The sequence below is a fragment of the Trichosurus vulpecula genome, chromosome 3 (assembly GCF_011100635.1).
Source record: "Trichosurus vulpecula isolate mTriVul1 chromosome 3, mTriVul1.pri, whole genome shotgun sequence".
NCBI classification, from domain to species: domain Eukaryota; kingdom Metazoa; phylum Chordata; class Mammalia; order Diprotodontia; family Phalangeridae; genus Trichosurus; species Trichosurus vulpecula.
Window position 1 is genome coordinate 236,364,356 of NC_050575.1, and position 72,089 is coordinate 236,436,444.

Consider the following 72,089-nt stretch of genomic DNA (forward strand, 5'->3'; position numbering starts at 1 on the left):
TGTTCAGAATGTAACCTAGGTAGGAACTAGAAGAATATGTATTGAAAAATTACAGGCTTAATTGGATATACTTGTAAGAGCTGGGTACATGTCTGGACCTTCCCAGGAAAAAGAAAGCCACTTCTGTGAAAATGCAGGGTTCACACTATAGAGATCACCAGTTCTATCTGTCCCATGAGGATTTCTTTTGTTGGAGCTCAATGGATAATACAAATCCTAGATGAGATGAGAAGGGGGAAGGGAATCCACCCACCAGATTTGAAATTCAGATTGAAGCATCTTATTTTTTAAAGGCTTTGTAGCAGCTCAAATGTATAAAGTTGCAGCATTTATTCAGTTGGACTGGAGTGCCTTTGAAAGGAAGCCAGTTTCTTTCCTCTGTGTGACCTGGCCTCTGTTTGAATGGGAGCCAGGTGGCCCATAGCTCTCTGTCAAAGCCAAGGGAGGCTGGGGACTTGGGAGCAGCACTGAGATTGGGAATGACACATTTCCCTTAAACAATGCATTTAGCATATCTCAGTCTCCTAGAAAAGCTGGCTATTCTAGGAGTGGAATTGCTCTTTTCAATGCTTCATTTTAGCAAAGGCCCAGGGAAGAGCTAAAAATGAGAAGGGAAAATGAGGAAGCTAATCTATAATTTCATCAGTCGTGCATTTTACCTGCTAGTCAATTGTCTTGAGCAGCAGCCAGATGCAGCGCAGGGCTCCAGGGAAACTTCAGTGACCCTTAGACCTGGAGAGGCTGCTAAGAGGGCAACTGATAAAACCCCATATAATATAAACCATGTGTCATGTGGGTCTCATACACTGCTCTCCTCTGACAGATGACTGAGTTCACCCTTGAGGGTTTTCCTTTGCAAATAACATGTATGGCTGGTTTTGTTCTCACTCCATCTCCAGGATCTGGAAATACCTAATTTTAACTCATTTCTACTTCTACTCCAGGAGTATGAAATTCTCCAGCTAGCACTGAAAGCTAACAAAATATGGAACATGAAACAATTTAGTGGACAAAATAAAGATGGCAGAAAGGACTCACATCTAAGTCACCCCATCTCCACCAGGTACCTAGATGGTTGTTCTAACTCTGAACACTGGGGTTAAGACCCTGCTAACTTTTCCTCTCCCCCATCTCCCCAGCCTGCAATGGAGGGAAAAAAAACAACTTGGTGTTGCCAGGGAGTCAATCAACCCACACCTTCAGTGATCTCTAAAGTCACTCCAGACAAATAGAGCATCGCCCTTGGCTGAAATTTCCCCTTGGCACCCTAAGCCTTCCTCGTTCTATGCATTTTAACTTGTTTTTTCCTTGGGTCTCAGTTTCCTATTTCCTGGAATTCCAGTCAGAAGACCTTGATTTTGCTCCCTGACTATGCTACTTATTAACTGTGTGACCTCAAGTAAGTTATTTAATCTCTCTGGCAGTCATTTTTTCCATCTGTGAGGGGGGAAAATTAGTCCTATTCCTCCATGCTCTCAGGGCTATTGTGAGGCTCAAATGCAATAATGTACACAAACCACTTTAGAAACTATATGGAAGGGCCCACATGCCACTGAGCATTATCTGATTATTAAGAAACATATTTCTGGATTCAAAAATTCTGAAAAGAAATCCATACTTAAGCATAACAATGAACTCCTAGAATTATTTTTCAAAGTTCACATTATCTGCAGGGTGCACCCTTTGTGAAGGGCAATTGTCTGACATATGATTTGTGGAATCTAGCTTGATTTTGAAAGAGTCAGGTTTAGGCTCTTGATCAAATGAATCTGGAAAGATCAATTTCTGGGGTTTTGCTTGTTTGTTTTTCCTGGAAACTGACTCAGACTTGGCTCCCTTGTGGGTCCACCAATTAGGTGATATGAAACTCTGGACAATTTATTAATGATTGGTATCAATGGGTATTGAAAATGGCTTCTGGAACTCAGCACACAGTTCTCTGCACATAGTAGGTATTTTTGAATGTTTATCGAATTAAACTGAATCCTCCATTCCCTTCCCTTGTTCTATCCATTATTTGCATTACACTAAAGTTTTCTTCTTGATCATGACTTTTCTTCTCAGGGGCCTTCTGTGGTTTCTGAGTGAATGCAGGAAAAATTACAAAGTCCTGACCCTGCCATTCAATACCATGCCCAATCTGAGCCTAACTACCTTCCCAACCTCATTTCTTACTGCTTTCCCTCCTGACGTCTACATTCCAGGCATACTTGAATACTAGCCATTTTGTGATGTTATCCTGTTGCCTTCCAAATCTGTCCAAAATCATATGCCATTCTCTATGACTGGAGCATCAATCTATGTTGGAATCCTTCCCTTCCTTAAGCTCCCATTTCATTTGCTACCCTCTTCAATACTTAGATGATTTCCACAGCCTCCCCTTTTTCTCCTTCCCCCCCCCAAAGATAGAAATGATTCCTTTGTCTCTGTCTCACTCTTCTAAATATATTCTTGTCCTTTGCTGAATATTTCTCATTTTCTAACTTGTATTATAGTTATTTGCATATCCATATTGTTTTCCTACCTTATTGTAAGCTCTTGAAATCAGGAACTTTCTCTTCTCTATCTTGATATCCTCAGCCCTTTAGTATAGGACCATGTAAATAGTAGACCCTTAAGTGTTCCTTAAATAAATTAATGGAAAATATGAATTGCACTGGCAAGGATATAGTAGATCATTAAGTATAGTGTAATACAACAAAATTCTATTAAGTACCTACTCTATGCAGAAGGTCTTTGCAAAACTTGGAGTTCTATATATTATGAACTTTTTCGTATATTATTATGAGTGATATCAATTAATCAATGTATTCAGGAGCTACACTTGTAGTATATATTATAGCACTATCTTAGGTGTTGGGGGGAGATATAAAGTTCAAATAAGACACAGTCCCTGTCTTCAATGACATTACAATCTAATAAGAAACCAACAAAGACAATTATCATACAACAATATAAATTGATTTAAAGCAGACTTTGAATGTTTTTATTTAATTTAGTATCTCATGGCTGGCATTAGATGAAATATTTCTCAATTGTATAATATTTCAGATGAATTTTAGTCAACAGATATTTATTAATTGGGATTATGGGATTAAGGGTGGAGGAAGATTGAACATAGCAAGGGGAATTTAAATATTGACAAGCTAAGTACATCTGAAGGAGGACAAACAGGATGCTGAAGGGACTGTAAACCATGCAATACAAGGATCAGTTGAAGGGATTAAGGATTTTTAGCTTGGATAATAAAGATTAGAAAGAAGAAGATATGATATGATAGCAATCTCTAAGTATATGAAAGCAGGTCATGTGGATTAATTACATTTGTTCTATGTGTTCTCAGAAGACAGAATGAAGAACATTGATAAGAACAGGAAGTTTTACCATGTATGTATATACCGTGTGTGTGTGTGTGTGTGTGTGTGTGTGTGTGTGTGTGTATGTGTTTGGTTGATGGACCCCTTTGTCAGTCTGGTAAAAAAAAAGAAAAAACAAAACTATTCCCAGAATAATGAATTTAAATGTGCACAATCAACTACATAGGATTCCAAAAGAAAATTATATTAAAATATAGATTATCATAATATTAAAAAAATAAGTTCATGGACCTATGTTAAGAACACTTGGGAATATGTAAGGAATCCAGTTTCCAGACTAGCTATACGTTAGAGAAAAATCTCCCTTATAATTAGATCTCTCCAAAACTATAATGGCCAGGCTCAAGAGATACCTCTGCTTAAGAGATCTTCAAGTAGAAGCTTTTAGAGATATTGCTGCCTTGACTCTATGTTTATCAATTTGCTCATTTGTATAAAGAGGATTATGATGCTTGGACTACTTGTAATAGATCTGCTGTGGGGAAAGCATTTTTAAACATAAAAATTTAATAAAATACTATTATTCTCATACTTCTCATCTTATATTTGATGAAGTTGAGTTCAAAATAGTCTCGAATCATTGGCACAGACTATTGTGTAAGGTGATAAAATGATTTTTTTGGTAATGTAATAAAAATAAAAGGATGCAAATTCACCTTCTCTAGTCACTAAAAGCACCCTGAGGATAACTTCAGCATCATATAGCATGATAGGAATGATTTATACTTCATCCTATCCTCACCTGATTTTGATGTCTTCTGCTAGGTATCTACATTTTAATTACACCAATATAAGTGGTTATGCATATTTGGCAAAGCAATGTCTTTTAAAATGTGGTTATTAAGTTTCTATAAGGGTAGCTAGGTGGTACAGTGAATAGAATGATGGGCCTTGAGTCAGGAATACTTGAGTTCAAATTTGACCTTAGATAGTTACTAGTTGTTGACCCTGGGCAAGTCACTTAACTCTGTTTGCCTCAGTTTCCTCATCTGTAAAACAAACTGGAGAAGGAAATGGCAAACCACGCTAGTATCTTTGCCAAGAAAACCCCATATGGGGTCAGAAAAACTCAAACAGGACCGAAGAACAACAAAAAATTTTTATGGATCAGTGTTATGTCTAGCCAAATGTAAACACAGCTTTGTTGATGATGATGCTATTTTTAAAAATTTTTCAAGACTATTTGGGAACGTGTGATTTTGTTATAGTTTTGTCATTGGTTTAGGCAAGATAGTAACCTGTTTTTGTATAATTCTGGATACTTGATGGTATCTTTCTAGGTGCTATTTCTTTTCAACTTGCAGTAATATGTTGTAGAATTTCAACTTTTTCTTTACAAAATCTACATCAAGAGGTAAGCCAAGATGGCAGAGGAGGAGGAAGCAGTACAGGCCAATTCCCCTTCACAATTATTCCCCAGTGTTCTAGAAAGTGTATCAAACTGAGTCTTGATCAGGATATACAAGAAAAAAATCACAATGAATGTTTTTTTGTTTTTGTTTTGCACAATTTGGCATAAGGAGTTAGATAAAGAGGTATTTGGATAATGGGGACAAGAACTAGCCTGGGGTTACCAAAAAGAGCCTTCTTGTGTGTGTATGTGTGGTAGAATGAAAGAAAGAGCACTTTCAGCTATACATAATAAAATGTCAATAAAAGGTCCTACATCAAGCAGAGGGGTTTGACACTGCTCAGGGAGCAAGTACCAGTTGGTATCTCTGTCATCACACCCCTGAGCAGGGTCACAGATCCAGTAGAGAATGAGGAGGGGACTTGTATCTAGGAGTGAGAGTTTAGGATAGGAAAATTCTTGGGCTTGAGGTTATGCTATGGGCAAGGAATAACAACAGAAGTGAGTGGCAGTTGTGTGGCACTGACTCTGGGAAGATAGCCATTCTCATATCCAGAACCTAACCTGGTCTGAATCCTGTAGCTGAATAACAAGGACAGGGAGCTCAGAACAAAGGAGAGCCTGCATTTTTGCTGTTCTGCGTCTCTAGAACTTCCTATTGCCTGTCCAACTTCTGGTTGGACCTCCAACCAAGGTCAAAGCCAAAGTTAGTTATGTAGACACAAACCCAGGCCGAGAGCTTCCTTCCATACTTCATACAAGGAAAAGAGCAGTCAGACTTAGTTCTGGATCAGGCCACTTTGGGTGCACCAAAAGCTTGCAGCCCCACAGTCTGAGCTGTCTCTGAGAATATTTTTAAATAAGATAAGAAGTAATACCAAAAGAAAGTAGTAAGTGGACCCAAGAGGAAAGAAATCAAAACAAGGCAGTGGTCAGTTATTTCCTCCAAAACTGTGCATAGCTTGGTTGTAATGCAAATTCCAAAGATGAGAAATAAGGCTAAAAGAATGAGGTAAATAAAACAAAACTTAGGAAAAAATCCCACCATTAATTACTATTGTGGCAACAGAGATGCCCAAGACAAAAAAACCCAGAAGGAAAGAGAATGACTCCAAAATATCTATAAGCAAAGTGTCAAAGAGAAAAAAAAATAGGTAAAAGCTCAACCAGAATTCATGGAATAAATGAGGCAATAAAAAAAAGTTAAAACAATTTTATAAATGGAATAACAGAGCTTGAGGAAGGAATTGGGGAAGAAATGAGCACTTTGGAATTGAAACAAGAAATAGAATTAATACCTTAGCATAACAACTGTAAAACTTTACTCAAGCGACAACCTCCTTAGAAATTAGGATAGCTCCAGGACACAACAAAAGATATTAAAATAGTATAAAAAGACTGAAAAAAATTAGAAGAAAATAAAAGGTATTCAATACAACTGACTCAAAAGAGATCAAGGAACGATAATTTGGGAATGATTGATCAGAAAGCCATAAAAAATAAAATATTGTGGCTATGCAGCACATTTAAATAAATTAAAAAGGAAAGAAAAACTGCCCAAATCTCTTAGAATGAGAGGGAAAAATCAAAATAGAGACTTTACTAGTTACCTTCCAAAACGTTCTCCAAACCAAAAACTCCCAGGAATATTATAGCTAAAATCTAGAGCCTCCACGTCAAAGAAAAGATATTCCAAGCAAACAGAAAGAAGGAATTCAAGTACTAGGAAACTGTAATCATATCCACACAAGATTTAGCAGCCACTACTATGAAGAAGTCAAATACTTGGTATAGAATATTCCAAAAGGCAAAGTATAAGGGCTTGCAACCAAGAATAACTTGCCTTGAAAAGAGAATAGGAAGGAATAAAATAAGTAATTAACTAGCATAAATGTTAGTGTAAATGGGATTAATTAATTTACCAAATGGAAGAGGATAGCAGAATGGAGTAAAAGCAAAAGCCAAAAATATTTTGTTTATAAAGAAAACACTTGAAACATAAAAATATGTGACAAAATTAAAATGAGGAGCTGGAGAAAAATTTAATTTGCTTTATCTGAAAAAAAAGATAAATGTAACAATCATAATCTCAGAGAGGGGAAGGGCAAAAATAAACTTGATTAAAAGATACCAATAAAGTGTATTTTGTTAAGAGGTTTCATATAAAGGGGGAGAGCCAAGATGGTGGCATGAAAACAGGGACTTGCTTGGGCTCTCCCCCAAATCCCTCCAAACACTTGTAAAAAATGACTCTAAACAAATTCTAGAGCTACAGAATCCACAAAATGACAGGATAAAACAGGTCTCCAGTCCAAGAAAGCCTGGATAGTCACTTGGAAGGATCTATTGCACCGTACTGAGGGCAAAGTATAGCCCAGCATGGGCTGTGCCAGAAGACACCAGGCCAGAGTAGATCTGACAGAACAAGCCTCAGGGCCCTTAATCACTGAGCTGTGGCAGTTTCCAGAGTTCTCTACCCACAAATGCCAATGGCAACTGAGCAGGTCAGTGGGAAAACTGTTGGACCTGGGTGAGAAAAGTGTGTGGTCCAGCCCCAGCACTGGGGGAGTGGAGGCTGCTGCAGCAGCAATGGTGGTGGCAGCAGCAGCAGTAGCAGCAGCAACAGTAGCAGCAGGGGTTGCTTCTCCAGCTTCAGGCTCACAACTGGTGGGGGGAATCAAGCATCTGATCAGAGCAGGAGTGCAGGGATCTCTGTACTGGCACAGAAGCAGCATTCTCTTGCTTTGCCCGGCTTAAATGTGGGTTGCAGTGCTGGGTGGTAGTCCTTGGGGGAGGAGGAGCACTGGTGTGGCAGAGCTTGGGTTGGCTGTGGAGAGGAAGTCCTCCAGGTAGTTACATGGCAGAAAGGAGGGCTTGAGACCACTCATAGACCAGAGCACAGGCCAGGGGAGGAGTATCATACCATCTCAAAATAGAAGTAGTAATGAAACCAGCAGCAAAAAACCCCTGAAGCTTGGGACATAGCCCTCTCCACTCTGAAATCAGTCAGACCCTTTGGTGACAAAGAAGATCAAAACATATAGACAGAAGAAGTCAAAGAACCTACATCAAAAGCCTCCAAGAAAATTATGAATTGGTCTCAGGCCATGGAAGAGCCCAAAAAGGATTTGGAAAATCAAGTAAGAAAATTGGGAAGAGAAATGAGAGTGATGCAAGAAAATCATGAAAAGTGAATCTACAACTTGCTAAAGGAGACCCAAAAAAGTACTGAAGAAAATAACACCTTAAAAACAGACTAACTCAAATGGCAAAAGAGTTCCAAAAAGCCAATCAGGAGAAGAATGCCTTAAAAGGCAGAATTAGCCAAATGGAAAAGGAGGTCCAAAAGACCACTGAAGAAAATATTGCCTTAAAAATTAGAATGGAGCAAATGGAAACTAGTGACTTTATGAGAAATAAAGAAATTATAAAACAGAACCAAAAGAATAAAAAAGGGAAGACAATGTGAAATATCTCATTGGAAAAACCACTGACCTGGAGAATAGGTCCAGGAGAGATCATTTAAAAATTATTGGACTACCAGAAAGCAACGATCAAAAAAGAGCCTAGACATCATTTTTCAAGAAATTATCAAGGAAAACTGCCCTGATATTCTAGAGCCACAGGGCAAAATAGAAATTGAAAGAATCTACCAATTGCTGCTTGAAAAAGATCTCAAAATGAAACTCCTAGGAATATTGCACCCAAATTCCAGAGTTCCCAGGTCAATGAGAAAATATTGCAAGCAGCCAGAAAGAAATAATTTGAGTATTGTGGAAACACCATCAGGATAACACAAGATCTAGCAGCTTCTACCTTAAGGGATAAAAGAGCTTGGAATATGATATTCCAGAGGTCAAAGGAGCTAGGATGAAAACCAAGAATCAAAACTGAGTATAATACTTCAGGGCAAAATATTGACTTTCAATGAAATAGAGGACTTTCAAGAATTCTTGATGGAAAAGCCAGAGCTGAATAGAAAATTTGACTTTCAAACACAAGAATTAAGAGAAGTCTGAAAAGGTAAACAAGAAAGAGAAATCATAAGGGACTTACTAAAGTTGAACTGTTTTGTTTATATTCCTACATGGAAAGATGATATTTGTAACTCATGAGACCTTTTTCAGTATTAGGGTAGTTAAAGGGAATACACACACACACACACACACACACACACACACACATATATATATATATATATACACACACACACACACACACACACACAGAGAGAGAGAGAGAGAGAGAGAGAGAGAGAGAGAGAGAGAGAGATATGAATATGAAAGGATGATATCTAAAAAATAAAATTAAGAGGTGAGAGAGGAATATATTGGGAGAAGGAGAAAGGGAGAGAAAGAATGGGATAAATTATCTCAAATAAAATTGGCAAGGAAAAGCTATTGTAATGGAAGGAAAGAGGCAGTAGGTGAAAGGGAATGAGTGAATCTTGTTCTCATCAGATTTGGCTCAAGGGGGAATAACATACACATTCAATTGGGTATCTTACCCTACAGAAAAGTAGGGGGGAAGGTGATAAGAGATGGTGGGGATGATGGACTGGAGGGCAGATTGGGGGAGGAGGTAGCCAACAACAAACACTTTTGAAAAGGGATAGAGTCAAAGGAGAAAGTTGAATAAAGGTGGACAGGATAGGATGGGGGGAAATATAGTTAGTCTTTCACAACATGAATATTATGGAAGGTTTTTTTTGCATAACAATAAATGTATAACCTATATTGAATTGCTTGCCTTCTCAAAGAGGGTGGTATGGAGGGAAGAAAGGAGAGTCTTTGGAACTCAAAGTTGTAAAAACAAATGTTAAAAAATGTTTTTATATGCAACTGGAAAGTAAGATATACAGGCAATGGGGTATAGAAATTTATCTTGCCCTACTAGAAAGTAAGGGAAAAGGTGATGGGGGGTGATAGAAGAGAGGACAGACTAGGGAAAGGGGCAATCAGAATACATGCCACCTTGGGTGCGGGAAAGGGTAGAGATAGGGATAAAATTTGCAACTCAAAATCTTGTGGAAATGAATGTTGAAAACTAAAAATAAATTTAAAAAATTAATTAAAAAGAGGTTTCATATAAATGAATTTTTATCAATACTAAACATATATGTACTGAATATCATAGCATCTAAAATGAGTTATAGGGAGAAAAAGATAGTAAAATTATAATAGTAGCAGACTTCAATGTACCCCTTTCAGACTTAGATAAATTTAATACAAAAATAAACAAACAAAAAAAGCAAATCAAAGACCTGAATAGGATTTTAGAAAAGTTACATGTGGTAAACCTATGGTAACTATTGAATGGAAAATAGGAAGCATTACAATTTTATTTCAAATATGGATGATGCCTTTACAAAAATTGAGTATGGAATTGACTAAGGGAAGGGAAACTCAACGAAAATGCAAAAGAATAGCATCTTTTTCATCTTTAACAGACCATAATCCAATGAAATTACTTTCAATTAAGTGCCACTAAAGAATTGATTAATAATCAATTCAAAATTAAACAACTTAATCTTAAAGAATTCATGGGCCAAAGTACAAATCATGTAAAAATTGATAAAGTCACTAAATACAATGACAATCATGAGACAATACACCAAAATTTGGGGGATATAGCCAAAGAAGTCCTAATGGGGATATCTATCTATCTATCTATCTATATATATATATATATATATAGATATATATATATCTATATATATATCAGACACCTTCAGCAATAATAGAGAGGAAAAATTATTAACAAATTGATAATTCAGTGAGAAAATTCAAAACCAACAAATTTAAAAACCACAATTAAACATTAAAATAGAAATCCTGAAAACAAATAAGAGATTAAAAATTGAAATTAAAATGACTGAATTATCAAATAAAACTACCAATTTTTTAAATAGAGTGGGTAATACATTAACTACTTTGATTAAAAGAAAGAGAAAAACCAAATTTCCACTATCAAAAATGAAAAAAAGTGAATTGATAAAAGAAAAAATAATAAAGGCTGTAATTAGAAATTATTTTCCTAATTATATGCCCAAACTGAACATCTAAATAAAATGAATGGATATTTTAAAAAAATATATAAAGTTCCTGGATTAACAGAATAAAAATAAAGGACTTACATAATTCAATCTCTGAAAAAGTAATCAAATAAGTCACCGATGATCCCCCAAAGGAAAACAGGAAAGATCAGATACATTTACAAATATGTTTAATCAAATTTTCAAAGATCAATCCGTACAAAATTATGTAAGCTGTCTGAAGAAAAAAAAATAGGAAAAAGAATCCTTCCAAATACCACCCATGGTGTAAATAAGATCATGATGACTTAACTAGAGAGAGTCAAAACAGAAAAAGAAAAATAGAGACCAATCTCCTTGATGAATATTGATGCAAAAAAAAAATGGCAAGATGACTCTAGCAATATGTCCTAAAGATTATATTGTATAAACACTTTGAAGTTATACCAGTAATTCAGGGTTGGTTCAATATTAGGAAAACTATCAACATAATAGACCATACTAATAACAATAAAATCATATGATTGGATTAATAGACAGGGAAAATTCCCTTCTGACAAAATACCCACCCTTATTAAAAAAACACTAGAAAACATAGGAATAAACAGATTTTCACTAAATATAAAAAAATAGTCCCTATCTAAAACCCAGAGGATAAACTAAAGATCTTCCCAATAAGATCAGCAGTAGACAAAGAAATGGAAATACATCATTACAAAATGATAAAATGGCAGAAATGACACTCTATAATATGTTGACATAGTCTCTAGGTATAAAGACAAGATGTGAAGAAGAAATTGAGGAAGTAAACATAGGAAGATGAAACAAATAGCACTTTATACAGATAATACGATGGTTTACTTTGATAATCTTTTAGAGTCATCTTAGATTAAATGAAACAATAACTTTAGCAAATTTGCAGGATATAAAATCAACCAACACAAATCATTATCATTTCCTTATATCAACCAAACCAAGAAGAATGTTTTAGAAAAAAACATTTATTTAAAATGACTATAGGATATATAAAATACTTGGGAGCCTTGCTTCCAAAACACATAAAAGAACTATATGTATAGGAGTACAAAACACTCAACACAAATAAAGACACATCTAAATAACTGGAGAAATGTTAATTGCTCACGTGCAGGTTGAGCGAACACAATTAGAATGAAAATATTACTTAAGTAAATTTACTCATTTAGTACTATGTAAACTGAGCTACCAAAGTATTACTTTGTATAGCTAGGGAAAAAATTGAATTTCTTCTGCTAGAACAAAAGGTATCATTAAGGAAATGGTGGGAAAAATTGGGGTGGGATCCAGAACCAGCTGTACTGTCAAGATGTGGCTCTGGATGAGAAGGAATCAACACACACCTGGTGAGTGCAGAAGCAGTGGGACGTCTCCTGGTTGTGGTCACTTACAGGACAGCAGAGTTCATGGTTTTGTTTCCTGGCCAGAGGGAGAACTGAAGGGTTATCTGAGATCAGAAGCACCATCCCCCATGCCACAGGACTAGAGGTGATTACAAAAAACCTGCTATAATAATAATAATAAAAATAATAATAATAATAATAACAATAATAATAGTAAGAACAATAAGCAGGTAAAGGAGAAAGAATCCAAATATAGAAAGTTACTATGGGAATAGAGAAGAACAGGGTTCACCTTTAGAGGAGGATATTGAAGGAAAAACAGCCTCTCTTACCAGGAAGAGTAATGTCAAGTGGTTACTTGCCCAAAAAGAATTCATAGAAGGACTTTAAAAATACTTTTAAAATCAAAGAGAGAGATTGAGGAAAGATAAGAACAATCCAAGAAAAACAAGAAGATTATGAAAAGAAACTCAGCCATCTGGAAGAGATTCAATATATTATTTTTGTTTTTTTTTATTTATTTAACATATTTAGTTTTCAGCATTGATTTTCACAAGAGTTTGAATTACAAATTTTCTCCCCATTTCTACCCTCCCCCCACTCCAAGATGATGTATATTCTGGTTGCCCTGTTCCCCATTCAGCCCTCCCTTCTGTCACGCCACTCCCCTCCCATCCCCTTTTCCCTTCCTTTCTTGTACGGCAAGATAAATTTCTAAACCCCATTGCCTGCGTATCTTATTTTCTAGTTGCATGCAAATTTTTTTTTGTTTTTGAACATCTGTTTTTAAAACTTTGAGTTCCAAATTCTCTCCCCTCTTCCCTTCCCACCCACCCTCCCTAAGAAGTCAAGCAATTCAACATAGGCCACATGTGTATCATTTTGTATAACCCTTCCACAATACTCATGTTGTGAAAGACTAACCATATTTTGCTCCTTCCCAACCCTGTGCCCTTTCAAAAGTGTTTGTTTTTGATTGCCTCCACCCCCATCTGCCCTCCCCTCCATCATCCCCCCTTTTTTATCTTCTTCCCTCTTCTTTCCTGTGGGGTAAGATACCCAATTGAGTATGTATGGTATTCCCTCCTCAGACCAAATTTGATGAGAGCAAGATTCACTCATTCCCCCCTCACCTGCCCTCTCCCTTCCTCCCACAGAACTGCTTCCTCCTGCCACCTTTATGGGAGATAATCCACCCCATTCTATCTCTCCCTATCTCTCTCTCTCTCTCTCTCTCTCTCTCTCTCTCTCTCTGTATATATATATATATATATATATATATATATATATATATATATATATATACACATACACACACACACACACACACACACATATATACTCACAGGCACATTCACACATATATATATATGTGTGTGTGTGTGTGTGTGTGTGTATGCATATTCCTTTCAGCTACTATGATATTGAGGTCTCATGAATCATATACATTATCTTTCTATGTAGGAATGTAAACAAAACAGTTCAAATTTAGTAAGTCCCTTATGATTTCTCTTTCTTGTTTACCTTTTCATGTTTCTCTTGATTGTTGTGTTTGAAAGTCAAATTTTCTATACAGCTCTGGTCTTTTCACTGAGAAAGCTTGAAAGTCCTCTATTTTATTAAAAATCCATATTTTGCCTTGGAGCATGATACTCAGTTTTGCTGGGTAGGTGATTCTAGGTTTTAATCATAGCTCCATTGACCTCCGGAATATCGTATTCCAAGCCTTTCGATCTCTTAACGTAGAAGGTGCCAGATCTTGGATTATTCTGATTGGGTTTCCACAATACTCAAATCGTTTCTTTCTGGCTGCTTGCAGTATTTTCTCCTTGATCTGGGAGCTCTGGTATTTGGCGACAATATTCCTAGGAGATTTCTTTTTGGGATCTATTTGAGGAGGCGATCGATGGATTCTTTCAATTTCTATTTTGCCCTGTGGCTCTAGAATATCAGGGCAGTTCTCCTTGATAATTTCTTGAAAGATGATATCGAGGCTCTTTTTTGATCATCGCTTTCAGGTAGTCCAATAATTTTAAAATTATCTCTCCTGGATCTATTTTCCATGTCAGTGGTTTTTCCAATGAGATATTTCACATTGTCTTCCATTTCTTCATTCCTTTGGTTCTATTTTATACTATCTTGATTTCTCATAAAATCACTAGCTTCCACTTGCTTCAATATAATTTTTAAGGTAGTATTTTCTTCAGTGGTGTTTTGGACCTCCTTTTCCATTCGGCTAATTCTGCCTTTCAAGGCATTCTTCTCCTCATTGGCTTTTTGGAGCTCTTTTGCCATTTGAGTTAGTCTATTTTTTAAGTTGTTTTCTTCAGTGTATTTTTCAGTATTTTTGGGGTCTCCTTTAGCAAGTCATTGACTTGTTTTTCATGGTTTTCTCACATCTCTGCCATTTCTCTTCCCAATTTTTCCTCTACTTCTCTAATTTGCTTTTCCAAAACCTTTTTGAGCTCTTCCATGGCCTGGGACTAGTCCAGGTTTTTTTTTGCAGGCTTTTGGTGTAGGCTCTTGCACTTTGTTAACTTCTTTAGGCTGTATGTTTTGGTCTTATTTGTCACCAAAGAAAGAATCCAAAGTCTTAGACTGAATCTGGGTGTGTTTTCACTGCCTGGCCATATTCCCAACCAACTAACTTGACCCTTGAGTTTTTCAGTGGGGTATGACTGCTTATAGACTAGCGAGTTCTATGTTCCATGTTTGGGGGGGATGCGCCAGCTCTGCCACACCAGCACTCCTCCTTTCCCAAGAACCCCCAACCTGGACTGGGCTTAGATCTTCAGCAGGCTGTGTACTCCTGCTCTGATCCACCACTTAATTCCTCCCACCAGGTGGGCCTGGGGCCAGAAGCAACAGCAGCTGTAGCTGCCCCACCTCCACTGCCCTGGGGTGGTGGGTGAATGGTGAACTCCTTCCACTCCCTCATCTTTTCCTACTAACCTTCTCTGCTGTCTTTGGTGTTTGTGTGTTGACAAGTCTGGTAACTGCCACAGCTCACTGATTCAGGGCGCTAGGGCCCACTCTGCCTGGCTCCTTGTCTGGTTGGTCTGAGCTGCTCACACTGGGCTCTGCTCTGCTCTGCTCCCAGCTCCCAGTTCCGTGTGGGATAGACCTCACCCAGAGACCATCCAGGCTGTCCCAGGCTGGAGCCCTGCTTCCCTCTGCTGTTTTGTGGGTTCTGCAGTTCTAGAATTGGTTCAGAGCCATTTTTAATAGGTTTTTGGAGGGACTTGGCGGGGAGCTCATGCTAGTCCCTGCTTTCCAGCTGCCATCTTGGCTCCACCCCCCCATTTCGAGAGTCAATATCTTAAGGAAGAAAATGACTGCTTGAAAATTAGAAATAGCAAGGGGAAGCCAGTGAAGCTATAAGAGACCAATAAATAATAAAAGAAAATATTAAAAAATGAAAAAAAAGAAGTGAATATGAAACATGTCATAAGTAAAACAACTGATCTGGAGAACAGGTCAAGAAGAGAAAACACAAGAAATTTCAGACTGTCTGAAAGCCACAATCAAAAAGAATTTCAATACAATAATACACAAAATAATTAAAAGATATTGTCCTGAAGTGTTAGAACAAGTGGAGAAAGTAGAAATAGAAAAAAATCCACCAAACACAATCTGAAAGATATTCTATAAGGAAAACTTACAGGAATATCATAGTCAAAATCGAAAACCCTCAGCTCAAAAACAAAATATTATGAGCAAGAAGAAAAAACAATTTAAATATGGTGGTGTCACAATTAGGATCACATAAGATCTAGCAGTCATGACAGTAAAAGAAAGCAGGTCTTGGAACATTATATACCAAGGAGCAAAAGAACTGGAGTTTGGGCCAAAAATATGATACCTAGCAAAGGTAAGCCTAACATTGAAAGAAAAATATTGAATATATTTCAATATTTCAATATTATTGAATAATATTGAAAAGGATATGTAATGAATTACCAGATTTTTAGTATTTTGTTAAAAAAAACTGAACTTAACAGAAGAGTGTACATATAAGATCTAAGAGAAATATAAGGTACGTATCAGAGAATAATTACTAAGGACTCAATAAGCACAGACTGTTTACTTTTTGTATGAGGAAATGGAAAATATATGTCTAAGATTGTTATTAGTAGTTGGGTAGTTCAAAAGAAAGATTGGGGTAGACCTGAATATGATAGTATTCCAAAAAGTAAAAACATTTAGGAAAAGGTAAAAAAGAATAATTAAACAAATGATATCTGAGAGGAAGAACTGACACCGATGAATTAGATGGGGGAGGAGGGCTGTGAATTCTGGAACCCTACTTTCATTGGAATGGGTTTAAGAGGGAACAATACATGCATATTTAGAAGGGTATAAAAGTCTTCTAAATACAGAGAGAAATAAAATTCTCAGGGGATATGGATGTGGGAGAGGGTAAGGGAGGGATTTTTAGAAGGGAGGAGGAGAGACTAGGATGGGGGGTAAAGAGGAGTGCTTAGATTAATGGGAATAAGAAGATAAGGGAGGGATCTTTGGAGGAGGGGAAGGTTAAGTAATTAAGTAAGTTAAGAAGCAGGGCAAGGTAGCAGGTAGAAGTAAAGTAGAGGCATCAGGAGGGATAGGAAATAAGAGATACACACAAACATAAAATAAAGATCAGGAGTAGAATTTATTAGGGAAAAAGTAGGGGTAGTAATCATGATCTCAGACAAAGTTAAAGTTAAAATAGATTTAATCAAAAGATGAAATACGTAACTGTACTATATGTCCACCATATTAATCAATAGTGTTTTAGACTATTTAAAATAACTAGCAACCATAAGGTTGAAATAGTACTGTGGCATAGGACATGATGAGTTGATGGATTTACAAAAGTGCAGAAAGACTCAGACTTGTGAAGGAAGAGGTTATCCACTCTCAGAGAAAGAGGACAAATAAGTATAGTACAGTCATACATAACGGCATATGGATGTATATACTTACACATGAGTATGATTATAGATATCTAAGTATACGTATGTATATATCTTTGTATATAGATATATATGTTTGTACATATATGTATAGATATGTGTATGTATATATACATATATATGTACATACATACACATACGTTTGTGTATACACACCTTTGGGTGAGGGGGAAAAAGAACAAAGAAAAAAGTGTGCAGCAGAGAACAAAGGAAAACTTATAAGGAAGTAAAGAAAAGAAGGCCAGCTCCGAACACAAGGTGTAGTATTTATTATTTAGGTTTTCTTGAAATGGAAATTTGTTGTATATTTTGAATCCTCTCATGTTCTGCTATGCACATGGCAATGCTTTTGCTTTTTTCTTATTTTGTATTTAAGTTTTACTATTTAAATCTCTATATATGTATATGCATATTTTGTTACATTCAGTAAGTACAGGGACATGTGACTATCATCAACCTTTACCACTACTCTGTAAAGTGATTTCTATATGCTACAGAAATTTTATAAATTTTTAACTTATCATGTAATCCAAGAATATCTCTTAATAATTATTCCTTTTGGGTGAGAGGAAGTGTTAATATTTTTATAGCCTCTTTAGAGTCATGGGTCCTATGATTTGTTAACATTGGGTGGGTTTTATTTGGATACTTTCTAAATCTGGTGTCACACTTTATGGTGGAAAGTGTGCTGATTGGCATTTCAATGGTGTTAATTGCTTTGAATGTATTCTTTTTGTTTTTAACTTCAGGGTGCCAGTGTTGTTGATGTTGTTGTTGTAGTATTGTTGTTACGTAGGAAATTCTAATTTAGGCATCGTGAATTCTGAGGATTCTTCCAATTATAGGATTTTATGACATATTTTTTTTTAAATGCTTCCTGGCCTAAAGGCAACTTGGTCCCTGGATTACTAGAAGACATTTGGAGTTGTCATAATGCAGATGTTGTGCTATGTTTGTGCTATGTTATTATGTCATATATGTAGAAGTTGTATGGATAAATGGATAGCTACTAAATATCATAGGAGAATAACCCTTGCACTTCCTGCCTCAAAGGTTGTGTTTAGAAGACATTTTATAAACTTTGCATCCAAAAGTGTGAATAGTCTTGTACCCAGCATATTCTTGCACTAAAGTGATTCAAATCCCCATTTCATGATAGGAAAAATAACAACTTAGACATTATAATTCTTGATTATAATATTTTATTTTTTGCTTTTTTTTGGCTGGGTAATTGGAGTTAAGTGACTTGCCCAAAGTCACACAGCTAGTAAATGTGTCAAGTGTCTGAGGCCAGATTTGAACTCAGGTCCTCCGGACTCTAGGGCCAGTGCTCTACTCACTGCACCACCTAGCTGCCCCCTAATAAGATATTTTCACATCCATTATTCTATATTTTTCTCATAACAACCCTATGATGTAAATAATGAAAACTCACATTATGTATGAGAGGCAGTATGCTGCCATGTTTAAAGTGCTAGACTTTGAGCCAGAAAGACCTGGATTCAGATCTTGCCTCTGATATATAATATCTGTGTGACCATCGGCAAATCACATTTATCCTTTTAAAATGCTATGACTGTTGCTGACTAATTGGAGATGAGCACTGATAGAGGTTGCTTTCAAATTGAGATGCTATAGTCCATATGTATATACCCAGAGAGAGAGAGGGACGGAGAGAGAGATGAGGCAGAGACAGATAGAGAAAGACAAGGTCAGAAATAGAAAAGGAGAAAGAAAAATAGATTCTTGTTCTCTGTTTCTCTGTCTCTTTGTCTCTCTCTGTGTCTACAGACCTCTCAATTTTACAATGCATTTTCCATATAACTCAGGTAGGTAGTACAAGTAATATTCCCATTTTACATATAAATAAAATGGAGAACTAAAGCAGTTCAGTGATTTATTCATTTGCAGCTAGCATCCATCCAGGGTAGCTCTTTTCCTTCCCATCTTCGTCGCTGCCTCTACCTGTCACACTCCATAATGTATGTTGAATATGAAGTAAAAAAAGTTAAGTTGATTCTCAAAAATCTCTACTTGAATGTTATTATTGTACTGGTTTTTCTGAAGATTGTTCCTAAGAAGACTGCTTAGCTGATTTATGCCAAACAACATTTCTAGCATGCAGAAAGGAAAACAAAAAGAGAAAGTCAGCAGAATACTTTCAGCAAACCCAATGGGATATATGTTCTTTTAAATTCCTTTCATAAGGAGAAAAAAGATGATATCTCATAAATGTTGCCAAGAGAGAGCCCAACTCAAATATAAAAGTAAACAAAGAACACAACCCTACTAAGTGATATCTCCCAACCCTATTTCATTTTGGAGATCCGCCCACAATGCTCTGTACTTTATGAACAGTTATCATGGTGCTCAAGCATATCCTGTTATAAGTAGTGTCATAGATTTAAATTCAATGCTCTCAAAGCTGGTGTCTCATTCCTAAAACACTCCCAGCAGAAACTAGTAATGGGCATTTAAATACTGTATATTGCAAGTTGAAATTATAATGCTGCTCAGCATGTGGCATTTTTTCTTTTATTGTTTCGTTTAGGTTAAAAAGCAGTTTTAGGATAATGTTCTGATAATTGTTTAGTATGCCCTTAATGCATGGGAAACATGCAGTAATATTTTTTTCCTTTTTCCTCTTTTGCCAACTATCACCACCCTTGTGTAAGTTTTCATTACCACTCACTTCAACAATTACATATCCTCCTAATGTCTTCCACCTTCACTCTTTCTTCTGTGCAGTCTCCTCCTTTTTTGCCCATAGGTCTTTCTAATTGATAGCCCTGAAAATGTTCCTCATCTGCTCAGAAATCATCTTTTGCTCCTTGCTCATTCCCCCATTGCCTCTCAAAATAAAGCTCAATTTCCTCTGCCTACACTTCAAGACCCTGCAAAATCAGGTGATATCTACCCTTTCTGGATTTATCTCATTGTATTCTTTTCCATAGTCTGATAAAATTAGATTATTCTTTGCCTTCAGAACCAGAATTCAGTTAAAAAAATGCTTTTGCTCACCAAGTTCCCTGTGCCTGGATTTCTTCCCCTCCCAAAATTGTGCCTGTTGATTATTACTCATCCTTTAAAAGCCACTTCAGATGGCACCCCCTCTAGCAATGACTTTTCCTCTCAGAGATCAGCATTGATTGTATCTCATACTTCAAACCTAAGGGCTTTATTTCACATTTCTTATTTGTACTTATCATGTCATAATATACATTTAGTTATCGGCATTGATATCTTATCCCCAACTAGACTGATAATTCCAAGGGGAAATTACTCTGAATCTTTTCTAAGCATGGTATCTCCTCCAGCATCTAACACAGTGTGTGTGTATGTGTGTGTGTGTGTGTGTGTGTGTGTGTATACGTATAGACACTTAAAAAAGGTTTGTTGTGGTTTCTGTTTTGTTTGCTTGTTTTTTTTTTTTTCATGATAACATGTCTAGAGCTGGAAGGTACCTCATAGGTCATCTAGTCCAACTGTTCTTATTTTATAAATGAGAAAACTGAGACCCATGCTAAAGATCACACAAGTCATAAGTGTCAGACAGGACTCAAACCTAGGACTTCTGACTTTAAAGTTAGGGATTTACCCACCTGACTACTACCAGACCATTACTAGACTAGCAGTCTCCTGCTTTCTTGTTTCTAATGACCAAATTTGTGCTCCTAGGATTATAGCAAAACATACTTTTCTAAATCGGTTGTTGTGAATCATGATGAATTAACTTGTAAGGCAATCAAATAAAGATTAGATATTAAGCTACTTCATGGTGAAATCTGGTCTCCAGCCTCAAAAACCTCAAAATCTAATTGGGAAAAGAGAATCATAAGTGAAAAGGGAATAGCATTTATTAAGTGCCTTCTATGTGTCAGGCACTGTGGTACATGCTATACAGATATTATCTTAGTTGAATTGGAGAGACAAGATTAAACTATGGGAATCAATTTTAATTTTTAGAAAAGTAACACATTACTATGTTGTATAATGCAGACAATAAGGAATGTAGGAGTTCAGAGGAGAGGAAGATGGAAAGGAAAGGGTTGAGGGAGGACTCCAGAAAGAAGCAATACTATAGATGGACTTTATACAATGAGTGGAATTTGGATACAAGAGCTTGACTGGAACAAATAGATTATATGATTCTTCAGGATGGGGATTGTGTTTTATTCTCCTTTGTATTTCTCCTAGTACAGAGCAAATAGCAAACACTGAGTGAATAAGGAGATCAGCAAAACTAATGCACACGACGTTTTCTTTTTTTCCTCTGTAAGCTGACTCTCTCCCAATTAGGTAAAGTGGGGGAAGGAAACAAGGACTTATTAAGTACCTTCTTACTATGTGTCAGGCACTATACTAAGTGTTTTACAAATATTATTTCAGTTGATCCTCACAATAAGTCTGGTAGTTAGGTGTTATTATCCCCATTTGGCAGTTGAGAAAACTAAGGGAGAAAGAAGTAAAGAGACTTGCCCAGGGCCACACAGCTAATAAGTGTCCAAAGCCAGATTTTAAACTCTGCCCTCTATTCACTGTGTTACTTGGGGGGTCTCCAGTCTAATCCACCAGTCAAGAAGCATTCAAAATAAGGAATTATGTCCTAACCCCTTTGAAGGCTAATGATTAAGATTTATAATTAACATTTCTCACATGAGGCAGTGGGAAAAACACTAGATTTGGAGTCAGAGACCCTAGATTTAAATCCCTGATGCTTACAACTAGTATGACCTTGAACAATTCATCTCATGTCTCCAGGGCTCAGTTTCCTTATCTGCAAAATTATGTGGTTAGACTCCATTCTAGCTCTAAATGTAGGATCTTCTGAGAAAAGTTGTCCAATGATTGTTACCTCTACTTTTAAAGAAAGATTGAGAGGTCAGAGAGGTTAAGGAATAGCCCTTTTGTCAACAATTATTAATGCTAGGATACTGCCCTACATCACCTCACTCCTTCTGTTCTGCCATTCTTCCTCTGGCCACTACCCTAAAAGAGTTTATTGCCTAGCTCAGGGGTGGGGATCCTGAGGCCTTGAGGCCACTTGAGACCTTCTAGGTCCTTGGTGTGGCCTTTTGATTGAGTCCTGGTTTTACAGATGAAATCCTTTCATTAAGGGGATTTGTTCTGTGAAGTGTGGATTCAGATAAAGAGCCCCACTTGAGGAACTAAAGGGCCACAATTGGAGTCCAGACCGAATGTCCCCCATCCCTGGCTGATTGAAGAGATACAACTGACCCATAGAATATATTCTAAAACTGCCTAGTATGAATTCTGTAAAGATATGGTATGATACAATGAAAAGAACATTTGCTCTATAGTCTGAGGATTTGGGTTCAAATTCTTTCTTTTTGTCTTTTTTTTGAGGGGGAAGGCAGGGCACTTGTGTTTAAGTAATTTGCCCAAGTTCACACAGGTTTGAGTTCAAATTCTACCTCATTACCTGTGTGACTTTGGGAAAATCATTTAACTTTCCTATTTCTCAGTGTTCTCATGGATGAAATAAAGAGGCGGAATAAGATGGCCTCTTAGGTCCCTTCCACATCTCGATCCATGATGCTCTGATTCTATGATCCCGTCTTTTAGAACTTCAAAGGATGTGGGAAACTGGGACAACTGACATAGTCAGGGAGGATTTCATAGAAAACATTTTTTTTCTTCTTTTCTGAAGGACACATACTTCAAAGAGAATTCTGATATACTGGGGGGAGCTGCAAGAGAACCAGATTCTAGTGGCCACACTACATCCAGCTATATTTCCTTAATTCTGTCACCTCCTCTTTTTAGGTCACAGTTTCCTTATCAGTAACATTTGCAGGGTAGGAATCAAAAGCCCCTTCTAGCTTTAATGTAGTATGAGAAGCAGGAAAATCCCTTCTAGCTCTAATGTACACTAAGAAACAGAATTGTGTCTTGGGATCAGGGACCTGGGTTTCAGTCCTTGAGTCACCACTAGCTTGGCTTTTACCTTTCTAGGTCTCATTTTTCCTCATCTGAAAAATGGGTGGAATAATACAGGTACTGCCTTCCTGACAGTGTGGGCAGAAAAGTGCCTCATACAACCTGCAGCTCTATAGACGTGTGTACTAGAAAAATGGTGAAGATGATGATAAGGATGCGTCAATCAGAAAGCATTTATCAAGCACTTCCTATTTGCTAGACACTATGCTAGGTGTCAGGAATACAAAGACAAGACTTTGCCCTTAAGAAACGTTACATTCTATCAGAGAACAAAACATGTAGAGGAAGTTAGGTGGAACACAGAACTTAGGGGCAAGAAGACTTGAGTTCAGATACTGTTTCTAGTCCAGTGACCCTGGGTAAATCATTGAACTTCTCTCAGCCTCAGTTTCCTCACTTATAAAATGGAGCTAAATGCGGTACATACCATATAGGGTTGTTGTGAGGATACAATGAGATGACATATGTAAGTCACTGTGCAAACTGCAGTTTTAGATAAATGTTTCTTATTATTATTATTTACGTATGTAAGTATATGCCAAATATGCTGTTATTCGGTCATGTCTGACTCTGTGACCCCATTTGGGATTTTCTCAGCAAAGATATCAGAGCAGCTTGCCATTTTCTTCTCCAGTTCATTTTATAAATGAAGGAACTGAAGCAAACAGGATTAAAAGACTTGCCCAGGGTTACATAGCTGGTAAGTGTCTGAGGCCAGATTTGAACTCATGAAGAGGAGTCTTCCTGACTTTAGACGTGGCATTCTATCCACTGGGTCATCTAGCTATCCCTGGCTGAATATACATGGAATAAATACAAAGTATTTGGGGTAGGAAAAGCACTAGGAGAAGGGCAGTTCAGGGCTTCACGTAGAACATATTGCTTGGCCTCAATTTTGAAGGAAATGAGGGATTCTAAAAAGTGAGGGTGATGAGAAAAAACATAAGGCATGGTGATGATGATGATGATTCTCTTTCTCCTATTTTTTTCCATAGGTTACTTGGGTAATATAAAACCTTGAGAGGATCTTGTCAAACTCTGACAAGGGATATCACCTATTTCTACCACTTCTGTATTCAGTGGGACCCTTAAGCCAAAGCCTCATTATTTTATAAGATACAAGCACTCATGTTTCTTTGCACTCAGGAACATGACTACTGAAGTACCATGGCTCAAGAGTCAGAAGATTCCCTGAAACAATCCCTCCCTAATGGAAAAAAAAATCTATAGCAAATCGCTTTGCTCTGCTGTGCTGTAGGGAAAATTTGGCCTCTCATGGGATGAACCTTGAGCTCTGAGTGATGATGTGGCACATATCCTCCTCCTGACAAAGGGAAATATTTTGGGTATATCACTGAAATGTGGATATGATAGATATCTTCAATTACACAATAATCAGAGATGAACTAATTAGATGCCACTTGATAACTAATCAGTGGCAACATCCATAATAGCTGCTTCTCATTTCCTCTTCCCATCCATCTACCAGATGGTGCCTAGTGTTCTAAGAACTACCCCACCTCATGAAGTATGACTACTGCTGAAGGATCAGTTCTTCGGTAGGGACATTGGGGAGCCGATCAAGCCTGTTGCGCAGAGAAACAAGAGGGAGATTTACCACTGGCCTTAATCAATTTGAAAAATCTGAGGACCCGCATTTCAAAAAAGCAGATCTCATTAACCAACACCTGAATTTCCTCTGTACCATCTGTCAATTACATTAAATGAAACCCAGGAGACTGTGAGGAAGAAGCCAAATTTAATGATGAACCTCACCTGGATAACATCGTAAATGTGACCTTGGTTTCTAGTTATTAGATACCAAGTCGCTAACAGGATGGATAAAACTGAAATTCATTTTAGCAGATCAAGGGCATTTGGGGACTTCTCTGGATAGCTCCCCATTAAAAATGCAAATTAGTTTCCCTCTTTTCTTCAACTTCATGTATGTATTATATAATCTATTATTTCCAGAGCATATGCTCCACACAGCTATAGCAACAGTCTGACTGTGTCACCATTCAGTTTGAGAACTTTCAGTGGCTCCCTATTGCCTCTCAGATACATTAAAGTCCTTATCTTGACATTTAAAGCCCTTCACAATTTTTCTGCCTATGTTTCCAGATATATTTCACATTATTTCCTCATACACTTTATATTCCAATAAAATTGGCCTACCTGTAATTGCCTCTTCCTTTCTCATCTGCTTGTAATACTTCTCTGACTCACCTGACCATGCCCCAGAACACTCATTATTGGGATAACTTCATCATTTTCTAAGGCTTCTTTTGTAGTTTTGGCACTCCACCTCATCACTACCCTCTGCCTCTGTTATCAGAGCCTGGGGCCATGGGCTCCAAACCTCCATTCAAAGGGAGAGCTCCGCTCAGACGTCTATTAATTTCTCACCTGGCTGCACAATGTTGGCAATTCTCTGACTTCTCCATCGTGACCTCTTGTAAGTTAGTTACCTTCTCCACCATCCCCAGTCTCACTTTTCAGCTTTTTATGTGTCTTTCTCCATTAGCATTTAAGTTTCTTGAAGGCAGGTATTATCTTCCTTTTCTTTTTTGGGGGGGCGGGGTTGGAGGGGTATTTGTATTTTTAATGCTTAGCACAGTATGTGACACAGCAGGACCTTAATAGTTGTTGACTATTGACTATTGCTCAGGCTCAGAATTATATCTCCTGTTTTCTTGCCATTTATTCCATGTAGGCAGGTCATGCATTGGTTAGCCTTCTGGGCCTGGAGTCAAAAAGACCTAAGTTGAAATCCAACTTCAGACATTTACTATCTGTGTGACCCTGAGCAACCTCTGTCTATCTCCGTTTCCTTAACTGTCAAAAGGGTGTCATAATAGCACCTACCTTCCAGGGTTGTTGTGAGGATCAAATAGGATATTTATAAAGTGTTTAGCATAGTACCTGGTGCATAGTAGGCTCTTAATAAATTCTTTTTTCCTTCCTTCCATATCTGGAATTCATTCCTGCTCTGCCTCCGCTCCTTTGAACACTTAGATCTAGAATAATACATTCTAAACCCAGTTTGTGTGCCACCTCCTTCAAAAGGAACCTTTCCCAAACCTACTAGCTATTACTAGTAGGTTTGACTCCTCATGTATATATTTACCTCTTTACATATAACATTCTGCCCTGTCTCCATCCCTCTGCTCTTAATCCAACATGTAAGTTCCTTGAGGGCAGGAACTATTTTCATTTTGTCTTTGTAACAACAGTGCCTGGCATAGTGCCCACTGCATAGTAGGAACTTAAAACATCTAATCCAAACCTATCTAGGTTGGTTTATCAATTCAAGTTTATCAATCAATCAAAGCATATCTGAGTACTTCTAGGAATTTCCCATGTGTTTTTCTTTCTTGATAGAAGTGTGTCACATGCCACAAATTGGCTCTTTGTGTCAGTGAAAGCTCTCATGTTTAGGTAGTAGAATCATCCTTGGGGTAGGAGTCAGAACTCTCTGTTTATAGTCATGGAATAAAAAAATATCAATGGTGGTGAAAAGGACCTTAGGGATTATCTACTTCAACCTTTACATTTTAGAGTAGAAGAAATTAAGGACTAGAAAATGGAAATGATTTCCCCATGCAAATTAGAATAGAAATGGGATTAAAAACCCAGGTCTGTGAGTCCAGAATTATTGCAGATTTTGTCAGCACAGAAACTGAATTTATTGGATGCAACAACTTTTGGATGTAACTTTTCCAGTTGCATACTATTTTTAGATATAGTGCAGCCATAATTTCTATATTGTATGCATGAGTTATTTTATTCATATATTGATTCATTCATATATTGATGCACAGGACTGGATAGGTTTAGATGTGAGATATAGTGATATCAAGGTCAAGACAACAAGCTTGAAATTTGCAATAAGAAAATAGAAATGTGTCATTGGAGTTAAGAGTCACTGGAACAGAGATAACAATAAAACCTATGGGAGCTGATGAGTTTAATAAGTAAGGGTGTAGAGTAAGAAGAGAAAATGTCTTAGGATGTAGCCTTAAGGTTTACCCACAGTTAGGTGGTGTGGTAGGGATGATTAGGCAGCAAAGGAGATGAAAAAGGACCTGTCAGACTGGTTGGAAGGAGAACCAAAAGAGGGCAATACTATGAAAACTCAAGAGGTTGAGCATATCTAGGAGATGATGCTCATCCTCAGACTAGAGACATTCATTTCATCACTAAGCCCATACTCTTAAGACTTTTAAAATTGATAGGACCTGACAGAGCTTATACACTTCTAATATGGCCTTTGAGAGTCCAATGCTTCCTTTAGTGAGATTCAAAGATCATAATTGATTTGACCAAGATCACACTGTCAATGGCACAGGTAAGAGTATAACTCAGTCAAGTAGTCTTTGGATTACATTGATGGTTTAAACTTAAGCATTTCCACTCCCTTTTTAAAAAATGCGATTTCACCTTTTAATGAACTACAGTGTTGAAAAGAAACAAAACAAACCAAAAACAGTCCCAGTACTAAATTCCCCCTCCTCTTCTCCTCTCTTTACCCCTAGTGACATTTTAGTCTTAGCAACTCTCATTTTTCACCTAGGAAACCGGCCTAATAATTTGGCAAAATATGGGGAACTGAAAGGACTAATGGCTTCACAATGGCTTTGGAGAGCCCAAATGAACCAATATTGAAGTCTTTTTTGAAATGGTTCTTTGCTGTTGAATTCACTGTAAATATCAAATGTCAAATTGGTGAGGGAAGCATTTGAGGTTGTCAGCTTGTTTGTTTATTCTGTTTCTTACAAACTCTTTCCATTAGCAAAAAAACCTTCTGGGGACATCAGAACCATTTAACCAAACATAATAATAATAACGATAAAGCACATGCCAAGAGCATGAATAAAGCAGGTGGGTCTTGAATTGCATCTTTTATATCTGACAATATAAATATGTCCTGGAGCATGGACGTCTTTAGGATATGAATAGAATGAGAAATTGAACATGTATCCTCTATATATCAAAGGGATATTCACAGATATAGTCAAGTATTTCAAAAAATAAATATCACAGGCAAAGTACAGTAGTAATAATCATAGTTCACAGGTAATAACTGTGCTTCAAGCTTCAAAAAGCACATATATACATTTTCTAATTTGGTCTTCTCAACAACACTGTGACATAGGTACTATTAATTTTCCCCACTCTATAGAAGAGGAAACTGAGAGTTAGAGGAATTAAATTATTTACTTAGAGTCACCTGTCTAGTGAAAGTCTGGGGCAAGATTCTAGCTCAGGTCTTCCTGATTCCAAGTTGAGCACTATCCACTTTACACATCTCCCAATCTAGGTGGAGAGACAAACCATAAATGTTTTCCTTTGCCCCCATTATTTTCTCTACTTGAATTCTCCTTCCTGTTGAATTTGTTTCTGTCCTTCAAGATTCACTTCATGTGTTACTTGTTCTATGAAGCTTTTTATTCTATCAGAAGTAAAGCATAGGATCACAGAGCTGCAAAAGATTCTACAGGTCATTGAGCCCAACCCCTTTCATTGTACAGGAGAAAAAAATTGAAGCCTGGAGACTTCAAAGAAGTACTGCCACTTAAGACTAGTTCAAAGCACCGAGCTTTATTAATGATGCAGTGCATGATGATGATAATGATGATAAAACAACAACAATGATGATAGTCAGATTCCCCAGGGAGTAGAGCATTGGGCCAAGAGTCAGGAACACCTGAGTTCGAATTTAGCCTTAGATACTTACTAGCTACATGACCCTGGGCATACCATGATCTCCCTCAGCTTTGTTATTTGTGACATGGAGATAATGATAGCATCTACCTCACAAGGTTTTTGCAAAGATAAAAGGAAATAATATTTGTAAAACACTTTGCAATCTTAAAAAAAGCTTAAGAAATGGTAGGCGTTATTAGTGCTTTTCTCCATAGGGCAACAAAAATAGAGGTAGTACGATGAAAAGTTTTATTTCAAGGCAAAAAAATCTGCTTATAATTATTTACATTTAAAGTACATTTATCAGATAAATGATAGTAAATCATTAACAAAAATTCTGCATCAACCAACATGCCTGGTCTTTTAATATAAATTGACTTCACAGCATCACACAGATAATCTCTTTGGGAGGAATTAAATTCCAAGCCTAATGCTCTATCAACTACAATATTCTGTCTCTCAGTTTCTCCTTCAGACCTGGGTTACAGCTTTGGGCTCACCCTTTTCTGTCTTGTAGAACAGTTATCTATAAACATGTATCTACCTTCTAAACTATAAACTCCCTGAGGACAGGGCTATGCTTTTAAATATGTATGTATATATATATATATATATATATATATATATATATATATATATATATATATATATATATATATATGTATATATATATATGTATGTATATATATATATATATATATTTAAGTTATGGAATAAAACAAGTATTTCCATAACATGTTAGAAGAAAAATTATGATTTTACATGAAACTGAAAATTTACTATGTGCAACTTGCTATTCCTTTCAAATATACAACACAATTAATATGAACATTTCCTTTTCCTTTTTGTTTTTGTTTTTTCTCCTCTCCCCACCCTAGAAATGCCTACCATTAGACACACACACATACATATATATGCGTGTAAAATTATTCTACACATGTTTCTATTTAACAGTTGTTTCTATAAAGACTTAAAATATTAGGATAAGAACTCATTATTTGGTAAAATATTATTGGAAAAACTGGAAAACAGTATGGCAGAAATTGGCCATGGACCAGTATCTCACATCATTTACCAAGACAATGTCAAAATGGATGTATAACCTAGATATAAATAAAGATTTTACATGAAAATTAGAAGAACGTGGAACATATTACTTATCAGATTTGCAGAGAGGTGAACAATTTATGAATAAACAAGAGACAGAGAGCAAAGTCAGGTGTAAAAAGGGCTAGGCCTTTAAAACCAAACTCCTTCCCATTCATTTTGGTGTACCTTAAAGTATATACTTCATAAATGTTTCTTAAAAGATTGAACTAATTTGAATTAGTTTCTGTAGTGAGTTCATTTCTACCAGTTTTAATAGTGACAAGAATGATGAAGGAGATATGCTGAGCTGAATTCATGAGTTAAAAGAGGGCTGAAGCCTTAGTAAAACGGTCATCATTCAGTCAGAGAAAGAGACCATATCAACTGAATTTAGTAAAGGGTCAAGGTTGTTCCCTTACATATTGAAAGGACTTCCAGATATTACCTCCACATAATGTTAGCAGATAAGCCCATTTCCCAGTATTCGAATTCCACATTCTCTTAAATTACTTTTTTAGATAAGTAAAAGTTAAATAGATAAAGATAAGTGGGGAAAAGAGCTCACCTTTTGGTAGTTTTGCTACTCCTATCCTATCTTTACCAAAGTTCTGGACCCTGAGGCAGGAGTAAACCCTGCAGAATTATAGGATCATCTGACTAAGAACTTAAAGGGGCCTAATTAGAAATCACCTAGCCCAAGATACTCATTTTACAGAGGTGAAAATGGAGGCTCACAAAAAGGAAATAGATTCCTCAGGGCCACACAGTTAATAAAAGCCAGAACTGAAATTGAAACCTAGGTATTCTGACTCTAAATCCAATGTTGTCTATGTGTTTAAAATGCTAGTAAAATCATATTCATAAAAAATAATTTATTGATCACATGTGATTTGTGAAGCACTGATCTAGGAGCTATATGGGATCTGAAAGTCCATACAATATTGTTTTTAGCCTTATTAAGCATACAACATAGAAAGATATTTAGTTCAATCCAATTCAATAGAGGTTGAGAAAAGCTTGTCTCTTTTCTTATGGAAAAGGAATTGCCATCCTATACCTGGGATCTTGTATTTGAGAAGTTAGTTGGTGCAGTACAGTGCTGGGTCTGGAGTTAAGAAGACTCATCTTCTTGAATTCAAAGCTGGCCTCAGACACTACCTGTGTGACCTTGGGCAAGTCACTTAATCATATTTGCTTTAGTTTCCTCATTTGTAAAATGAGCTGGAGGAGGAAATGGCAAACTACTTCAATATCTTTGCCAAGAAAACCTCAAATGGGGTCCCAAAGATTAGGACATGACTGAAAAACAAATAACAATCCGGGATCTGCGTGACGCATTTGCCGCAAGACCAAGGAAGAGCCAGAAATGAAAAAGGAAAATTTAATTGTATTTATAATCTCTTTTTTTCCATTTGGACTTCTAGTCAAAAGCAGTACAAAGCAGCATATGGACAGAAAGCAATGAATCCCATGCCTAGTCTCATCTACAATCAGTTTAAGACTCATAGCTACTATGAAACGTGCAGGGGTGGGGAACATGCAGCCTCAGGGGTACATGTGGCCCTCTAGGTTCTCAAGTGTGGTCTTTTGACTGAATCCAAACTTCATGGACAAGTCCCCTCCATAAAAGGATTTGTTCTGTAAAACTTGGACTGAATCAAAAGGCCACATCCAAGGACCTAGAAGGCCACATGTGGCCTCAAGGCTGCAGGTTTCCCAGTGCTTTCACACTAGGGAAGAGGAAGTCTCATCTTCTCTGATTTCTTTAGCCATGAACCTGAAGAGGAAGATCCTTTGTCCTATTCCTTTTATGAGATGGATTGGGGATCTTTCCCTTCAACTTGTAAGATCTTGGAGTGGAGTCAATCAAGTCAAGAAGCATTTCTTAAACATATATTACATGCCAGGAACTGCAAAGTATGAATATAAACACTAGGAAAAAGAAGGGCAATCCCAGACCTCAAGGAGTTTCTAATAGGGGAAGAACATAAATGGAACCTGAAAAGGGGGAGGGGAGAATTTTCAAGCAGGAGAATAGTGGAAACTCAGGATCTGAGCTGGTAGAGGAATGAAAGCATGAACAAGGTTGACCTGGGCCCTTCCTCAAAATGAAGTTTAAAAGAAGAATTGAAAAATCAGAGGAAGTGGCTGCAGGGTGGAGAGGTCTCACAGGGGGAGAAAACTGCCGAAAGAAAACAAATCCAGATAGTCAGGAGTGAATCCTGGAGAGCAATGAAGAAGTGAAGGAATGAAGAGAAGCAGAAATCATGGGAAAAGATTATCTATACCCTGATAGAGGAATATTTTGCCTATTTTTCTTTTCATTTTCAGCTATGTACAATAAACTGCCATGATCATGTATTATGTGTTTGACTCAATAGAGATACAGTAGAAAGAGATTTAAGAAACTGATTTACCCCCACCAAGTGTTGAGAGGGTGAGAAAAAATATAAAATTGGTGAGTTTCCATATTTTATCAATATTTCATTTCCTACACTAGAGTAGTACAGCAAGGGGTTAAAAGTCACTTCTGGGTCAAACACAAAGTTATGTAGATCTCCATCTGATGGCTATCTCAGACATTACAATCTAAATTAACTCAAACCCCTTGACTAGATTTTTGCCTGTATGATGCTAAATATGAGTGAATACTGCATAGGGTTATTTATGTTATGTGTATATGTTGCCAAATGTGAGTCATTGTCACATGAACACATTTATAAGGAAATATAAACTATTTTTGAGAGGGAAAAGAACACTAACAATTAGGGAGAATGAGGGAAATCATTATGTAGGAAGTTGAATTGAAACTTAAGACTAGAAGGAAATCTAAGAAGTTGAAGTGGTAGCGAAGAGCAAATGCGTTCCAGGCATGAATAACAATCTGGCCAGATCTACTGAGATAGAAAATAGACAGGTCAGTTTTGGCTAGAACAGAGAATATCTAGAGGGGAAAATGTGAAATGAGTCTAGAAAAGAAGATGGGTGCCAGATTGTGATAGTATAGGAACATCAAATTTATTTTTTTTAAATTAATTAAATTGTATTTTGCCAGAATACAAAAACAAAATAGAGAAAAGAAAAAAAAAACACATCATAAACTTAAATATTGAAATTTAAATATAAAGAAAGAAAAAAGTATGCCATGTGCATAGCAGAACATAGGAGAGGATTCCAAATATGTAACAATAAATTTTCATTTCAAGAAAGCCTGTATGATAAATAATACATTTTGTGTTGAGAAATGTCCATCTTTTCTTAGCTTTCTTGTGATTCCTTTTGTTCTCTGCTGTGCACTTATTGATTTTTTTTCTTTTTTTCCTCTCCCTCCACCAACCAGAAGACTACAAGATAATTTAGATATTTCTTGATATATACATACACTTACAGATATATACATACACTTATACATATCTACATGCATATATAGACATATACTTTTCCAAACATAATCTACTCCTAATCTTTGCTTGTTTATGTTTGTACATATCTTTTGTTTCCTATCCTTCCTGCCTCCTCTACTTTACTTCTACCCACTACATCACCTTCCTATTATTTGCCTACCACACTCCTCCACCAACCACCCTTCCTTCCTACTACTTGCCTTCCCCCCTCTAAGGATCCCTCCCCTATTCCCCCATCCCCATTAGTCTAAACTCCCTTTACCTATTCCCTCATTCTCCCCTCTAAAAATCCCTCCTTTGTCATAATCCCTTCCTTGTCCTCTTCTCCCTCACTAAACCCTTACCATTTTATTTCTTCTAAATTTAGAAGACTTTTATACTCTTCTGAATATATATGTATTGTTCCCTCTCAAACCCATTCCCGATGAAAGTAGGTTATCAGAACTACCAGCCCTCCTCCCCCATCTAAATCCTCTGTATCCTTTCTTCTTCTTGCACCTCTCTTGTATAAAATAGTTACGGTTTTTAGCTGTTTCTAAATGGTTTTACTATTTAAATTCATATCACATTCAGGCTTATACCCCTCTTTCTTATAAGTTCGACAATTATTGATAAGAATGTTAGACATACATTTTACATTTCATGTTATAAAAAAGGTAAGCAGTTTGTTCTTGTAAATCCCTTATAGTCAGTCTTTGGTATGTAACTTATGTGTCACTTAGTTCTTGTATGTCGAATCTTCTATGAAAGTGAGGATTTTTTTAACAAAGTCTTGAAAGTCTGGGGGTTTGTCAAACATCCATTTTTTTCATTCAAAATAATACTGAAATTTGAAGGGTATGATATTTTCAGCCGAAGTCCCAAACCTTTTGCTCTTCAATATATTGTGTGTGAAGACCTGTGGTCCTTTAATGCCTCTGCTGTTCTGTCTTGTGTAATTCTAATTGTGGCACTATCCTATTTAAATTGTTTTAATCTTGATGCTTTTAATATTTTATCCTTGATCTGGGTATTTCAGAATTTGACTATGATAATCCTATGAGTTTTTCTCATAGGATCTCTTTTAAGTGGTGTTTGATGGATTTTTTCTATTTCCACTGTCCTCTTTTGTTCTACTGCTTCAGGACAATTTTCTTTAATTATTTCTTGTGTTATTGTATCAAGATTCTTTTTTGATCATAACTTTTAGTTACTCTGATTATTTTTTATGTTTTTTCTTCTTGATCTAGTCTCCAAATCTGTTGTTTTTCTTATAAGAGGTTTCACTTTCTCTTCTGTTTTTCATTATTCATGTTTTGTTTAATTATTTCTTGATCTTTTATAATTTTGCTGGCTTCACTTTGCCCAATTCTAATTTTCAAGGTGTCATTTTTCTCCTCAAGATTCTGAATCTCCTTTTCTAATTGGTTGACTTTCCTTTCATAACCTTCTTGTTTTTCTGGATTATTTTTATTATTTTTTTTTGGTTTTTCCTCCATCTCTGTCATTTGATTTTAAAGTCTTTTTTAAGATTTTCTATAAATTCTTTTTGGGCAAGTGACCATTCAATGTTTTCCTTTGCGGATTTCTTTACTTTAATGTCCTCCTCTGAAGATGAACCCTTGTCATCTCTATTCCTGTAATAGGTTTCTACAGTTGCATTCCTTCTCCTTTGCCTGTGCATTTTTTGTGGTAATAACTTGATTTTTTATAATCACCTCTAGCCCTGGGGTATGGGAAATGGTGCCTCTTGCCCCAGATCTTCGGTTACCTCTAGCCTGGAACCAAAGCCAAACCTCCAACCTCCTGTAAGTGCCCCCAGCCAGGGGCTTTCTGACCCACTGCTTCTGTACTCACCCAACATGTGTTGGTTCCTTCTCACCCCCACTGCTCTTCACAGCATAGCTGGGTCTAGCATTCCTATTCAGGAGAGGTTCCCGCAATCTTTCCGGGCTCAAATACGTGACTCCCCTCACTATCCTGAGGTAAAATGTTCCAGTGGCTGGGGCTGAGGCAGCCTCTCAAACCAACTAACCCCAGGGCTAGCCTCTTGTTGTTAAAACAGAACCTAGCCTGAAGGTGTTTACTCCTCTCTGGGACCAACCTATTCCTGGAGTTCTTCTTCAGACCTTCTCAGACAGTCTCTGGTAGATCCTGGTTGTGTCCCTATTCTTCTTTGTCTCCACCCCACTTTGTTCACTCTAAGGTTCTATTTTAACTCTTTTGTGGGGGAAAATCTTGAGAGCTTGGAATTTTCTGACCTACTCTTCCATCTTCCCAGAATCCTCCAGCATTAAATTTTTTCTGGAAGTTCTGCCCCTTTTGGTCATGCTTTTTTTTTTCTTTCATAAAGTGGATCACATATTAATGAGTGGATTCTTTAGAGTTTCTGATTTGCCATGATAATGTAGGGGTAATTTCAATTCTATTTTTGTGTCATTTATTCTCACCTTTTGGCATGATTCCTACCTCAGATGCTTAGCTGTGTGACCCTAGTTAACCCTCCTTAACCTTCCTCAGTTTCAGTTTCCCCATCTGTAAAATAAAGATAATAATAGCACCTATCTCCCAGGGCTATTCTGAGGAGCAAATGAAATAAGTGTTAAGAAATTTGGTAAAGATACATAAGTATTGGCTATTACTGTTGTTATTGTTATGCTGATCCAGCAAGACCAAGGGTTCCTTTGTTCAACAGACATTTATCAAATTTTCTTCTGTGTATAAAAATCTGGACTAGGTGCATAAAGTGGAAATAATAGAAGGATATTAGGTATAGAAGGGACATAAGAAGCAATCTAGTCTAATCAACTTTTTTTTTAAAATAGATGAGAAAATGGAGACCCAGGGAGATTAAATGGCTTTCCCAAGATTACTCAGATAGTAAGCATCAGGTATGGTATTTGAACCCAAGTTCTTTGAATCAATCTATGGGCTTTCCATGGTACCATGCTACAATGAGAAGAACAGCTACCCTCATAAAGCTTACAAGCAAGTATGGGAACATGGCACATATACAGGGGGTGGAGCCAAGATGGCAGAGTGAAAGCAGAGACTTGCCTGAGCTCTCCCCCCAAATCCCTCCAAATACCTATAAAAATGACTTTAAACAACTTCTAGAGCTACAGAACCCACAAAATGACAGAGTGAAACAAGTGTCCAGACCAAGACTGCCTGGATGGTCACGGGGAAGGGTCTATCACACCATGCTGGGAGCAGAGTGCAGCCCAGCATGGGCTATTCTAGGACAGACCAGGCTAGAGCAGACCAGCACAGCAGGCCTCAGGACCCTGAATCACTAGCTGTGGCAGTTTCCAGAATTCTCAACCCACGAAGGCCAAAGACAGCTTAGCAGGTCAGTGAGAAAACTCTGTCGGACATGGGTGAGAAAAGAGAGTGGTCAGGTCCCAGCCCCTGGGTGGCTGAGGTGGCTGCAGAGGGAGCAGTGGCAGCAGTGTGGCTGCTTCCAGAGCTCCAGGCCCACAGACAGTGGGGAGAATCAAGCAGCTGATCAGAGTGGGAGTGGAGGGATCTCTTTATTGGCATTGAGGCAGGATTCTCTTGCTTTGACCTATTTAGATCTGGGTGGCAGTCCTGGCTGGTGGTCCTGGGGCAAGGATTAGCACTGGTGTGGCAGAGTTTGTGGTGGCTGTGGAGACACAATCCTCCTAGCAGTTCCAAGGCAGAAAAGAATGCTAGAGGTCACTTACAGACCAGACCACAGAACAGGAGAAAAATAAACATCTCTCATTGGATCATACCACCTCAGAAGAACTGAAAATTTACAGGTGCCTAGAAGTAGCTCTGAAAATAGCAGCACAAAACCCATGAAGCTTGGGACAGAGTGCTCTCCACTCTGGAAGTAATAATACCTTGACAAAGAGCTCAAAAGTCAAGTAATTGGGTGGGAAAATGAGCAGATAACATAAAAAATACTCAGTTATGGAATCTTACTTTGGTGATAAAGAAGATCAAAAGATACAGCCAGAAGAAGACAGCAAAGTCAGAAATCCTACATCAAAAGCCTCCAAGAAAAATATGAATTGGTCTTAGGCCATGGAAGAGTTTAAAAAGGATTTTGAAAATCAAGTAAGAGAAGTAGAGGGTAAATTGGAAAGAGAAATGAGAGGGATGCAAGAAAATAATGAAAAATGAGTCAACAGCTTGGCAAACTCCAAAAAATACAGAATAAAATACCTTAAAAAATAGACTAACCCAAATGGCAAAAGAGCTTTAAAAAGCCAATGAGGAGAATAATGACTTAAAAAGCAGAATTGGCCAATTGAAAAAGGAGGTCTAAAAGATTATTCAAGAAAATAATTCATTAAAAATATGGCACATATACAGATGGCTTTTGGGCATAATAATAAGTACTTACTCAGTCAATCACCATTTATTATATTGTTCTAAATGCTAAGGATAAGAAAGACAAAGCATAAACAGTCCCTGACCTCAAGGAACTTACATTCTCTAGTCTCTAGAGGGAGAGAGTATATACATATAAATATAACTATATAAATATATAACTCTCTCTCTCTCTCTCTCTCTCTCTCTCTCTCTATATATATATATATATATATATATATATATATATATATATATATATATATATGTACTTGCCAGATACATGCAGAGTCATTGGAAGGTAGTTTTAGAGAAGTCATGAGCAGCTGGCAGTCCCAGGAAAGGACTCCTATAGAGAGTGGCCTTTAAGCTAAAAAAAAAAAATACATCTGGCACTTGCATGGTTTTTTTTAAAGGGATTTAACCCCTCCACCCACATACACACACTTAACTTTTTATATGTCTTTGTAGGGGAATACAATCCTATGGATGGAATGCTCTCCCTTAGATAGATAAATTAGATAGATATAGATATGCAAATATTCATAGAAATAAGATATGTACACATATATTTCTTCAGGTATATACAACTATACATACAGACATACATATATACTCACATACTCACAAACATAGATATAGATATCATACGGGTAGAAGGCAGCTCTACCTCTCAGAGTAGCAAGGTACCACAGAAAGCCCATAGATTCTGGATTTAGAGATTTTGTTCTTCAGCTGTTCAGTTATGTCCAACTCTCCATAACCCCATGGACCATAGAACTTCAGGCCCTTCTATGTTCCACAATCTCCGGAAATCCGTCCAAATTTATGTTCATTGTTGCCATGATACTATCTATCCATCTCATCCTCTGCCATTCCTTTTGCTTTTTGCCTTCAATCTTTCCCAGCATCAGGATCTTTTCCAATGAGTTCTGTCTTCTCCTTACTTGGCCAAAGTATTTAAGGTTCATCTTCAATATTTGACCTTCCAGTGAATAGCCTGAATTAATTTCTTTAAATATTGACTGATTTGACTTCCTTGCAGTCCATGGGACTCTCCAAAGTCTTCTCCAGCACCACAATTGTAAATGTTGATTCTGCAGGTCTCAGCTTTCCTTATAGTCTAACTCTCACAGCCATACGTTGCTACTGAAAAAACAAAAGCAAAAACCCCAAAAAAAACAAAAACAACAAAAAAACAACAACAAAAAACCAACTGTATCTTTGACTATATGAACCTTTGCTGGCAATGTGATGTCTGTTTTTTGTATCCCATCCAAATTTGCCATAGCTTTCTTTCCAAGAAGCAAGCATGTTTTAATTTCGTGGCTGCAAACACCATCTACAATAATTTTTGAGTGAGCCCAAGAATATAAAATCCGACACTGCCTCCATTTCTTCTCCCTCTATTTGTCAGAAAGTGATGGCACAGTTGCCAAGGTCTTCATTTTTTTTTTTAATGTTAAGCTTCAAGCCAGCTTTCACACTCTCCTCTTTCACCCTCATCACTTTTTGCCATCAGAATGATATCATTGATACTTCTTTCTGTCCTCTTTGTCAAGCTATCTTCGCTTTTATATTTGTATTCTCCTCACTTAGCCCAGTGTACCTAGTAAGTGATTAATACTGTTATCTTTTTTTTAAAAAAAATCATTGATTCATCTATCCCATTGATGCTTATTATCTGGCAGTGAGCTTTCATATCTTACAATTCTGTTTCATCTACTTAGTCTAACAGGGCCCAACAGCTTATTTAAGCTCATTGTTTATTGTTATTCTCAAAGTGAGGTATGGACATTTTTGAGACCTTTCCAGGGAGCTGGAAAGGTCAAAGCTCTTTTTATAGCAACACTAAGATATTATCATTTCTAATAAAGTATTTATTGATAGGTATAAACCACAGAAATAAAAGCTCTTGGGGGATATCTTCAATAGAAGCGTAAAAGAGTTCTTAGAGAAAAACGTTTGAGAACCCCTGATATAGTAGATCAACTCAAAAGCTCAGAATGCATGAACAATATCTCAGACTTCAGTCTTGCCAAGTATGTTGCCATTCGATTTGCAGTTAATCCCATGATATGTTTAGTGCTAAATACAGCATTATATCAGAAATAGATTTAAAATATGAATGTATAGCTTGAGGAATTATATCATACATGAAAGAAAACCCTAGCTACCTTCTGGAAAAAAAAAAACAAAAACAAAAGCAAAGAACAAAATCTACTTGTTTGCAGGTCTACATGTTATGCAATGTGTGTGTGTGTGCGTGTGTGTGTGCATATGTATAGTTTCTGTGCAACAGAATACTCTGAAATGAGTTGATTCTACATTAATTTGAAGCATCTAAGATGTGGTTTCAGCTTTACTGGCTCAATAGTTTGACCTCATTCTCTTTGTTTCAACTCCATTTCTCTTCCTCCCAGAGGACTACTCTAGAAACCCCACAATATTGCTTTCAGGGTGATATTATTAGAAGCCCTGCTTCTTATTGACTTCCTCTTCTTTTTTATATTTATTATGTATGCATGTGTGTATGTATGTTTGTATGTATGTATGTATGTATGTGCATGTGCGTCCTCTTTGAATAAACTTTTGGTAAGAGCAACCATTAGTAGTGCATCTAGTGGGCTCAACCATTAGGCTCACAAAGAAGAATGGCTCCAAAAAGAATTGTTTGTCTACTTTTCTTAGCTCTTAAGAAGAGCTCTATGTATATCCATTCTAGTTTTCAAAATCTTATTCAACTATACCTGTTTGATAAATGATGTCACTGCATACTTTAGAGGTCCTCTGGTATAGTAATGCTAATGATGGTAATGATGATTACAATAATAATGATTTGCAGCATCATCTTCAAGCTACATGGGGCAAAAAGGCTTTGAGACAGAGAGACCTGGTTGAAGATATCAAAGTCATGAGGGGAGAGAATGAGGTCCATATCTTTCCTGTTATCCTGTATGCTCCTGGAGATGTAGCAGTGATGTTTTTAGTGAGAATACAAAGGATGAACTTATATCATTCTACTACTTGTGTCCTCCTATAAGAAATGGTTGTTTTTATTGACCAATGAAAGAGTCTGAAGAACACTGAATATAAAGGAATAATAACAGAATAGTCACTTGTCTCCAAGCCATTTCTACCTGAACCTTATTGAAAAAGATGAGAATGAGAGAGAAATAACAATAAAATGATAACTTCCTCATTGTTACTTCTGTAAGAGTACATGGTAATGGAAGGGAAAAGAATATTAGTAAGAGTGGCACATAAGAGGGGTTTTTTTGTGCCCTGGGACTATCATGGTAACTGTGAAAAGAAACCTTTGAATGCTGCTTAATTCTTCCTGGATGATATGATTTGGTTAGCCTTCCAATGAAACTGTTCCTAAAAGTTAAAGAAATAGATGGGAAAGTGTATGGTTATAGGCTAGCACTGCTTAAAACCACTGTGATGATCAGCATGACATGGAAAATAATGTACCAAGTGGTGTTCTTTCATGTCTGGTAACACAAGAAGACAAGAAACACCAGAATACATCAAAAATAGCAATATCTAAAACATTGAAAATGTTTCATTGACATGAAGCTCACCACTAAAGTGATCAAACCACAAGTGTGCATGAAAAGAACTGAAGACATGAACATTTTCATTATGTACCAATATAATCTCAAAACAAAACTAGAAATATCTCTTACCTGTTACAGTTGAGGGCTTTATAGCAATAGCTTACTAGTAAGTCTGCCTGCCTTGTCTCTTTAATCCAACCCATCCCCCATTCATCCAACAAAGTGATTTTCCTAAAGCACACATCTGACTTATGTCACACCACCTCTCACTCTCCACCCCAACTCAATAAACTTCAGTGGCAGGATCCCAATGGCCTTCAGAATAAAATACAAAATCTTCTATTTGGTGTTTAGAATCCTTCATAACCTAGCTTCCTTCTACCTTTTCAACAATCTTTAGATCTTACTCCTCACTATGTATTCTTTGATCCAGTGACATTGCCCTCCTTGTAATTCCATGAACAAGACATTCAATTTTTTGGTTTCAGGCATTTTCTCTGGCTGTCCCCGTACTTGGAACATTCTCCCTCTTCATCTGTGTCTACTGGCCTCAAAGAGTATGTAGTAGGTAGTAGTAGAAGAATAAATGGAAAAAAAGAGAATGATGCAAGAAATTATGAAAAGAGAATTAATAGCTTGCAAAGAGGCACAAAAATACTGAAGAAAATAACACCTTAAAAAACAAAATTGGTCTAATGGTAAAAGAGGCACAAAAATTCACTAAAGAAGTCCTTCAAAAGCAGAATAGACCACATTGGAAATGAGGTTAAAATGTTTACTGAAGAAAATCCTTAAAAATTAGAATTGGATAAGTGGAAGCTAATAAGTTAATGTGATAGCAAAATAATCAAAGTCAAAAGAATGAAAACATAGAAGAATATGTGAAATATCACATCAGAAAAATAACTGACTTGGAAAATAGATCTAGGAGAGATAATTTAAGAATTATTGGACTACCAGAAAGCCATGATAGAAAGGGAGACTAAACATCATATTTTGAGAAATTTTAAAGGAAAACTGCCCCAAAATCTCTGAGGATAAAATAGAAATTGAAATAATCTACCAATGATTTCCTGGAAGGGAGCCCAAAATGAAAATTTCCATGAATATTAGAGCAAAATTCCAGTGCTCCCTGATCAAGGAGAAATTATTTCAAGCAGCCAGAAATTAACCATTCAAATACCATGCAGCCACAGTCAAGATCACATAAGATTCAGCAGCTTCTACATTAAAGGAGTGGAGGGATTGGAATATATTATGTAGGCCAAAGGAGCTAGGATTAAGACCAACTATCACCTGCCCAGCAAAATTGAATATAATCCTTCAGGAGGAAAAAAAAGGATTTTTAATGAAATAGAGGATGCTCAAAGATTCCTAATGAAAACACCAGAGATGAGTAGAAAAAAATATATATTTAAACACAAGACTCTAGAAGCATAAAAAGGTAAACATGAAAGAGAAATCTTAAGAGAGTCAACAAAATTAAACTCCATGTATTCCTATATGGGAAGATAATAAGTGTAATTCCTAACAATTTTCTCATTATTAGGGCAGTTAGAATCAGTCTATATAGATAGAGGCCATAGGTGTGAGTCAATTATGTTAGGATAATATAAAAATATGAAGGGATCTATCTCACCCAATAGGTTAATTGGAGAGGATGGAAATAATAGAGAGGGGGAGGGGAAGATAAATAGGAGGTCAGATTAAGGGTGGCAGTATTCAGAGGCAAAACAAACTTTTGAGGAGGAACAGGATAAAAAGAGAGAGAAGGATACACAGAAGATAGGATGGAAAGAAATACATAGTAACCAAAACTCTGAATGTGAATGGAATGAGTTCACCCATAAAGTGGAAGTAAATAATATAATGGATTGGAAACCAGAATCCAACAATATGTTGTTTACAAGAGACCAAGTTGAAATAGAAAGAAACACCTACAGAGTTAAAATAAGGAGATGGAGCAGAAACCATTATACTTCATTTGAAGTAAAAATGTCAGGCATAGCAAACATGATCTCAGATAAAGCAAAAGCAAAAAATAATCTAAGTAAAAGTGATAATCAGAAAACTACATTTTGGTAAAAGGTACCATAGTCAAGAAAGTAATATTTTTAAAAAATAAAGTTTCTCTGATAAAGGCTCTTCTTTTCTGAAATATATAGGGGACTGAATCAAATTTATAAAAATAAGAGCCATTCCTCAGTTGATAAATTGTCAAGTGCTATGAACAGGCAGTTTTCACAAAAAGACATCAAAACTATCTATAGTCAAATAAAAAATACTATAAATCACTATTGACTAGAGAAATGCAAATTAAAACAACAGAGATATGACCTCATCCATATCAGAAATGATAAATGCTAGAAGAGAGGAGAGAAAATAGGTGTACTATTGAATTGTTGGTAAAGTTGTAAACTGGTCAAACCTTTCTAGAGAACAATTTGGAATTATGCCTAAAAGGCTATAAAACTGTGCATACCTCTTGACCCAGTGATACCACTAAGTCTGTTTCCCAAAGAGATCAAAGAAAAATGGAAAGAACCCATATGTACAAAAACATTTATAGCAACTCTTTTTAGGGTGTCAAAGAATTAGAAACTGAGGGGATGCCCATCAACTGGGAAATGGTCAAACAGATTGTGGCATATGATTGTGATGGGACTTTTTCTAAATCGTCTCCCTCATCATTTCTTATAGCACAATAGGACTTTGGAATAGGAGTTATTGCTTATGATTAGAGAGTTGGCCTATATAACCAGTCAGCCAATAAACATTTATTAAGCACCTACTCTGTATCAGGCACTGTGCAAAGGGACAGGGATACAAATACAAGCAAAATTTTAAAAGACAGTCCCTGTCCTAAAGTCCTTGTCACTTGCACAAAAGGAAACTGTGAAGGGACAAGTTTGGGGTGGGTGGGAAGGGGTGGAAATCTGGCTAGGTGGCATGATGGGTAAGTCCAAAGAAACCCAAAAGTAATATATCTGATAAGAAATAGGGAGAAGACTGTGCTGAGCCCTTTTCTTTAAAAAGAAATAGGCCCTAGAGTCTTTGGCCTTGCCCTTCAGCCAGAGTCCAATCAGAGCCCAATGGTGCTGATGAGATGTGAGGACCAGGCAAACTCAATCTTGCAGACTAATGAGATTTCCCAGTAATGAGTTTCCTGGGGAAGGAAAGCATGGTGCAGAGGTCCAAAGTCCAAAAGCAGTGTCTCTGGTGGGAAATGGGGACCACTAAGGTCTTTTCTAAATTTGCTTTTCTATGATTCCATGCCATATTTCCTTAGCCCCCAGAACATACAGGTTAACTTGACCAAATGTCTTTCTTCCATAAGTGTATAGAACAACAAAAAATCATTAAGGTCCACTTTATTAATTTTTTGCAGATACAGTCAGGACTTTTCTTTTCAGAAATTCAGCTCAGTGATGGGAAGGAACTTTATTTTATCATTTTGGGGCATCTGGATGATTAGAGATACATATTTTAACTCAATAGTACTGTTAATCTATTGACTCTAAGAGCATGGAAATCCCTGCTGAGCTGTGAGCATCTAGCAGGCATAAACAAGTCCTGATACAAAGCTATTCAAAAAGTGATTTCCTCCAGCATCCAATAGTTTCCCACATTTTCTGTTAGGCATGCTTAGGCATGCCCACCTAATGGGCAGCATTGGATATGTCTGCCATTTTCCACCACTATGTTCACACAAAGATCACTACAAGACCCATGGCACCAGCCTACAGACTTCACAAGAATGCAGTGTTGGTACAAGGGAAACTCTACTCAGAAGGCCTGATACCTATAACATATTATTCTGGATGGGTATTAGTTTTTTCCATCCTTTTTGCCTGATGACCAGTGAACTTATCTAGGTCCAAAAAGCTAAATTTTGTAGAATAAGATACTGACCATTAGCAGAGCCCCAAAGCAGGGCATCATTTTATTATAGTGCCATTTTCTAAATGTTTGTGTGACATTTATTTACACACACACACACACAAACACACACACACATATATGTATATATGTATATATATACATATATACATGTATATGTGTGTGTATATATATATATATATATTATATATATATATTCCTTTTCTTGTTCAGAGAATATATGAACTCAAGTATTTTGTCTTAAAACCTAAGGTAAATTTATAGTTCACTTTAAGGTTTTATTGATTTCTTTTGTTTTTATACAATAGTCATTTCAATATCCTCTTTCTCTACTGCCATCAATATTGACAAGTTAAACAAAACTAAATCAGTCAACATTGACCATATCTGACATCATAAACCATATCCCACAGATAACATACTTAACCTTTCTACTGAGTTGAGAGAATTTTGCTTTATCATGCATTCTCTGAGATGCAGATTGCTCATCATAATTAATCAAAGTTTGGTTGGGATTTAGTGTTGTCCTCATTTACTTTATTGTTGTTATTTTATTATATTGTTTTATATTCTACATCACTCCATGCATCTTTCTTTGGGTTTCTCGAATTCTAATATTCGCCATTTTTGTGGCAATATAGATTTGGTTTTTTGTTTGTTTGTTTATTTTAAATACCATGGACTTTATTAGTCCAGTGAAATCTATGGATTGATTCTCAGAATGATTTTTCTAAATGCTTAAAATAAAATACAAATGACTACAAAGGAAATCAATTGAAACAAAGTTATCAAAATATCAATAAAATTTCATAGAACTCAGAATAAGAAAGACTACATTATAGTTATGTAACAATTACATGCCACAGTTTGTTGAACCATTTCCTATAATTAAGCAAACTCTTCATTTCCAGGTTTTTGCCACTACAAAGTATTACTATAAAAATTTTAGTATTTTTTGATATACTCTTCCTCCTTTGATTTCCTTGAAGTATATGACCAGGAGTGAGAATGGTGTGTCAAAGGTATAAATAGTATAGTAACTTTCTCACATAATTTCCCTTTCTTTCTTTCTTTCTCTTCCTTCCTTCCTTCTTTCCTTTCTGTCTCTCATATTTGTCTCTTTCTTTCTCCCTCCCTCTCTCTTTCTTTCTCTCTTTCTTCCTTCCTTCCCTCTCTCCTTCCTTTCTTCTTTTCTTTCTTTCTTTCTTTCTCTCCCTTTCTTTCTTTTCTTCCTTCCTTCCTTTCTTTCTTCCTTCCTTCCTTCCTTCCTTCCTTCCTTCCTTCCTTCCTTTCTTTCTTCCTTTCTTCCTTTTTTTCCTTTCTTTCTTTCTTACCTTTTGTGGTCATTTCTATCCCTTGTTAGGTTAAGAGTTCTTTCCCTGGTCAGAATTATAAAAAGTAAAAAGGACATCCTTCTACTCTCTCTGTCTCTGTCTCTCTCTGTCCTCTCTCTCCTCTCTCTCCTCTCTCATCTCATCTCTCTCTCTCTCTCTCTCATCTTTCTCTTTTGATGTGACATTCTTTGTTTATGCCACATATCCATTTGGAGCTTAGTGTGCAAGATATTTATCTAAACCTAATTTTTCTCAAGCTGCTTTCCAATTTTCCCAACAATTCTTAGCCAATAGGGAGCCCTTCCTTCAGTAATTTATGGTGTTGGGTTTATAAAATACTGCGGTGATGTATTTGAATTCTTCTGGATTTTCTTATTTAATATTTTCTACTGATTTACTTTTTCTATTTCTAAGCCTGTAGCAAATACGTTTGAGAATTATTGCTATAAAATATCTTTGAGGATCTGGTAATTGTAGACCCTTTCATTATTATTTTCCTTTTTTAATTTCTCAAGACTGTGAAAAATGTGTTCCTTAAATGATATTATTATAATTTCATATTATTCTAAAAAGTAATACCTTTAAATGTTGATTGGTACTGCATTAAATCTGTAAATCCACTTGGGTAATATCTCTATTTATTGGCATAGCCTAACCATGAACCATGATTCTCTCTATAACTATTTTTTCGTAATTAGAACTGCAAGGGATCTTAACTTCTTCACTGTATAAAAGAGGAAATTGAGAACCAAAGAGGTCAAGTGACTTGCCTGAGGTCACACGGGACTTATATGGCAAAACTGGGATGTGAAACCTTCTCCTGCGACAGTCAAATCAATGCACTTTTCAATGTAACATGTAGTGTATTTTTATAAGGCCAGAAAATATATTGGTAGGTTTGCTCCATGGAATTTTATTAGTTTTATGCTAATTTTGAGTTAAATTTCTTTCGATTATTTCCCAAGAGCTTTTGCTTAGAAATGATATTAATATGTTTACTGATTTTGTGAACATTTTTAAAATTGTTGCTATATTTGTCTTTAGGCTTTGAGAGCAGAAAATTATCTTGAAGGAAACTGGGTTCAAGATTAGAAATCTAGATTTTCCCCAAGTCTGGTAAATGTGCTGATCAATCTGAACTTAACTGTCACAAAACCAGAGTATTAAACTTAAGTCTAAAGATATGGCAATGAAAGATTAGAATGCACTATTACAGGCAGTTCTAATACTTCTATCTCTGCCTCAACCAGAGAGGTATTTATCGATAGGCTGTGGTCAACAACTCAAGGGACCCACACCCAGCAGACAGTGAAACATCAAGGGGAAATGGACTCTGCTTCAGGATCAGAAGACTGAGTGTGTTATTCTTGTCTTTAATGATTTTCTGACCTTCTGGACTGGTGTCTGTAGTAATAGCCAATTAGTCCATGGTATCAATACATGAGACACTTGTAAATTGTGGTATCAGATGCTCAGTGGACCCTTAGGAATTGTCTACTCCTCACTGCCTTCGCTGACTTCCCAGGGCTTGACCATACTGATTTAAGTAGTCTTATCTACTAAAATCTTTATTAGCTACACTTCTTGTCCTAGCCTTCCTTGGACAGTTCCATCCTTCAGATGTATACTTTTCTTGGGTTTATACAATAGGCAGGTTAGTTATCTACATATTATACACATATATACATATATGTGCATATGCATATAAACATACAGAGGCTATATATTAATATCATATACCACAACATATATGTGCGTACATACATATATAATTCACATGTTCATGTATTTACACATACAAGTTAAAGAATCACTGAATCTCAGAATTGGAATGAATCTTAGGGGACAAAAATTATATGGGGATTTCCTCTCCTATATCTCCGAAAATATTTATCTTGCTTTCAGTTGACATCTTTCAGAGGCAGTCATTTCCAATTTTTTTGGCAAGTTCTAATTTTTAGCAAATTTCCATTATACTAGGCCTAGATCTATATTTTTCATCTTTTACTTATTGTTTCTATTTCAACTTTTTGGGGCCAAATAATATGTGTAGTTCCTCTTCCAAATGACAGTCCACCAAGCACTTAAATAAAACCCTTATATACTTTCTAAGTTTTCATTTTATTGGACTAAACATCTCCACTTCCTGTAAATGTACCCACATGTAATCTCTAGGGATTACACTGCCCTGCTTATTCTCTGCTTCATGTTCTCCAGATGCCTAATGTCCTTGCTAAAATGTGCCATCCATAACTGAACACTATATTTCAAAAGTAGCATGACCAATTAGGCTTCTATAAACTATGTTTTTTTTTTCCACGAAAGGTACTAAGTTTGCATTAGCTTATTTTATTTTAGTTTTATTTTGGCTCTCGTATCTTACTGTTGACTCATGTCAATCTTACATTCCTTTAAAATTTTGACATTTTTTAAAGAAATGGAATGAGTTTTCAGCAACTCCTCTCCACCAAATAGTTGTAAAAGTGGATTTTTTTAAGTACAAAGGAAGGTCTTTGGAAAAAGTGATGTGTTTTAGTGGACAGTTTGTTAGATTTGGAATGAGGGAAACATGAGTTTAGATCCTGCTGCTGACGCTTAGGAGCTTACCTGATCAATGGAAAATCATCTGACCTCTCTGTACCTGAGGTTCTCAATCTGTAAAATGATGGGATTGAATTTGATAATTTGCATTTGTAAGAAATGTGACATTCTGTATAATATATGTCCTTAAAAGTCTGTTATTAAGTCTATAATGTTGTCTGCATCAACTATAACAAACTTCCTTCAACAGCAATATTCTTGATGTGTCACAGCCAAACCAAAGAACTCTCTTTAAGCCATAGTTAGAGACAGGTGAAAATACTATAAGAGCTAGCTTTTTTTCTTCTTTATTGATTGGATGAACCTTACCGATCATCCTTATCCAGATAATCTTAAGGAAGTAGGCTATAGAGAATATATTCCCTCAAGTACAACATTGTTACATTGCTATATGTGTTTATGTATAATGTATATTATATATGTATATGTGTATGTATGTATATATGTGGGTATGTGTGTATATATACATATAAATGTATATATTAAACTGGGATAAAATCAACAAGAAAGTTTGACTGATTTGGGAATTAGGTTTAATGAATCATAGTATCTTGAATTGGAGATATTTTAGATATCATCTGGCTCTCCTTCATTTTACAGACGATGAAGCTGAGGCCCATAAAAGAAAATTTACTTGCTCAAGGTCACATAGATCATGGAAGAGATATGAACAATCTACACAGGGGTCTGCTGGAGCCAGCTCATACCAGCTTCCAAGAACTGATTGTTAAATTTTCAATGTGAGCATTCCTACCTCAGAAATTGACAAATGTTACAAATGAGGACTTGATTTAATGAATTAAGACTTAAGAAAGCAATGGAGAACATGTTAACAGTGCAGATTAAAGTTAGGTGTGCTGTGCATACATTTTTCCTTTTTTGGAGTGCCTGTTGTTAAAGATTTATCAGCACACTGCTGCATATACAGGTGTTCTTATCCCAAATTTAGTGGCCTTTTATTTACATTTGTTAAAAATTTATCAGGTGCTCTCTTTTTTGTTTAATTTAGTTTGTTTTTCTTTCTCAGGTTCTTGTCATGCATTCTAATTCGTCTATACAATATGACTAATGTGAAAATAGGTTTAATAAGAATGTATATGTAGAACCTATATCAGATTACATGCCATCTTGGAAAGGGGGGAGGGGAGGGAGATGGAGAAAATTTAAAACATATGGAAGTGAATGTTGAAAATTAAAAATATATTAATTTATAAAAAATTATCAGTTGTTATTTTATATCAAGATTTTTAAAAAATAAATTAAATTTTAATTTTAAACACCATAAAATCAGAGATCCATGCCTTCAGAAGATAATGATAGCAGCATGAAGTTAGATATTCCTTTAGTCAAAATGAATATTTGTATAAGTTAGTTTATTGAAAATAGAACTAGAATTGGAGTTAGAAGAACTGACTTCAAACTGTAGCAACATTACCTCCTAGTTTTGTGACAAAAATATCATTTTAAAATTGCCAATATAGGAGCTGTAGCCAATATATTTTTCCATACAATTGAAGCCTTCAAGCAAAAGTTTTTAACCTCGGGTCTGTTGGATAAGTTTTATACATACAACATACATATATGTACATACATATATGTATATGCATATATATATACACATTTTTGGTAGCTATTTCAATATAATGATTTTACTTTGTAATCCCACATATGTTGCATTAGACATTAAAAAACAAATATTATTCTGAGAAAGGGTCTATAGGGGTTCCCAGACTGGCAAAGAGGCTTATCTTGCACACACACACACACACACACACACACACACACACACACACAGAGAAAGAGAGAGAGAGAAAGAGAGAGAGAGAGAGAGAGAGAGAGAGAGAGAGAGAGAGAGAGAGAGAGAGAGAGAGAGAGAGAGAGAGAGAGGTTAATAGCCCTTGTTTCAGAGCCTGAGAAAAAGAAAGTATATTGAAGGGAAGGATTGACTTGTCAGATATAAAAAAAAAAAAAAACATAGTCTGCTAGCAGCCCTACCATACATGCTTCTCATTGGTGAAAGGGAGGATTGAAGCTGTTATAACCTACAATGCCAGTCTATTAGGGAGTACAGCACATAGATACTCTCCAAGTAACTGACAATCAAAAATTGTTAACGTGGGAAGACCACTCATGAATTTTCAAATGATCCAAAGGTTAATGAAGAGACATGTCTTTGTGGCAAATAGGATGTAGCATATTTCTTTTTTTTTAATTGGATATTTTATTTTTATTTTACAACACTTAGTTCTACATGTTCTTGAGCTCCAAATTTTCTTCCCTTCCCTCCCCTTCCCCTTCCCCCCCAAGATGGCATGTAGTCTGATATAGATTCTACATAAACCTTTGCATTAAACTTATTTACACAATAGTCAAGTTGCCAAGAAGAATTATGATCAATGGAATGAATCATGAGAGAGAAGAAACAAAACCAAAAAAGAAGAGAAAAAAAGAGAACAAAAGAGCTTTTTCCATCATGAGTCCTTTGGAGCTGTCATTGAGCCTTGTATTGCTGAGAAGAGCCAAGTCTATCAGAGTCAATCATCACAGAATCAATATGACTGTGGTTATGTACAATGTTCTCCCGGTTCTGCTCCTCTCACTCAGCATCATATCATGTAGGTCTTTTCAGGTTATTATGAAGTCCATATCTTCCCCATTTCTTATATAGCACAATAGTCTTCCATTACATTCATATGCCACAACTTATTCAGCCATTCTCCAATTGATGGGCGTCCCCTTGATGTCCAATTCTTTGCCACCACAAAAAGAGCTGCTATAAATATTTTTGTACACACAGTTCCCTTTCCCACTTGTGTGATCTCTTTGGGATATAGCCCTAGGAGTGGTATTGCTGGGTCAAAGGGTATGCACATTTTTATAGCCCTTTGAGCATAGTTCCAAATTGCTCTCCAAAATGGCTGGATCTGTTCACAACTCCACTAACAATGTATTAATGTTCCAATTTTCCCACATCCTTTCCAGCATTTATCATTTTCCTGTTATGTAACTTTAAGCAATCTGACAGGAGAGATGTGGTACCTAAGAGTTGTTTTGATTTGTATTTCTCTAATCAATAGTGATTGAGAGAGAGAGAGAGAGAGAGAGAGAAGATCAATGAATTAAGTATTCAACAATATCCCAGAAAAAAAGACAAGAAAAGGAACAAATTAAAAATTCCCAATAAAACACCAAGATGGAAATCCTGAAAACCAAGGGAGAGAATAATTAAATTAAAAGTTTAAAAAAGTGAACTAATAAATAAACTAGTAGCTGGTTTTACTAAAAAAGCAATGAAATAGATAAAACATTGGTTAATTTTATTTAAAAAAGAAACAAGAAAATCAAATTACTAGTATAAAAAATGAAAAAGGTAAATACATTACCAATGAAAAGGAAATTAAACAAATAATTATGAGCTATTTTTACCTATTGTATGAGAGTAAATTTGACAATCTTAGTGAAATGGATGACTGTTTACAAAAATATAAATTGCCCAGATTAACAGAAGAGGAAATAGAATACTTAAATCACTCTATCTTAGAAAAAGAAGTTCAACAAACTATTAAAGAGCTCCCTAAGAAAAAAAATCCCTAGGACCAGATGGATTTACAAGTGAATTCTACCAAACATTTAAGAGACAATTAATTCCAACATTATATACTATTTGAAAACATATGCAAAGAGGGAGTCCTACTAAATTACTTTTTTTAAATCACTAATATGGTTTTGATACCTAAATCAAGGAAAGCAAAAGAGAGAAAGAAAACTATAGACAAATGTCCTTAATCAATACCAATGCAAAAACTTTAAGCAAAATACTAGTAAAGAGATTACAGAAAATTATTGCAAAGATCATTCTTTATGGCCAAGTAGGATTTATGCCAGTAATGTAGAGCTGGTTCAATATCTGGAAAATTAACAGAATAATTAACCATATTAATAAGAAAAATAAAAAGTCATGTGATTATGTTAATAAATGCTGAAAAACCCTGTGAAATATACAACACTTATTCTGATTAAAAACATGGGAAAACATAGGAATAAATGGAGTTTTTCTTGGAGTGATAAGTAACATCTATCTAAAACCAAGAGCAAGTTTCACCTGTAATGGGGATAAAATTGAAGCCTTCTCAATACAATGAGGGGTGAAGCAAGGATGCCCATCATCACCATTATTGTTTGATATTGTTCTAGAGATGCTGGCTATAGCAAGAAGATGAGAAAAAGAAATTGAAGGAATAAAAATAGGCAATGCAGAAATAAAACTACTACTCTTTGCAGATGATATGAAGATATACACAGAGAACTCTGGAAAATCAACTAAAACACTAAATGAAACAATAACTTCATCCAGGTTTCAGGATATAAAATCATCATCATCAACATTTCTATGAACTACCAACAAAACTCAGCAAGAAAAGAAAGATAAATTTCATTCACAATAACCATAGACAATATAAAATACTTGAGAATCTGTCTGCCAAAACAAAGTGAGGAAATATATGAACACAATTTAAAAACCCTTTTCACACAAAGAAAGACAGGTCTACATAACTATAGAAGTAGTAATTGTTCATGGGGAGGCTGAACCAATACAATAAAAATAAAAATTCTAGCTAAGTTAATTTACTTATTCAGTGCCATACCACTCCGACTACCAAACACATTTTATACAGCTTAAAAAAAGAATAATAATGAAACTCATCTAGAAGAAGAAAAGGTTAAGAATATCAATGAAAAAAAAATTTGAAGGAAGACAGAGTAGTAGTACCAGATTTCAAACTCCATTACAAAGTAGTGATCATCAAAACAATATTGTACTGGCTAAGAAATGGAGTGGTAGAGAAATGGAACAGATTAGGCTCATAATACATAGCAGTAAATAACCACAGAAATCTAGAGTTTGATAAAACCCAAAATCCAAGCTTTTGATGTAAGACTATGCCATTTTTGAAAAATTGCTGGAAAAATGGAAAGCAGTTTGGCAGAAACTAGGTATAGACTGACATATCACACGATATAGCAAGAGAAGGTCGAAAGAGATGAATGAATTAGACATGAAGGATGATATAAACTTGGGGGAGCATGAAAAATGTACCTGTGAGATTTATAAAGAAGGAGATTATAAATATATAAAAGGTAGAGAAGATTTTAGGAAGTAAGATGTATAATTCTGATTACATGAAATTAAAAATTTGATTACATGAAAAAAAACTAATGCAGCCAAAATGAAAAGTAAACCTGGAAACTAGAAGTGGGGGAGATTTCCTGATAAAGGCCACATTTCTCAAATTTATGAAAATAAGAGCCAGTCCCCCATTAGTAAATGGTGAAAAGAGAACAGATAGTTTTCAGGAGAAATCAAATCTATCAATACTCACATTAAAAACAGGCTCTAAATCACTACAGATTAGAGAATTGTAAATTAAAACAACTCTGACACCTCACGCCTATCAGTTTGACTGGCATGATAGGAAAGGAAAATGACAAATGGTAAAGGGGATGTAGAAATATTAAGACCATAATACACTGTTGGTGAAGTTGTGAACTAGTCTAACCATTCTGGAGAATAATTTGAAACTATGCCCAAAGGTCTATAAAGCTTTGTATACCTTTTGAACCAGCAATACCACTACTGCATCTGCATCCCAAAGAGACCAAAGGAAAAAGAAAAGGACCTATTTGTGCATTAAATATTTATAGCATGTATTGTTTTTCTAGTGGCAAAGAATTGGAAATTGAAAGTGTGTCCATGATTTGGGGAATGGTTGAATAAGTTGTGGTATATGATTGTTACGGAATATTATTGTGCTATAAGAAATGATGAGCAGGATGGTTTCCCAAAACCCTGGGAAGACTAATACAAATTCATGCAAAGTGAAGTGAGCAAAAGTAAGAAAACATTGTACACAATAACAGCAGTATTGTAAGAATGATCAACTGTGAAAGACTTAGCTACTCTGATCAAGACAATGATCCAAGACAATTCCAAAGGATCTACAGTGTCCTCTTCCAGAAAGAACTGTTGAACTCTGAATGCAGATTGAAGCATACTTTTAAACTTTCCTTATTTTTCTTGTCTTTTTTTTTTTGCAACCTGGCTAATATGGAAATACATTTGGATGATGTTACATATGTAGTCACTTCAAAATTGCTTGCCTTCTAACAAGGGTGGGGGGCAGGAAGGATGGAGAGAATTTGGAATTCAAAATATTAAAAATGAAAGTTAAAATTGTTTTTACATTTACTTGGGAAATAGTATATATGTAAATATGTATGTATATAAATATATAAAATTGCCACCCTCCTTGCCACTCCTTTCAGGCTTTTGGTGCTTGTTGTTGCTCAGTTGTTTCAGACTTTTTGTGGCCTCTTTTGAGGTTTTCTTGGAAAGGATACTTTAGTAGTTTGCCATTTCTTTCTCCAACTCATTTAATAGATGAAGAAACTGAGGCAAACAGGGTTAAGTGACTTGCTTAGGTTAACACAGCTAGTCGGAGGTTAGTTTTGAACTCAGGTGTTCCTGACTCAAAGCCCCCTGACCTAATCCCCTCCAAATAATACCCTTCCCACACCCCATATGTCCAAGAAGTTTGTTTCACTATTTGTTTCACTAGTACAGCTTTATTAAGGAAGAAAACCATCCAGAAAACCTAGCTTACATTCCTGGTGATACCATTTATTAAATACGTGACCTTGGTTACCATTCCTTTGGTCCTCAGGTACTTCATCTGTCATATGGGGATAATGATGATTGTTTTACTGATTTCATAAGGCTGTGGTAATGGTCAAATGAGATAACTGATGTTAAAAGACATTGTCAACTATTAAACAATGCATAAAGGTAAGCAAAATAACATATAAAAGTATATAGCTAATAGGCATAAAATTATAAAATAATGTATAAATATAAATTTTGCAAGTTTAATACATAAATAAAATAAATACATAAATATGTAACGATAAATATGTAAAGATAAATCAAATTCTTTTTGTGAAGAGAACCATTTGACTATTTCTCAGAGTATGAGGGCTTTAAAATAAAAAAAACAATAAAATAATAATGATCCCACACATTTCTATGGCTTTTAGACAGGCAGTGCAGCACCTTGAGGATAGTACAGCTGGTCTTAGAATTAAGAGATGTAGATTGTAAAGCCTATTCTGGCACTGACTGGATTTGTAAAACTTCTCTGGGCCTCAGTTTACTCATCTCTAAAATGGGGATAATGATATTTTTTGTATTTACCAGACAGTATTATTGTACGGCTTCAATAAAATAATGCATATAAAGCACATCGCAAATCTTAAAATACCGTAGAAATGTCATCATTATTGTGTATTGGTTCTCATGTCTGTTCTGAAATTAGTAGGTATATGACCATGGTCATCTCATTTTGCCTCTTGGCCCCAATTTCCTCCTATATAAAATACATATGATAATTACATTGTTTATATCAAAGGGTTGTGAAGAAAAAGATTTGTAAGCCTCAGCCACTTAACCATTCTCAGTCTCAATTTACTCAACTGTGAAAGGAAAGGATTGGATTGGTGACCTCCAAGGTCGCTTCTAGCTCCAGATGATCCCATGATCCTTTGATCCTGAGCACTATAAAATTATGAGTAATTTAATGATTGTATTTTACTAAGTGATCTCCTCTTCATTGTTGCATTCGATTCTTAGAACAATAAGTACTTAGAACCATAGTATTATCACCATTTAAATGATGTTCTGAAATCCAAGTACACACCAAGTCTGAAATCCTAGATTTCTACAGTGATAAATTGGAGCAGATCATAGGATTTACAGGTGGAAAAAGAACCTTGGAGGTCATATTGTCTAAACCTCTCATTTTATAGACCAGAAAACAGAGGCTCCAAGGTGTTACTGACATGAACTGCTAGTAAGAAAGAGTATCAGGATTTGAGCCCAGGATCTTTGACTTCAAATCTCATACTCTTTTTACTACACCTCACTGTTATTTCACTCATTATCAATTCCATAAAGGACTAACATCAGAGTTTGTTTACAAAATGAGTGCCCCCAGTATATTTAAAATACTTTTAAAAATTTATGAACAACTTTAAAGAAACATATCTATTACACATACACTGTCATTTGGGCCACAATAGGATATTTGTAGGGTTTTGATACTAATTTCTTAAAGATGTGTTCCCCAACAGGTGCTCATGGAGTAAACTTTCTTATAGTTTAAAGTAGTTAATGGTTACTGAGGGATGTTATGGAAACCTCCCCAGAGTCCATTTTCAAAAAGGAGGAATTCTCATTTGTCGCCAGAGTTTTTTATGGCACTTCTGCCTGAAGGTGTGAGCAAAGACTAGCTAAAGTTTAAGTTCACCTCTTGCCCTAAAAGTCTATAATTCAAAGACTGATTCTCAGGGAACCTTTTGTATGTGAAAATGTCAGGGTTATTACCTTGAAGCAAGGATGTGCTATAGGAGATTGGGTCTACATATGCATCATTCTAGGGAGCCAGGTTGAGACCCTTGCAGTTTGAGATTGAGAAAAGAAGATTAACCTTGGCATTAGAACACTGGTTTTTATTCTACCACCAGTATGTACAAGTATGTCACATTGGACTGATCGCTTAACTTTTCATTACCCGTTTTTTCGCTTATAAAAAGCATCATCTACCTCTGTAAAATATCTTGGACAGTTTACTTGTTATTTTCATCAATCTCCATGTGCCATCTTTTTGACAAAATCTGTGATTTCCTTGGTATATGGAATTCTCTTTGAGAATATTCTCTCTCTCAATGTAGGTCAAAACCTGTTCTGCAACTTAGGGTCTTAGATAGTTGCTGAAGTGACAGGTCCAGGATCACACAGCCAGTATGTGCCCATGGCCAGACTGGAATAGAGATCTTCCTAATTCCAAAAAAGCAAAAAACAAAACAAAACAGTTCTCTATTCAATATGCCAATCTTCATTTTCTGTTGTCATTATGATTGTTATTCATCCCTCTTTAATCCTTTTCATTGTATATACAAGTGCCCAGAGTGTGTAGAGGTTTCTCTGTTGGAATTTGTCTACTAGCCATTTAACTTTAGCTTCTCCTGGTAATGCATACATAACTGCTATTTCTTTTCTGAGGCCTTCTGCCCCCGTGGCTATAGAATGGTACCAGAAGGGATGAGTTATTAGCTAACAACACTCTTGCAAGGACCTATGCTATGTTAAGCATCCTTTTAAAGGGTGGTAGATTGAATTGATCAGTCTCCATCCTCTGTATTTAAACACAGAAAACAGATCATGTGCCTAATATATAAGAGAAACAGTGAAAGTTCTTGTAATTAAATGTTGTGATTTGGGTAAAGACCACAGAAAATGAAAGCAAGACACTTGGGTTCAAATCCCAGCTCTGACAATAACAAACTAGAGACTATAGCTAAGTCATTGAATCTCACTGACTTGATATTTCTTCATTTGTAAATGGGGATAATAATACCTACTCTTGACTACCTCAAGGATTTATTGGGAGAAGAATACTATGTGAACCTTAAAAATTATATAAAAAGGAATTAATTTTATATTAGAAAGGAAAGTTTGGTCCCTGGTCAACTACTGGGTCTCTGTCTTCCAACCTGATAAATCTCAGAACTGATAAACCAAAGAAAAAGACCTTGAGTATATTAGGCACTTCATAAGTATTTTTTTATTGATTCACCATATTTGTATCTCAGTGAATGTTTCAATACTTTTCAGGTTGTCCAATAAAAATATGAGGTTTTGCATTAGCATTCAAATTGGTATTTAATATAAATGAATAATGAAGTATACTGGTTTGGTCAAAATCATTAAAACAAAAATCTGTTAGACTCTGTCTAGATGGATCCTCCCCTGGGTTGCCATTCATAGGAGATGCTGAGGCTCAGATCTCATGAAGGAAAATACAGAAAACCTCCAATTTGACTGTTAAATTATGAAAAACTGCTTAGTTTTCTGTGGTGTATCAGACAGATGTGATCTTTCTTTGTTCACCCAAGGGAAGCACCAGAGGCCCCACTGCCCAAGTTACTTAAAACTGGACCAAAGTAGGATAGGGAAAGTATACTAGTGAGAAAAATCTTGGACTTAACTTAAAGGATTTTCCCATCACTAATTTCAAATGTCATTAAATAATATGTTAATGAGATAAGATTTCCTTTCAGGAAGTTTGAGAACATAATTTTCTTTTTTTTTAAAGTTTGCTTTAAAGAAAACCTTCAGTTTTAGTGGTCTTTAATCAATTGTAGTATTTATAGATTTTATCTTATTTAAAAAAATTAAATGGCAGGATGTCATTAAGTAAATGGTAGCACTAATTTTCCATTAGACATAAAATATTTCTTTCTAGAGTTTGAAGATTTTGGCTCCTATTGCCCTTCCTTTTTTTAAGTAGGACAGGAAAGAATGGGGGAGAATCTTCTTCAATCAAAGAAAGACATGCCATTTTATATATACATACATATATATAGACATACACATAGTCACTAATTTAGGCCTGACAAAAATTTAGTGGTCTATGGATGACCATACATGGTAAAATGGAAGGAATCCTGACATACATCCTGGAGACCCAGGATCAAACCCTGAAATTAACCCTAAAAACATGTATGACTTTAGATAAATTGTTTTATCTTTCTAAGCCTTAGTGTTGTTTTCCTGTAAAATGTGGATAATGCCTCATAATGTGGATAGCACTTCTTAAATTTTAAAGAGATTCAGTCAATGCAAATGAATGATCATAGCGGTGATGAAAACCAAAGGTGTAGATTAATTGCATCAGGGACATCTGGGATTCTGCTACCTGTGTGAAAGTCACTTCTCTGCACCTCAAATTTTCCCCCATAAAGTGTGTTGGATAAGAGGCTCCATGTGGATTATCCTACCATCTCTCAATCCTGCAATCCTATGATTGGATTCAAATTCAACAAATATTTATTAAAGACCTGTTACTATGCTTCAAGAAGAGGGTGAACTAGTAATAAAATAAGTCACAATTCCAGTCCTTGAAGAGTTTATGAGAAGAATGAAATATGTGTGTGACTTTAGCATAAAATGTAAGTGAGTGAGAGATGAAAATAAAGTGTTGTATGAGACCCAAGAAAAGATTATGTATAGATTTAGAGCATGGGATCCTAACCCTGTTTGTGGGTCATTGACTTTCTTGACACTGTGGTGAAACCTATGGATATTTTGTCAAAATAATGGATTTTAATGCACAAAATAGATGCATAAGATCATAAAGGAAATAAATTCTATTTAAATAATTATGAATATTAAAAAAGTTTACAGACCTTAAAATAAAAAAAAAACCTTTAAAGAATCCCTAAATTAAAAATACAAGAAAAAAGGAAACAAGCACTTATTAAGTGCCTACCATGTGTCAGTCATTGTGTTAAACTCTCATTACAAATATCTCTTACAAATATCTCATTTAAGTCTCAAGACAATGCTGGGGAGGGAGGCACTATTGTTATCCCCTATTTTACTGTTACATGCATTCTCTCATGGATATTATGGGATTGTTTGGCAGTAAAATGAAAGGTTCTCCCTCCCTCCCCCTCTCTCTCTCTCCCTCCCTCACTCCCTCACTCCCTCCCTCCCTCACTCTCTCTCTCTCTCTCTCTCTCTCTCTCTCTCTCTCTCTCTCTCTCTCTCTCTCTCTCTCTCTCTCTCTCTCTCTCTCTCTCTCTCTCTCTCTCTCCCCCACCCCTACTCCAACGACACCCAAGGAAATCGCAGAGTGTCACCTTTGGTTCTTTAACGCGTAGGCCTCAGCATTTTATAAAGCAGAGATTAGCAGACACCTTGTGTGTATACACCTCAGCTGGCATTATAATTAGCCACAGGTGGCACATAGGCAGTTGGCTGTTTAATATTAGGGGGAGTTGGAGTGAGCAACCTTCTTCCACCTGGCTTCACAGCTTCCAATCACTGCGTGACCATCATCAAATGCCCCCTTTTTTGTGTTTCCCTCAGGGGTCTCTGTAGCTACCCTTGCCATGTCCTTGTGTACTGAGACAACCAGCAGGATGGCCTTGGATGGCACAGCTCCAGTACTTTGACATCATTTTTGGCAAGTAATTAATTATAAGGCATTTTCTCCAAATCCTGAAGGTTTGTGGTTAGTGACAAGAAACACACACACTCACACACACACACACACACACACACACATATACACACACAGAGTGTAGTGAAGTAGAGTTGGTTGAAAGTATTTATTTTTCTCTTATTGTTTTGCTTCAACACATCTATTTTCCAGGAGTATGTGGGAATTATGCATTCCCTCCCCCTCCTCCTCTGGCTTGGCATGGCTTTCCTCAATAATTATAAAGCACAGGCAGGGTTTATCATGAGGACTTGATCCAAATTCTAATCTGAAAACTGTCTTATTCAAAAGTAGTGCAAATTGTGTCCCCACTCCCAGCCCCCTACCGAAGGCTTCAAGTGAACCATGCTGAGAAGACTTAGTACAGCAATAATTCAGGATTAAAGAACAGGGCAATGGCCGGTGGCCTAGGGAAGGGGAAGGGAGACCATATTACCATATATTAGGCTGCAATGACAATAATTCAGAATGTCTGCTTTATACGCAATGAACATTTTGAATAATGTGCCAGGAGTTGAAGGCAGGATAATGACTAAATGACATAGGCTGTTGTTCTTTATACTTCTTGTAAGACATTAGATTTATTTGTTTTTGTTATTGTTGTTTTGGGGGCAGAGATCATCTCTCTGCCTCTATTTCCCTACTCCAGTCCTTCCTACACACTGCTGCCAAAGCAATGGGACTCCCTATTTTACCAACTCCAGTGACTTGTTGTCGCTTCTAGCATAAAATACTAACTCCCTGCGTAGCCTGACCTTAACCTATAGTTGCATCTTCATTAGATATTACTATCCCTCTTGCCTTTTGTATGCCAAACTGGCATTCTCTCTGATTCTTACTAATCACACTCCACTCTTATTCTCCATACCTTTTGTTCTGGCTGTCCTCCATGCTTGGAATGTTCTTCCTCCTTACCTCTACCTCAATGTTCTGCGAACAATTACATATGAAATTCTCAGACAAGATTGTGAACCTGCTTCATCAGGAAAAGCAACCATTGATTCTTATCATTATTACATGTGCTAGTCATCCAAGTGTCATGGTACCTAGAACGTAGGAAGATCACCAATCCAAGGCCATAATGGGATTCAACCAAAGGAGGAACGAACCTCAATAACTACCACTCCAACCACATCTGAATAAATAAGGTCTTGTACACAATTCCTGGCAAGTCGTTAATTGTACTTTACTTGAGGACCTCTATATGTAATCAGTTTTCTTCAAGCATAAAAGAAGATAACAGAGAATTTGGTTCCATAAGTTCTATTAGGTTATCTGTTTCAGATAGTGGAGTACATTCATCTATATTCTGGAGTCACAATGTATAGATCATGGTGTTTGTTGGGGAATAAAGTATGAGAAACCTGGAAAAGGTCAAAGGGATAGGATATGAAGATTGAATGTCAAAGAGAGGACTTCATGTTTGTTTGTTTGGAGGTAATAGGGAGCCTCTAGAGTTTATTAAAAAATGGGTGCCCTGAAGCAGAGCCAAGATGGCAGAATAAAGGCAGGGACTCACCTGAGCTCTCCCCGAAATCTCTCCAAATACCTTTAAATAATGACTCTATACAAATTCTAAAGTGTCAGAACCCACAAAAAGATGAATTTAAACATCTTTTCCAGTACAAGGCAACTTACAAGGTCATCAGTAAAGGTCTGTTGCACCAGTGTGCCAGCATAGACCAGGCCCCCAGCAAACCAGAAGCAGGCCTTGAGGTGACTGAATCAGTGGCAGTAGGGGTGGTTTCTAGGCCTCTCAGTTCACAGATGGTAAAGGGGTTAAGCAATTGTTCAGAAGGAGATTTACAGCAGTCCTTTTGCTGGCAACAGGGGCAGGACTTTGTTGCATTGCCTATACTTGTATCTGAGTCACAGTCCTGGGTGGCAGTTCCAGGGTGAGGAGAAGTACTGTAACAGCAGAGCTTGCAGCTTCAGGGGAGCATGGACCCTGGTCATAGTTGCAGAGGTGAAAACAGTACTTGTGGTCACTCATGAACCATGCACAGTACAGCAGAGTAGTAAACACACCTTGCCCTAGATCATGCCACCTTGGAAGAACTGAAAATTTCAGGTCTCTAGAACTACCTCTGCAAAAAGCTGCATAAAAATAACTGAAGCTTGGGACAGTGCCCCCTCCATTTGGGAAGCAGAGCCCCACTTTAGCATAGTTAAAAGTCAAGAAATATATTGGAAAATGAGCAAGCAACAGAAAAAAATCTGACCATAGCAAGTCACTATGATGACAAGTAAGATCCAAACACACTCAGAAGAAGACAAAACAAAATCAAAGCTCCCTCCAAAGCCTCAAAGCAAAACATGAATTGGCCTTAGGCCATAGGAGAGCTCACAAAAGATTTTAAAAATCAAGTTAAAGAGGTAGGGGAAAAATTTGGAAGATAAATGAGAGTGATGCAATAAAATCATGAAAAAAAACAAGATTTAACAGCTTGATAAAGGAGGCCCAAAAATACTCAAGAAAATTAAACCTGAAAAAACTCAATAGGACAAATGATAAAAGAGGCACAAAAATCCAACGAAGAAAAGAATTCCTTGAAAAGCAGAATGGAAAAAGATATTAAAAAACTCACTGAAGAGAAGAACCCCTTAAAAGGTAAAATTGGCCAAATGTAAAAGGAGGTACAAAAGCTCACTGAAGAAAAAAAAACCCTTAAAAGTTAGAATTAGGCAAGTGGATGCTAATGACTTTATGAGACATCAAGAGACAATCAAACAAAATCAAAAGAATGAATAAATAGAAGAAAATGTGAAAACACTGGAGAAAACACTGATTTATAAAATAGAACCAGGTGAGATAATTTAAGAATTACTGGACTACCTGAATATCATGATTTACAAAAAAGAGCCTAGACATCCTATCTCAAGAAATTATCAAGGAAAACTTCCCTGGTATTCTAGAACAAGAGGGTAAAAGAGAAATTGACACAAACAAAGCCAATGCAAACAAGATTACGAGGGAAGCAGAAAACTGGGAAAGTATTTTTACAACCAGTTTCTCTGATAAAGGCCTCATTGCTAAAATGTATAGAGAACTTAGTCAAGTCATTCCCCAATTGATAAATGGTCAAAGGACATGAACAGGCAGTTTTCAGAGGAAGAAATTAAAGTTATCCATAGTCATATGAAAAAAATGCTCTAATTCACTATTGATTAGAGAAATGCAAATCAAAACAACTCTGAGGTACCACATAGCACCTATCAGATTGGCTAACATTACAAAACAGGAAAATGATTAATATTGGAGAAGATGTGGGAAAATTGGATCACTAATTCATTGTTCGTGGAGTTGTGAACTGATCCAACCATTCCGGAGGGCAATATGGGACTATGCCCAAAGTGCTATAAAAATGTACATTCCCTTTGACCCAGCAATACCACTTCTAGGTATGTATCCCAAAGATATCATAAAAATGAGACAGGGACTCACATGTACAAAAATATTTATAGCAGCTCTTTCTGTGGTGGCCAAGAACTGGAAATTGAGGGGATGCCAATCAATTGGGGAATGACTGAACAAGTTGTGATATATGAATGAAATGGTATACTATTGTGCTATAAGAAATGATGAGCAGACACACATCAGAAAAGCATGGAAAAACATATATGAACTGATGCTAAGTGAAGTGAGCAGAACCAGGAGAACACTGTACACAGTAATGGCCACATTGTGCAATGACTGACTTTGATAGACTTAGCTCTTTTCAGCAATGAAAGGACCTAAAGCAACGCTAATAGACTTATGATGGAAAATGCCATTCACATCCAGAAAGAAAGAAATATGGAATCTGAATACAGATCAAAACATACTATTTGCTCTCTTTTTTTGTTTAGTTTTGGTTTTTTGTTGTTTTTTTTCTTTCTCATTATTCCATCCATTTGTTCTAATTCTTCTATACAACATGACTAATGTGAAAATATATTTAATAAGAATGTATATGTAGAGACTATATCAGATTGCATGCCATCTTGAGAAGGGGGGAGGGCAGGGATGGGGAGAAAATTTAAAACTTATGGAAGTGAACGTTGAAAACTAAAAATAAAGACATAACTTTTTTTTTAAAAAAGCAGAAATTGAAAGAATCCACTAATCACCTCCTGAAAGAGATCCCAAAATGAAAACTCCTAGGGATATTATAGCCAAATTCTAGACCTCCCAAATGAAGGAAAAAATGTTGCAAACAGACAAAAAAGAAAGAATTCAAATATCATGGAACCACAGTCAGGATAAGAAAAGATTTAGCAGCTCCTGTATTAAAGGATTGGAGGGCTTGAAGTGTGCTATTCCAGAAAGCAAAATAGCTAGGATTACAACCAAGAATCACCTAACTAGTGACATTGAGTATAATTCTTTAGGGGAAAAATATATATTAAATGAAATAGAGGACTTTCAAGCATTCCTGATGAAAAGACCAGAGCTGATTGGAAAATTGGACTTGCAAATACAAGACTAAAGGGAAGCATAAAAAGGTAAACAGGAAAGGGAAATCGCAAGGGATTCAATAATGTTAAACTGTTTATATTCCTACATGGGAAAATGATATTTATAACTCCTAAAAATCTTTATCATTATTACACAGTTAAGAGGAGTATATATAGACAGAAAGCAGAAATGTGAGTTGAATGTGATGGTGTGATTATCTAAAAAAAATAAAATTAAGGGACAAGAAAGAGGAATACAATGGGAGAAGGGGAAAGGGAGAGGTAGAATGGAAAAAAAATTATCTGACATAAAAGAGGCCTAAAAAAGATTTTACAGTGGAAGGGAAAATGGGAAGTGGGGAGGGGAGTACATGAACCTTACTGTCATTATAATTGTCTCAAAGAGGGAATAACATACACATTCATTTGGATGGAGATATCTACTTTACCAAACAGGAAAGTAGGAAGAGAAGGTAATATAAGAAGGTGGTGATTGGGAACTAATAGAAGGGAGGACAGTTTGGGGGAAGTAAAAATCAAAATCAAAACACTTTTGTGAATGGATAGGGTAAAAGGAGAGAGAGTAGGATAAACAGGGGGAAAATAGAATGGAGGGAAATAAATATTTGGTAATCATTACTGTGAAAAAAAATACAGTGAGTTTCTTTCTGATAAAGACTTCATTTCTCAGACACATAGAAAACTGAATCTAATTTGTAGAAATAAGAGCCATTCTTCAATTGATAGAGGGTTAAAAGATATGAACAGGCAGTTTTCAGACAAAGTCATCAAAGCTATTTCTAGTCATATTTTTAAAAAGGCTCTACATCACTATTGATGAGAGAAATGCAAATTAAAATAACTCTGAGCTACTACCACACACCTATCGGATTGGCTAACATGACAAGAAAGGAAAATGACAAATTTCGGAACGCACTAGTGTACTATTGGTGAAGCTGTATACTGATTCAACCATTCTGGTGAGCAATTTGGAACTATACCCAAAGGGCTATAAAACCATGAATACCCTTGGACTAATCAATACCACTACTAGGTCTGTATCCCAAAGAAATTTTTTAAAAAAGGAAAAGGACCTATGTGTACAAAAACATTTATAGAAGCTCTGATTTCAATAGTGGCAAAGAATTGGAAACTGAGGGATGCCTATCAATTGGGAATAGCTGAACAAGTTTTTGCATATAACTGTGATGGAATACTATTGAGTTTTAAGAGATGATGAGCAGGGAGCAGAGCCAAGATGGTGGTGTAAAGGCAGGGACTTTCCTGAGTGTTCCCCCAAGCCCCTCCAAATACCTTTAAAAATTACTGTAAACAAAATTAGAGCAGTGGAACCCACAAAAAGATGGAATGAAACAAATTGTCAGCCCAAGACAACTTGGAAGATCAGCAGGAAAGGTCTGTTGCATCAGGGTGAGAGAGGAACACAGTCCAGAAAAGGCTGCACCATTGCAGACCTGGCCCCAGCAGACACAGAGCAGGCCTAAAGGCAACTGAATCACTGGCAGCAGTGGAGGGTTCCAGAACTCTCAGCCCACAGACACCAAAGACAACTTAGAGGATCAGCAGGAAAGATCTGTTACATCTGGGTGAGAGTGGAGCACAGTCCAGTGCAGGCCATGCTAGCACAACCCTGGCCCCAGCAAATCAAGAGCAGGCCTTGGGAGTGACTGAAGCTGCAGCAGCAGTGGCAGTAGCTGCTTAAGGAAATCTCAGCCTACAGATAGTAAGCTGGTCAAGCAATTGATCAGAAGGAGATTACAGGGATTTTTGCTAGCACTGAGACAGGACTCTGTTGCTTTGCCTATGCTCAGATTCGAGTTGCAGTCCTGAGTGGCAATCCCAGGGTGAGGAGGAGCACTAGCACAGAAGAGCTTGCAGCTGTAACAAAGGGGGTACCCTCCTCACAGTTCCAGGCAGAAAAGAGTGCTTGTTATCACTCACAGATTAGAGCACAGGCTGGAGGAGAAGTAAACACCTTTTCATAGATCATAGCACCTTGGAAGAACTGAAAACTTACAGGTCCCTAGAAGTATCTCTGAAAACAGTGGCAAAAAATCTCTGAAGCTTGGGGCAGTGGACCTACCACCCTGGAAGCAAAGCCCTACTTTAAAAAACAGCTAAAAGTCAAGTAATAAGCTGAGAAATTGAGCAAACAACAGGAAAAAACTATTAAAATTACTATGCTGGGAAGGAAGATCAAAACACACACTCAGAAGGCAACAAAGTCAAAGCTCCTACATCCAAAGCCTCCAAGAAAAATATGAACTGGTCTTATTCCAGGGAAGAACCCAAAAAGGATTTTGAAAATTAGGTAAAAGAGGTAGAGGAAAAGTCGGAAACAGAAATGAGAGTAATGCAAGAAAATAATGAAAAATGAGTCAACAGCTTGGTAAAGGAGACACAAAAAATACTGAAGAAAGTAACACCTTAAAAAAGAGTAGGCCAAATGTTAGAAGTCCAAAAAGCCAATGAGGAGAAGAACGCTTTAAAAACCAGAATTGGCCAAATGGAAAAGGAGGTATAAAAGCTAACTGAAGAAAATAATTCCTTAAAAATTAGAATGAAGCAAATGGAAGCTAACAAATTTATGAAAACCTGAGATACAATAAAATAAAATCAAGAGAATGAAAAATAGGAGATGTGGAATATCTCATTGGAGAAAACAACTGACCTAGAAAATAGATCCAGGAGAGATAAGTTTAAAATTATTAGACTTCCTAAAAGCTATGATTAAGACAGGAATCTAGATATCACCCTTCAAGGAATTGTCAAGGAAAACTGCCCTTACACTCCAGAACCAGAGGGTAAAATAGAAACTGAAACAATCCACAGATAACCTCCTGAAAGAGATCCCAAAACTCCCAGAAATATTATAGCCAAATTCCAGAGTTCTCAGGTGAAGGAGGAAATATTGCAAGCAGCCAGAAAGAAAAAAAAAATCAAGTATTATTGAGCCACAGTCAGGATAACACACGATTTAGCAGCTTCTGCATTAAAGGATCAGAGGGCTTGAAATATTATATTCTGGAGGCAAAAGAGCTAGGATTACAACCGAGAATCACCTACCTAACAAAACTTAGTATAATCCTTCAGGGGAAAATGGACATTCAACAAGATAGAGGATATTGAAGTATTCTTGATGAAAAGACGAGAGCTGAATAGAAAATCTGACTTTCAAAAACAAGAATCAAGAGAAGCATAAAAAAGGTAAACAGGAAAGGGAAATCATAAGGAATGTAATAAGCTTAAACTCTTTACATTCCTACATGGAAAGATGATATTTGTAACTCAAAAGTCTTTTCTCAACATTAGAGTAGTTAGGAAAACTATATATAAACAGAGGGCACAGGTGCGAGTTGAATAGGAAGGGATGATATCTAAAAAATAAAAATAAGGGGTGAGAGAGGAATGTACTAGGAGAAAGTCAAAGAGAAGTAGAATGCGGTAAATTATTTCACAGAAAAGAGGCAAGAAAAAGCTTTTACAGTGGAGAAGAAGGTGAAGGGGAGTGAAAGATCTTTACTCTCATCAGAATTAGCTCATTGTAACCAGAATGGCCTTTGTTTTCTTTGAATGACTCAGCTTGCCTCATTGAGCTTCCCTGGACGCTGGGGCTTGCTCTTCCGGGGCAGGACCAGACAACTTCCTGTGTGATGAGTCATGGGGCTGGCTGAGGGGAGGTGTTAATGTCTATGCTAGGGGGAGGGGCCAACTCAGGAACCAATCGGCCCTGGTCATTCGGGCGGAGCTTGATGATGTCAAAAACCCTATAAGAGGGGAGAGGACAGCTTGAAGAGCTCTTCTTTTCCTTTTCCGGTTGGAGCCAGCGACAGTTACATCGTCAGTTACAGCGACAGTTACATCGTCAGTTACAGTTGCAGCTTCAGTTACAGACACAGACACAGCTGAGGCAGGAGCTGCCAGTAGCAGAGCTGATCTACGGGAGGAAGCTGAACAAAGACTTCAGGCCAGTGGGTAATCTTATTACCATCGAGGGGGAAGCATGATTTTGCTTTACGCAATCATGCTTCTCTGTAGCCTCCTGGTTACTCTTGCAAGGCGTACTTATTGGGCCTGGAAGATTTTGATCAACATATCAAAATGGGGCTTCTGGTTCATGGGTTGGTTACTGTGGAGCCTAAATAAATGTTTTGATTCTTCTGCCTTCTACTTTGAGAGTTTCTTATATCCGGCGGTTCCGAACCTTTCAGACATGTTTATGATCCTCTTTGAGATTATAAACTCTGCCCTCCTACTACACTCATAGAAGGAAGAACATGCACACTCAATTGGGTATAGAAATCTTTCTTATTTTTCAGGAAAGTAGGAGGAGAAGGGGATAAGAGAAGAGTAGGGGTGATTGAGGGGAGGGCGATTGGGGTAGGGAGTAGTCAGAAGCAAAACACTTTTGAGGAACAACAGGGTGTAAGGAGAGAGAGAATAGCTTGAACTGGGGAGGGAGGATAGAATGGAGGGAAATACAGTTAGCAATAATAACTGTGAAAAAAATTTTTGAAGCCGCTCTGATAAAGGTCTCATTTCTCAAACATATAGAGAACTCAGTAAAATTTATAAAAAATAAAAGCCATTCTCCAATTGATAAATGATCAAAAGATATGATCACTTGTCAGATGAAGTATTCAAAGTTATCTATAGCCATAGGAAAAAAATACTCTCACTCATTATTGATTGGAGAAATGCAAACTAAAACAATTCTGAGGCACTATCTTATTTCTATTAGATTGGCAAAGAGGACAGAAAAAGTAAATTACAAATGTTGGAGGGGATGTCAGCAAAATGAGACTTTAATGCATTGTTGGTGGAGTTGTAAACTGATTCAACCATTTTGTAGTGCAATTTGAACTACTCCCAAAGGTCTACAAAACCATGCATGCCCATTGACCTAGCAATATCCCAAAAGAGCTAAGAAAAGGAAAGGGACCTATATGTACAGAAATATTTATAGCAGCTCTTTTCTGGGAGTAAAGAATTAGAACTTGAGTTTATCATTTGGGGAATAGCTGAACAAGTTCTGTTATGTGATTATGATGGAATACTATTGTACTATGAGGAATAATGAGCAGGATGCAATGAGAAAAAAACAGGAAAGATTTGCATGGGCTGATGCAAGGTGAAATGTACTGTGTACAAAGTAACAGTGATATTGTAAGATAATCAGCTGTGAATGACTTAGCTATTCTCAGCAATAAAACAATAAAACTCTGAAGGACTTATGATCAAAAATGTTGTCTATCCCCAGAGAAAGAACTGATGGTGTCTGAATACAGATTGATACATACTTTTTTAAACTTTATTTTTCTTAAGTGTTTTTGTTTGTTTCTGTTTTCTTTCACAACATGACTAACATACATATGTTTTGCATGACTACACATGTATAATTTATATAGATTTGCTTGTTTCTCAATGATGGGGGTGGGGAGGGAGGAGAAAGGGAGAGAGTTGAGAACTCAAAGTTTTAAAAATGAACGTTAAAAATTGTTTTTACATGTAACAGTGGAAAATAAATACTAAGTAAAAGATAAAAAAGGGAAAAAAGAATTATGAGCAGGATGCTCTCAAAGAGAAACATGTATTTACATGAACTAATGCAAAGTGAGATGAAGAGAACCGAGAGAATATCGTACATACTAACAGCAATATTGTAAGATGATATTCTGTGAATAATTAAGCTATCCTCATCAATACAACAATCCAAGAAAGAACTGGTAGAGCCTGAATGCAGGTTAAAGATACATTTTCTTTGCTTTCTTTATTTTTCTTGTTTTTTTTTGTCTGAGATTTGTTTCACTTATATGGAAATGTGTTTTTTATCACTACATATGTATAACCTATGTCAAATTGCTTGCCATCTCAGGGTGGGGGGAGGGAAGGAGAGAATTTGGAACTCACAATTTGAAAAAAATGTAAAAATTGTTTTTACATGTAATTGGGGAAAATAAAATATTAAATAATGAAAGAAAGAAAGAAAGAAAGAAAGAAAGAAAGAAAGAAAGAAAGAAAGAAAGAAAGAAAAAGGGATGCCACGTTCTGAACTGATCTTAGTAAAAATCACTTTGGTAGTTCAGTAGAGGATGAAATTGAGTGGGGAGAGAAGGCAAGAGGACCAGTTAGGATGCCATTTCAGTAGTTCAGATGTTAGGTGGTGAGGACCTGTACTAAGGGTAGTTATTTGAGTGAAGAAGAGATGAATAGGAAAGATGTTAAGTTACAAATGATAAGGTTTGACACCAGATTGGATATAAGGGCTAAATGTGGGTGAGGAATCCAGAAAGACACCAAGGTTCAAGAGGAGTAATAACATAGCCTGGGATGCGCCTTAGACTGAATTTAGAGGAAAATTATCTAGGTCAATATTTCTTAACCAAGGGTCTACAGACACTTCAGGGATCCATGGTCAGACGTTGAAGACACTAACCTTATCCACTGCATCCTGAACCATCACCAGTCATCTTTACTTTTGTCTTGACACTGGACATGGATGACTCTGGAAGAGAGAGTGAGGCTGACAAGT